Source organism: Podarcis vaucheri (assembly GCF_965113315.1).
Source record: "Podarcis vaucheri genome assembly, chromosome: 4".
Taxonomy (NCBI): Eukaryota; Metazoa; Chordata; class Lepidosauria; order Squamata; family Lacertidae; genus Podarcis; species Podarcis vaucheri.
Genome location: NC_138762.1, coordinates 89,442,371 through 89,514,459, shown reverse-complemented (window position 1 = coordinate 89,514,459; position 72,089 = coordinate 89,442,371). Strand labels below are relative to the sequence as shown.

Below are 72,089 nucleotides of genomic sequence, written 5' to 3'. Positions count from 1 at the left end.
TGAACACTGCTAAGTTGAATAGAGTGTCGGACTGCTTGTTCTCTGCTTGAAAGAAAGAGAGCAAAGATGCCAGAGAAGGTTGAAGTGGAAATCTCTCACAGGAGCTACAAGGCATGGCCTAACTGAGATACAGAAGGCTGAATGCTGAGCTCTGGATAGAGAGGAAAATACAGTTCTTTGGAAGTTAGGAGAAGAGACTGCAAACCCATGCTTGCATAAGCATGTTTCTGTAAATATTATGTTTTAATTCATCTATAAGTTTCTTCAAGTAATACCGGGAAGAATTTTCTGACAGTAAGTGCTGTTCAGCAGTGGAACAGACTCCCAAAGAGGTGGTGGACTCTCCTTCCTTGGAGGTTTTTAAGCAGAGGTTGGATGGTGATCTGTCATGGATGCTTTAGCTGGGATTCCAGCATTGGACTAGATGACCCTTGGGTTCCCTTCCAACTCTATGATTCTTCCTGACCATGAGGAACAAATGGACACTCTGGATGAGCAGAGCCAAGCTAGGTTTGGAAGGTGATTGATTGGGAGGCTGCAGTTACGCAGCTTGCCACATGGGGCAAAGTTGAGCAGTTCCTCATGTCTTCATGCATGCTTCTAAGGTAAAGGGACCCCTGACCATTAGGTCCAGTCACGGATGACTCTAGGGTTGCGGCGCTCATCTCGCTTTACTGGCTGAGGGAGCCAGCGTATAGCTTCTGGGTCATGTGGCCAGCAGGACTAAGCCACTTCTGGCGAACCAGAGCAGCACACGGAAACGCCGTTGACCTTCCCGCCGGAGTGGTACCTATTTATCTAATTGCACTTTGACGTGCTTTCGAACTGCTAGGTTGGCAGGAGCAGGGACCGAGCAATGGGAGCTCACCCCATCGCGGGGATTCGAACCGCCAACCTTCTGATCGGCAAGTCCTAGGCTCTGTGGTTTAACCCACAGCGCCACATATGCACTAAACACATGGGGGTGGGGGGGAATAGGACTGTGGCCTGCTATCCTCCCATACTGTCCAGGCAATGTCCCCTCCCCTCCAAAATCCACACCTTAAGTAGAATGTGTGAAGAGAACTATGGATGCATGTGCAGTTGTGCTTGAGTTGGAGTACCAGTCGTGGTGAGCAGCTATGCACAAATAGTTCTGTGCACATTGATCTCAATGTCACATGCTTTCACTCGATGTGGTGGTGGAGCCACATTGGAAGGCTCATGTGATGAGACCCCTACTGATACCTTTACAGTGTGGTGGTCAACCCTTTAAAAAGAATTTGGACTGTGGCACTTGAATGAATGAGAGAATCAGAGAACTGGAAGGGACAGCAAGTACAATCCAGTCGAACCCCATGCAAGGCAGGGATCTTTTACCCAGCCTGGGGCTTGAACCCACGACTCTCAGATTAAAAGTCTCATGCTCTACCAACTGAGCTATCCCAGCACCTTTCTTTCACCCGGATGCGTCCAAACCAATGAAATTTATGAGTCTGAAAAGTGCATAACTTTGGCTGGCTTGTGTCCTTTATTTTTATCGTCACTTCACTAACTGGAGTCATATATTACAAGTCTGCACTTCTGTATTTGGCATGATTTAGAGTTTCATCTTGCGGACAAATGATTCACTTGCATTTTGCAACTCTTTGGCATTCTGAACGGCCAGCCAAGTTTATTGCACAAGGAAACGTTTCCCCCTGCAAATGCTTTTTAAAAAAGCTTGCTGGAAGTCCAGGATCTCACATTTGTCAAATGCTGGTGTTTGCTTTAGAGATTTCCAAAGCAAACTCCAAATTTGGCAAGCTGGGGTCCAATACAGCTATCGGTGTGACAAACTTCAAAGATCTCTTCTGCTATAAAAGATAATTGCCCATGGAAAGAAAAGGATAACGCTAAAGTTTTTTTATGGGTTGCTATGAGATCTAATCCAGCATTCTGGCCGACCTGATGCCTATGGGTAGCCAATGAGACGGACCTGATTGCAACCATATTGTTCTCCCCCCCCCCCCAGAATTTCCAGAAACTGGTGTTCAGAAACATACTATCTCCAATGGTGTAGAAGAAGAAGAAGAAGAAGAAGAAGATTTTGAATTTGATATCCCACTTTATCACTACCCGAAGGAGTCTCAAAGCGGCTAACATTCTCCTTTCCCTTCCTCCTCCACAACAAACACTCTGTGAGGTGAGTGGGGCTGAGAGACTTCAAAGAAGTGTGACTAGCCCAAGGTCACCCAGCAGCTGCATGTGGAGTCGCGGGGAATTGAACCAGGTTCACCAGATTACGAGTCCACCGCTCTTAACCACTACACCACACTGGCTATAGCCATAGCTAGTGGCCCTTGATAGCCCTCTCGTCCGTGAGTTTGTCCAGTCCTCCTTTAAAACTATCCAAGTCGGTGGCCATGTCCTCATCTTGTGGGAGTGAGTTCCACAGTTCAACTACACACTGTGTGAAGCGGTAATGTCTTTTATCTGCCCTGACCCTTCCAATACTCAGCTTCCTTGATTGTCCTTAGTTTTAGTGTTATGAAAAAGGGAGAAGAGCCTTTCTCTACCCACTTTCTCTGTCCACCTTCTGCCTGTGGGCACCACGTTAATCCCTATATTTCCCCTGCTGGGTGTCCCAGGCCTCCGTATGTCTACTTCAACCAACAGAGAGCAGGCTACCAAAAACAAAGGAAAACAGGGAAGGTCTGGGGACAAGAATAGGCAGGGATGGACGGACCACACAGCTTCGTGCAAATATTTGTATCCGGGAACCGGAAATGTGTTACAACTCTATTAACTATCACCAGATTGTGGCTGGATTATTGAGAAGGAAATACTAGGAAGAAGCCAAGAACACACGAGAAGCCAAAGCGTTCCGTTTGGAAGGTAATTTGTAAATAGATACAGAAGGAAAATTACTTTGCTTGCACACCTTAAGATTCGCAGAAGTATTATAGCAGAAGGTTTGGGGGCCTAGAGCTCAGTTCATCAGATGCAAGCCCACAAACGCTTATGTTACAAGAGAATAAAATAAAAAATATTTCAGCCTTTAAGATGTCATAAGATTCTTTATTGGTTTGCTGTGGGAGCCTAACTAGGCTACCACACAGATCAGGACCATTTTTGTTGCTATATTCCAGCACAATCTGAAATCCGTTTTGCACCTACTAAAATCTAATTGAAATAACAGAGCAATCTGAGGAACGTCTACTTGGAAGTGAGTCCAAGGGTGTTTTGCTGGAACATACTTGCTTGCATAAGATTGCAGACTAAGGTTGCAATCCTAAACATGCTTACTCAGGAGAGTAGGCCAGATTCTGCAAATCCAGGACTGTCCCTGGAAAACAGGGACACTTGGAAGGTCTGCAACTATTCTTTGGGGAAAGTTACCGTATGTGCTGGTGCTGGAGGAGACTCTTGAGAGTCCCATGGACTGCAAGAAGCTCAAACCTATCCATTCTTAAGGAAATCAGCCCTGAGTGCTCACTGGAAGGACAGATCGTGAAGCTGAGGTTCCAATACTTTGGCCACCTCATGAGAAGAGAAGACTAGTTGGAAAAGACCCTGATGTTGGGAAAGATGGAGGGCACAAGGAGAAGGGGAAGACAGATGATGAGATGGTTGGATAGTGTTATCGAAGCTACCAGCATGAGTTTGACTAAACTGCGGGAGGCAGTGGAAGACAGAAGTGCCTGGTGTGCTCTGGTCCATGGGGTCAAGAAGAGTCGGACACGACTAAACGACTAAACAACAACAATGTGCTGCTCCCTCAGGCAGATTTTTCCTAAGGCAGGAAAGTGGGGCATGGCAGATTTAAGCAGATGCATTCTGTTTTTTCCCCACTCCAGAGTTCTTCTTTTATTGAAACATATGAACAAACACTTGGGCAAATATGTCTTGTTTACTGGGGGCAGGGGGATGGGAAGAGATTTATAAAATAACTGTTCTGAATCCAGAAAGCAGAGAAGAGGTGATGAGGTGACAACCATAGAAGCAGAAAGCTGAAAATTCAAAGATGGTGGCATATTTACATAATGTATGATTGGATTGTGGCAAAAGTGGGATGGGAACTTTCAGGTGATTTTAGGAGAGAGGTGAGGAACCAGCAGCTCTCTTGATGTTGCTGGGCTACAGCTCCCATCCATGTTCCTGACCATTGGCCATGTTTTCTGGAGCAGATGGGAGTTGTAGTCCAATGACTTCATATCAGAAAACAGAGGGAATGACCTGGCTAACGTTATGGATAAGATAAAGGTAAAGGGACCCCTGACCATTAGGTCCAGTCGTGACCGACCAAGGGAGCCGGCGTACAGCTTCCGGGTCATGTGGCCAGCATGTCTAAGCCGCTTCTGGCAAACCAGAGCAGTGCACGGAAACACCATTTACCTTCCCGCCAGGGCAGTACCTATTTATCTACTTGCACTTTGATGTGCTTTGGAACTTCTAGGCTGGCAGGAGCAGGGACCAACCTTAAGTATCCAAGTTATGGATACTTAACTTATGGATACTTAAGGGCTAAGTCAGGTTGTTGGACTCCAGCACTCATCTGCCCCAAGCAGCATGGCCAGTGATCAGGGACATGTATGGGAGCTGTAGTCTAGCAATACCTGGAGGCTCACAAGTTCCCCACAGTGCCCCTCTGCTCTCCACCCCACCCCACAGGTTACTTCCCCCTAAGAAGATCTGAACAGCATCACAAGGTTCTTGTTTCAGGCTGTCTAAGACTGGAGCCTCCCTCCTACAGACCGGGGATACGCTTCAGCATTTTTATTTTTATTTATTTTGCAACGCCCATTGGTGTCTCAAAATTGTCATTACACTCCAATGTCCGTCACCTCATTTTGTGCGATATTTAGATCAGCCCTGAGTATTTCTGTTCGCCCAGTCACTAGACCGGTATGCTCCAGGACTTTTAATGCTGGATGCTAACAGAATACTTTTCTGCTTGCTCGCTTTCCCCAGCAGTGTTTGTTTCGATCATTGCCTTTTTGCAGCCTGTTTTTTTTTTGGGGGGGGGGTTGTTGCACGAAGCTAAAAAGACATTCCACCTTGCTGCCCAAGCAGTTGCCAGGCAACCCTAACTTCCATAGAGGGCCTAACTTTTCCTGCGGTTGGTAGATATAGGCCCCATCAGCATCACAAAATAGGGATTCAGTTTGTTGGGTTTAGATTCTGGATTAATGGTCTCAAACACACACATGCACATACTCCTTTAGATGGCAAAATGTGGTCGGTCAGCCCAGCTGGTAGGAAGGCAAAAGGGCAGATCGTATTACTCTAGTATGTGTGAGAGACCCTCCAAGTGTCCCTATTTTCCAGGGATGTCCCTGATTTAGAGAAGCCATTCCAGTTTCTGATTTGATCCCAGAATGTCCCGCTTTTCCTTAGGATGTCCCTATATTCATTGGAGAAATGTTGGAGAGTATGGTAGGCTGTTCCTATTTTTATCGGAGAAATGTTAGAGGGTATGGGGTTATGCGACCCCTGAGCCAAGGAGATAAGTAACTACAGTGGTACCTTGGGTTTTACAGACACTTCAGGTTACAGACTCTGCTAACCCAGAAATAGTACCTCAGGTTAAGAACCTTGCTTCAGGATGAGAACAGAAATTGCGCTCCATTTGAATGTCAATGCCCATCAACTTTGGGGGGGAGCAGGCCCCTTCAACTATTTTATGGGCAGTGGACAAAGACCCAGAGCCCCTAGGAGTTGGCTCCTATGGTGTGTAGGAACTAGCCTGCTACACAAAGGTACTACAGTGGTACCTCTGGTTGCGAACAGGATCCGTTCCGGAGGCCCGTTCGCAACATGAAAAGCCCGGAATGTGCCGTATCTGCGCAGGTGTGCGGCGTGATTTGGCGCTTGTACACATGCGTGGAGCGCGATTTAGCACTTCTGAGCATGCGCGGGTTGTGAAACCTGGAAGTAACCCTTTCCAGTACTTCTGGGTCTCCGCGGGACGCAACCTGAGAAAACATAACATGAAGCAAACGTAACATGAGGTATGACTGTATCTATATTTGTAGCTCCACCCCTTTTGCCTGTGGTCCATCCCACCACTGCTATGTGGGCCCTGGAAGCCTGCCCCAAAGGGAATGAAGCCCTCCAGCTGGAAAAGCTTCCCTCACCCCCGACTTAGAATACAGTGGTACCTCAGGTTAAGTACTTAATTCGTTCCGGAGGTCCGTTCTTAACCTGAAACTGTTCTTAACCTGAAGCACCACTTTAGCTAATGGGGCATCCTGCTGCCACCAGAGCACAATTTCTGTTCTCATCCTGAAGCAAAGTTCTTTACCCAAGGTACTATTTCTGGGTTAGCGGAGTCTGTAACCTGAAGCGTATGTAACCTGGAGCGTATGTAACCCGAGGTACCACTGTATTTAGAATTCCCTTGGCCATTTGTGCAGCTGCCTTTCAAGGGGTTAACCTGACTCTTGCGCCGAAATCAAAGACCCAGGCAATGGCTGCCTTCAGCACAGGGGATAATAAATGTGACACTCTCCCAGACTATCAGTAGCAAATATTTGAGCTTATCAAATAGCGGAGGAAGTCGTTTAGTTACAAATAAACCAAACTCTCATAAAAGAGGTCTCCGCGCAAGGTGATTTCATTGGACTGGAGACAGCTAAAGGCCACTCGCCCAGGCACAGCTCGCTCTCTGTGTACATTTGGTAACAGGCCTGCAATGATTAATGGCCAGTCGAGGGTGGGGGATCTGGGTCCTGGAGCTGAGGAACGCTGAGAAACTGTGCCCTGCAACTCTGGCCTTCATATCAGCAAAGCAGAAATAAATAAGCATCTCGGGGTTATTGCTAGGAAGTGACTCATCCTTTGGAACATAACAGGATCTGTGCTTCCCCTCCTCCTTCCCCTCCTCCCACATTCACTTCTTTCTTTCCTTTTTCTCTGTGGCAAAGAGCAGTGTGTCCCAGAGGCTACAGTTGATGTCTCTGCTTGGCACTTGATGTACGAATACAGAGAGAGAGAGAGAGAGAGAGAGAGAGAGAGAGTCCTGGAATTATACCCTTAAAGAGACAGAGCTCTGCAGCGGAAATCGGAAGCCCAACCAAAACAATGTCTTAACTCTTGTGGGTGTGCAAAGCAAGGGGCTGGACCTTTTCTGCTCTGGTGTAAAATGCAGAAAGTCTTTAAGAGGGTGGGAACACTTCCAGTGCCCCATGCCAAATAAATCAACGTGCTGTGCAACACTTTTATCTGGTAAAGTTGCTCCCTATCGCTTTAACTCTGTGCCAGGAACAGCTACGCCAGCTAAATTTTTGCATATTAGGCTGCCATTAAAGTCACAGGATTTTTTTTGAATGACTCAAATTCAAATGTGCTACAGGATTAATAATATGGCTTGTGTATTTAGCTGCATAAGCACTATACATTTAAAGAACATGGATTTCCCCTGAGAACTGTGCTTTACTCTTCACAGAGCTACAATTCCCAGTACCCTTAACAAACTACAATTCCCAGGATTATTTGGGGGAAGCCCTCTGCTTTAAATATACTTTAAATGTATGGTGTTTATGTAGTCTAAACATGTAAGTTTATGATGATTCTCTTTTTTTAATCTCACCTTTATGGACCCCATCTGTATTGACAAGACATATTGTTATGAAACATAATCACAATTTTAAAAATTCTCTAGTCTTTCAGATGTGTCAGTTTTAGGAACTATATATGAAGCATTTTAATTGCTTTATAAAGGTTTTGTCAGAAGGGTACGGGAGTTCAAGATCGTAAAAGAGAGGTGTTTCTTTTATCCTGGAGCAATGCAAAGTTGGAACAGCTCTTTCTCCTTCCGCAGATGTTTGAAAATTGGTTCTTGATCTCTGTGTGTTAAAGTTTTTTAAAAAGCAGTTCAAATTAAGTCACTGTTCAGTCCACAGTCTCTCTAATCTCACTAATGCAACAAAGGCAGGAAATGTAGTGCTATGACACACATTCATAAAGGTGTACACATAATAGGCATATAATTGTCAGTTCTCAACACTCTCTCTGTGTCACCCTCTTTAAAACGAAAGTATCCATCATACACTAGCTAAAGCTGTGACAGACTGATATGAAGCAAACAGAAGTCAGCTCAATTCATAGCGGCTCCTTTTTAATTAAAAATTAATTTTATGACAAGTGTTGGCTGAAATCCTGGGCAGAATTGCAAGAGGGCATAATTTGCCCCTCATCCCGAACACTAGCTTCACTAGGAGATCAGGGAGGGAAAATGGCACCTGCAATGTGACACTTGGTGACAACGTTCCATTTTGAGTGAGTAAAAGCTGGCAATATCTCTAAAAAGGTGTTGCTTGCAAGGATGTGTTACTGGGGAATGCTCCTCTGCCACCATTGTGGTTCCTCTTCTCTGGAAGGCCCTGTAATAAGCAGGCCTTCACTTCATGAATACCTCATAATGACAAATATTTCACAAGTACAGTGGTACCTCAGGTTAAGTACTTAATTCGTTCCAGAGGTCCGTTTTTAACCTGAAACTGTTCTTAACCTGAAGCACCACTTTAGCTAATGGGGCCTGCTGCTGCCGCCGCGCTGCTGGAGCACGATTTCTGTTCTCATCCTGAAGCAAAGTTCTTAACCTGAGGTAATATTTCTGGGTTAGCGGAATCTGTAACCTGAAGCGTATGTAACCCGAGGTACCACTGTATATCTAATGATATGGGGCATGAATGTCTTGAGAAAGGTGTGGAGAACTGAATTCAGCTGGTGGGTCAGATCATTTCTTCCTGCACTCCCCACTTGCCTGATATCACAATGACATTGGTTATAGGAGGCAGCTCCTAGGGTCTGTGGGCGCTTCGGTCCCCACAATAAAATATTTGAGGAGGCTGGACCTCCCCCCCCCCAAGTTGATGGACATTACCATTCAAATAGTGTGATCATGTGATAGATTATGTGGGGCTGAGTTTGCCTGGCCCCCCACAATATTTTCTCCAAGTTGGCGCCCCTGATATTGGGTGACCCATTTTTGTCGACATGTCCTGAAATCATATGGTGTGACCAAAGGCACAGCCCAGTGCTTTGAAAGCCCTCTTGATCAGCTGGTCGTTGGGGCTTGCAAAGCACCATAGAATCATAGAATCATAGAGTAGGAAGAGACCACAAGGGCCATCGAGTCCAACCCCCTGCCAAGCAGGAAACACCATCAGAGCACTCCTGACATATGGTTGTCAAGCCTCTGCTTAAAGACCTCCAAAGAAGGAGACTCCACCATGAAGAGGCTTTGCACATAACTCAGCAGGAGCTGCCAATCAGCTGACTGGCAGTGCTTGCAATAGTTCATTTCAGTCCACCCACACCTCTATCAGGTGTAGGAAAGGTGGGTTGGCTTGGCTGAAACTGCCTTGGGGGCCAAATGAGGATTTCTGGCAGGCCTAATGAGGATCCTGACCATTGCCTTCATTAAAAAGGAGAAAGCGTCACACTGACAAAATATGGATACATTATTCCTTGTGGCTACATGTTCTATTCAGATCACAGCAGAACTTCTGAAATTGGCTTGAAGGTCAGTGCTCATGTCTAGCTCAAGTGCGTTGTCTCATAGTTCACAGGTCTTGTCTTTCTGACAATACATTTGCAGCTATTTTAAGGCATGAGAGTGACTCACAAGAAATCCAGGGAACAAAGAGTGAATTAAGGCAACCATTATGTGACAGGTATTGTTAACATCCCTTATCCCCAGATTCTGGCAGTTTTGAACTCTGCAGGTCTTAACTTGGGCTTAGTAATAATGGTAGCGGTCACCCACCATGTTAAATTATCCAAAATGCACTGTACTGACCAATAAAATTTAACAAAACCTATAGATTGCAAAAATCAATATTCCTAGGATATATAGGATATATATAGAGAGATGCCTTTATGTACTACTTAAAGAAACATGAGATAGCTTACTATTTACTAAATGAAAGCTACTTTTCAATGCTACAAGAAAATCCAGTCTTTAATATTTGCTTCATCTTCTATTATAATAGAGTAGGGATAGCCAACATGGTGTTGGACTACAACTCCCATCATCCCTGACCATTGACCAGGCTTGACAGATGGGACTTGGAGCCCAAGAACTTGGGGGACTTCATGTTGCTTACCCTTGCGAGATAATTAGAATTAAAATAGTATAGAAAACAAGCATGAACTGTTCAGCCTCATCATTTAAAACACCAACATTTATCCCATTACTCTGCTAACTAAATTCAGTGCTTTTTTTCTAAAAAAAAAAAAAATCTTAGGGGTACTCTCATTTTGACTCAAGAAAATAATCATTTTATAGTTCAAATCGGGGAAAATAAATACAGCAAATGGACAAAAGTACAAAGAACTTGCATTACACTGGGAAAGAAAATGAAGCCGCCATTGGAGGTGGTAACATCGAAACTGGCCAATCACCGTGCTGGATTCCAACTCCTACTTCACACATTAAACGCTCGCTTCCACCTGAGACTCAGGAAACAGTGACAGGAAATAAGGCCGCCATCGGGGGTAGCAACAGAACAGACAATTCACCATGCTATTCAACGGAAGTGACGATTCACCATGCTAGAGAAGAAACTAAAAAAAAATTTAAATTTCTTCTCCCCTTAGATTCACAAAATGTTTTGGGGGTATGTGTACCCCTGCGTCCCCGCACCCCCCCAAAAAAGCACTGACTAAATTAACAGAAGTCCCTGAATGTTTGGACAAAATAACCTAATGTTTCCGCCATTATATTACAGCATGGGTGGAGAATCTGGGGCCCTCCGGATGTCATTGGACTCCAACTTCCATCAGCTTCAACCAGGGCAGCTAATGGCCAGGCATGATTGAACATGTACATGGCCTGTCATCCCTGGATTACATCAGAACCCCTGGATTACATTATCACCCCAATTGCAGCTGCTTCAAGAGTCGGCTGTGGCTCCACAACGTTATCACAAGCACAAAGGTGCATCAAGAAAACACCCCACTACTACCATACTTTATAGGTGACCAGATGCAGAGCTCCATAGAAGATTTGGGGCAGATCTAGCTTCTCACGCAGGGACAGGCAAACAGCCACCAACTGATATTCCTTCTTCTTTTAACTATCTGGAGAACAATGGTCTTGAACCCCTTAGCATCTGTTTGCCCAATGCACCTTGCAAAAACCGAGCATCAATCATTTTCTTTCATGTTTCAGGAGATGCACACCAACTGGGAATGCACGACTTTGAAATCACTTTTGTCAAGTGTCCCCAACCCATTTATAATCTACCGCCCAGTACTGAATCACAACATGTACTGGAAAGATAAGGACCACTTGTGACCTGCAAAAATGAGAAATATTGCTGGAATTTAATCAGAGCTCCTTTCCTTTGCCTCTCTGTGCTTCAAGGACACAGAATGTACTTAGAAAGTAGTCTTAGCCTGTCTCTTGGATTTTTGAAGTGGCACAGCAAAAACTTGCCTCAGTATCAGGTTCAGCAAAAGGAGAAGAATTTCAACCTTCTACTTCACAGGTCGCGTCCGAGGACAGACATATCATGCTAGAATCTTGAAGTAATCGCTTCACTGTTTTGCTCAAACGGCATGTGAACTTCAAAAGTAGGGCTGCAGGAAGATGAAAGAATTTTTAGATCCATCAATCATACAAATGCATCAATTAATCCATTCATTCGATCTGAAGCACAGGGCAAATTTTCTTTCTTGCTAGATGATGCAGGAATCAGAGGAGGCCTCCCACTGGTATGTATAGAGGTATAACCTCACTATAACCACAGCACCGAAATCCAGGCTTTGGAGAAAGTCTCATGATGGCACCTGCCTTCTGCAGTTTTGAGAAGCAGTCTTATTAAAAATGATGGGTGATATCCAACATTAGTGATACTCAGGGTAGATTGATTGAGTTCTACCCAACATCGCCATTGTGCAAATGGCTCCCCTTCCTCTCCTCTCCCACGTACCCTACTGTGCCCACTCAAAATCCATTCTAGAGGTTTGGCCAGGCCCTCTGAGGACCACAGTCAATCTGGGTGGAGTGCAGCGAGACATCGCATTATGCAAGCAGAATACCACCCACACAGTGTTGGGTACCCTGACTGAAAACAGTGGACTTCAGTAACTAAATCCATTGATTTCAATGAGACTACTATCAGAGTATGTCTCCTGGATGTTGGATATCCCCCAATACAGTGGTACCTTGATTCTCAAACACCTTGGTACTCAAACATCTTGGAACCCAAACATTGCAAACCCAGCTCTGGTTTGCGAACTTTTTTTGGAAGCCGAACGTGCTCCGGTTTGAGTGTTATGCTTCAGACCTAGCAGGGCAGCAGTTGAAGAAGGAGCAAAAAAGGTTTTATTGTGTGTGTGTGTTTCTTTGTGGCTGATTAGCTGTTCTCCCTGTGCAAAGGTCAGAGGGGGCAGGGTTTCTGTTGAGGCAGGGGATTAGCTGTGGGAGGAGCTTATCAGACCTAGCAGGGCAGCGGCGCGCGCCTAGTGGCATGCGCAGTTTGATCCATCTTTTAGATTTAGGGGAGCTAGTCTCAAACGTTTGTTGGGGGAGATCTAGGTGTTTTTTTGTGTGGGGGAAGTTATTTGTCCTGTCTTCAAGCTTTTTATGATGGAGGACCTCTGTAGCCAACCCCAACGACACGATCTCAAGATGGAAGGGGAGGGAACAGCTGCAGTCGCCTGCGATTCCTGCGCAATGTTTGCCATCTTGCCAAAGGTTGCAGGCAGCTTTACCTGCAGCAATTGCATGTTGATTGCCCTCTTAAAAGACAAAGTCCAGCAACTGGAGGAACGTGTGGCTACACTCCAAAGAATTAGAGAGCTGGAGCTCTTCTTGGAAGCAACAGAGCACACCGTCTCCACCAAGGAGGAGACAGGGGACTCCCCTGAGAAGGAGTCTAGTTCACCAACACAGGAGCCAGATATATGGAGAAACGTGACTCAAAGAAGTAGGAGGCCCAGGGTTCACTCTGATTGCTTAGAAATACACAATCGCTTTGAGGTCCTCTCCCCTAGCATGGAAGACGAAGAGCAGACTCCATTTGAGGATCTCTCCCTCATTACAGTCGATCAGGTATATGAAGACGAGCAGCAAAGTCAGTCCTCAGGGAATGTGCAGGCGACCTTGGAACAGACAGCTCACGGAAGAACCCCGACCAAACCCAAGAGGAGGCGTGTAGTGGTGATAGGGGATTCCCTACTGAGGGGAACAGAAGCAGTGATCTGTGGGCCTGACAAGATGTCTCGGGAAGTGTGCTGTCTCCCCGGGGCTAAGATCCAAGATGTAACTGAACGACTGCAAGGAATCATAAAACCCAATGACAAATACCCCTTCCTCTTGGTTCATGTGGGAACCAATGACACTGCAAGCAATAGCCTCCAGAAGATCAAAAGAGACTACGAGGCTCTCAGCAGGAAATTGAAGCAACTAAATGCACAAATTGTCATCTCATCTGTCCTCCCAGTTGAACGACGTGGCCCAGGGAGAGAGGGGAAAATAGTGGAAGTGAACAGCTGGCTTCGCAAATGGTGTAAACAGGAACGGTTTGGATTCTTAGATCACGGACTGCAGTTTCTTGAAGATGGACTTCTGGCAAGTGATGGGCTGCACCTCACAACGGTTGGGAGAAATGTTTTTGCCAAAAATCTCAGAAACCTCATCAGGAGGGCTTTAAACTGACTAATGTGGGGGAGGGAGACAGTGCTCCTGAAGGTAGGAGTCTATCAATTAATGAAGATGATCATCCAAATGTCATAGACCAAATGGAGCAAACAGCACGCGGACCTAGTGGTGGGAGGAAAAAATCCTTAAATAAGAGACACGGGGGAATGATTAATGGACTTCAGTGTCTGTACACTAATGCGCAAAGCATGGGAAATAAACAAGATGAGCTTGAGCTCTTGGTACAGCAAACTAAATATGACATAATAGGCATCACTGAAACCTGGTGGGATAAGTCCCACGATTGGAATGTAATAATGGGGGGATACAATCTTTTTCAGAGAAACAGACCAGACAAGAAAGGAGGAGGAGTGGCGTTATATGTCAGGGATGTGTATACCTGTGAAGAGATCCAAGATTTAGATCCTCAAAGCCAAAGTGAGAGCATTTGGGTCAAAATTAAGGGAGAGAAGAATAACAGAGACCTCATTGTGGGAGTTTACTATAGATCCCCAAGCCAAACGGAGGACATAGATGATGCCTTCCTGGAACAGATGGCCAAGCATGCAAAAGGAAGGGAGATAGTAGTAATGGGGGACTTCAATTACCCGGATATTTGTTGGACGTCAAACTCAGCCAAGAGCATAAGGTCAAACAGATTCCTCACTGGCCTTGCAGACAACTTCATTGTCCAGAAAGTGGGAGAAGCAACAAGAGGAACAGCCATTTTAGATCTGGTCCTAACCAATGTTGATGACCTGGTTAGTGGGGTAGAAGTGGAAGGATCATTAGGCGCGAGTGATCATGCTCTTCTGAAGTTTACTATACAGCGGAAAGGAGCAGCCAAGCATACTAGGACTCAATTTCTTGACTTTAAGAAAGCCGACTTCATAAAACTTAGGGAAGTGCTGGGTGAGATCCCATGGACAACAATACTAAAAGGAAAGGGAGTTCATGATGGCTGGGAGTTTGTTAAGAGGGAGATACTAAAAGCACAACGGCAGGCAATACCAATGAGACGGAAACATGGAAGGTGCCTAAAGAAGCCAAGGTGGCTATCTAAAGATCTTTTAACTGAATTAAGATTAAAAAAGGATGTGTACAAAAAATGGAAAAGGGGGGAAACCACCAAAGAGGAATTCAAACAAATAGCCAGCACGTGTAGACACAAAGTCAGAAAAGCTAAAGCACAGAATGAACTCAGGCTTGCTAGAGAGGTTAAAAGCAACAAAAAAGGCTTTTATGGGTATGTTCGTAGCAAAAGGAAGAACAAAGAAACAATGGGGTCACTCAGAGGAGAAGATGGTGAAATGCAAACAGGGGACACAGAAAGGGCTGAACTACTCAATGCCTTCTTTGCCTCAGTCTTCTCCGATAAAGAAAACAATGCCCGACCTGAAGAATTTGGAGCAAATGATTCAGCAAAGGAAACACAGCCCAGAATAACTAAGGAGATAGTACAAGAATATTTGGCTAGTTTAGATGTATTCAAGTCTCCAGGGCCAGATGAACTGCATCCAAGAGTATTAAAAGAACTGGCAGATGTGATCTCAGAACCACTGGCAGTCATCTTTGAGAATTCCTGGAGAACAGGCGAAGTCCCGGCAGACTGGAGGAGGGCAAATGTTGTCCCTATTTTCAAAAAGGGGAAAAGAGAGGACCCAAATAATTACCGCCCAGTCAGTCTGACATCAATAGCAGGGAAGATTCTGGAGCAGATCATTAAGCAAACAGTCTGTGAGCACCTAGAAAGGAATGCTGTGATCACCAATAGTCAGCATGGATTTCTGAAAAATAAGTCATGTCAGACTAACCTGATCTCGTTCTTTGACAGAATTACAAGCCTGGTAGATGAAGGGAACGCAGTGGATGTAGCCTACCTTGATTTCAGCAAGGCATTTGACAAGGTGCCCCATGATATTCTTGTAAAGAAACTGGTAAAATGCGGTCTTGACTATGCTACCACTCAGTGGAGTTGTAACTGGCTGACTGACCGAACCCAAAGGGTGCTCATCAATGGTTCCTCTTCATCCTGGAGAAGAGTGACTAGTGGGGTGCCACAGGGTTCTGTCTTGGGCCCGGTCTTATTCAACATCTTTATCAACGACTTGGATGATGGACTCAAGGGCATCCTGATCAAATTTGCAGATGACACCAAACTGGGAGGGGTGGCTAACACTCCAGAGGACAGGATCACACTTCAAAACGACCTTGACAGATTAGAGAACTGGGCAAAAATAAACAAGATGAATTTTAACAGGGAGAAATGTAAAGTATTGCACTTGGGCAAAAAAAATGAGAGGCACAAATACAAGATGGGGGACACCTGGCTTGAGAGCAGTTCATGTGAAAAGGATCTAGGAGTCTTGGTTGACCACAAACTTGACATGAGCCAACAGTGTGACGCGGCAGCTAAAAAAGCCAATGCAATTCTGGGCTGCATCAATAGGAGTATAGCATCTAGATCAAGGGAAGTAATAGTGCCACTGTATTCTGCTCTGGTCAGACCACACCTGGAGTACTGTGTCCAGTTCTGGGCACCACAATTCAAGAAGGACACTGACAAACTGGAACGTGTCCAGAGGAGGGCAACCAAAATGGTCAAAGGCCTGGAAACAATGCCTTATGAGGAACGGCTAAGGGAGCTGGGCATGTTTAGCCTGGAGAAGAGGAGGTTAAGGGGTGATATGATAGCCATGTTCAAATATATAAAAGGATGTCACATAGAGGAGGGAGAAAGGTTGTTTTCTGCTGCTCCGGAGAAGCGGACACGGAGCAATGGATCCAAACTACAAGAAAGAAGATTCCACCTAAACATTAGGAAGAACTTCCTGACAGTAAGAGCTGTTCGACAGTGGAATTTGCTGCCAAGGAGTGTGGTGGAGTCTCCTACTTTGGAGGTCTTTAAGCAGAGGCTTGACAACCATATGTCAGGAGTGCTCTGATGGTGTTTCCTGCTTGGCAGGGGGTTGGACTCGATGGCCCTTGTGGTCTCTTCCAACTCTATGATTCTATGATTCTATGATTTGAGTGCCACACTTCCATTTTGAGTATTACGCTGAGGTCTGTCTGCTTTTGCTATTTATTTTGCATTTTTGCTTTTGCAGCTCTTTTTTGTTTTGTTTTTGTGACTGTGTGGAACCCAGTTCAGCTACTGATTGATGGATTGTGTGACTGCAGTACATTGTTTATTGCTTTTATGGATCAATGGTCTTGTTAGATAGCAAAATTCATGTTAAATTGCTGGTTTAGGGGTTGTTTTTAAAAGTCTGGAACTGAATCATCCATTTTGCATCACTTTCTATGGAAAGTACATCTTGATTTTAGAACGCTTTGGTTTTGGAACGAACTTCCAGAGCAGATTAAGTTAAACATTAGGAAGAACTTCCTGACAGTAAGAGCTGTTCGACAGTGGAATTTGCTGCCAAGGAGTGTGGTGGAGTCTCCTACTTTGGAGGTCTTTAAGCAGAGGCTTGACAACCATATGTCAGGAGTGCTCTGATAGTGTTTCCTGCTTGGCAGGGGGTTGGACTCAATGGCCCTTGTGGTCTCTTCCAACTGATTCTATGATTCTAAGTTTGAGAACCAAGGTACCACTGTATCTGAAAATAATATGCTGACGGATTAATTCAGGGATTTTATTTTATTAGAATATGGTTCCTGCATTACTATTGTCCTAGGGAGAGCATCCCAGGGGCCTTAGGAGGGAGTGGACCCCCCCACTTTGAGGGTGGAAAAAGAGGTTTGTTCCTGCATGAGATATCTTAGAATCATAGAATCATAGAGTTGGAAGAGACCACAAGGGCCATCGAGTCCAACCCCCTGCCAAGCAGGAAACACCATCAGAGCACTCCTGACATATGGTTGTCAAGCCTCTGCTTAAAGACCTCCAAAGTAGGAGACTCCACCACACTCCTTGGCAGCAAATTCCACTGTCGAACAGCTCTTACTGTCAGGAAGTTCTTCCTAATGTTTAGGTGGAATCTTCTTTCTTGTAGTTTGGATCCATTGCTCCGTGTCCGCTTCTCTGGAGCAGCAGAAAACAACCTTTCTCCCTCCTCTATGTGACATCCTTTTATATATTTGAACATGGCTATCATATCACCCCTTAACCTCCTCTTCTCCAGGCTAAACATGCCCAGCTCCCTTAGCCGTTCCTCATAAGGCATCGTTTCCAGGCCTTTGACCATTTTGGTTGCCCTCCTCTGGACACGTTCCAGTTTGTCAGTGTCCTTCTTGAATTGTGGTGCCCAGAACTGGACACAGTACTCCAGGTGAGGTCTGACCAGAGCAGAATACAGTGGCACTATTACTTCCCTTGATCTAGATGCTATACTCCTATTGATGCAGCCCAGAATTGCATTGGCTTTTTTAGCTGCCGCGTCACACTGTTGGCTCATGTCAAGTTTGTGGTCAACCTGGTCAATCTGACCTCATAGGTCCTTCTCTTGCTGCTGAAAAAACCTTCACGGCCATAAGGGGCATGCCAGGAGTAGATTGGGGGGTTCAAACCAAGGACAAAACTGCTCCTATTGGAAACAATGGGAGAGAAATTGTACCAGGGGAAGAACAGCCAGCAATGTGGGAATGAAATCCTTTCTCTCTCTATCCTTTATGTCCTGTGGCCACATTTCTCGTAGGACTTTGGACAATTCATATTCTCTAGCACCAGGGCTTTCCTTAGTCATTAGGGATGGGGAAGAAATTTGATTCGGTTCCCATTTAAAGGTGAACCCAGCCAATTCCTGGAAGAGAAAGCAAATTAAAAAGTAGCTATCCTTCGAAATCTGCACCTCTCTGAATTTTGCAATGCAGGCAAAAGTCTGAAAATGAATTTAAAAGAATTGGTGAAAAAAGAATTTTGCAATTCAGTTATCCAACCACGTAACGTGCACAAAAATGCATATCATGATGTGCGTATGTTAGTGAAAGTAATGTGCAGAAAAATTAGGAGGAAATGCTTGCAAAATTGTGTCCATTAGGCAAAATTGCATACTGAAATGTTTGCACTGGGAGAAACCTGCACTAGTTGCTAAATAATTTTCGTGAGAATTTCTTTTTTAATTGCCAACTGATGTGGAAATGGACAGAAAAGGGAGAGACTGAGAGAACACAAAATAAACAAATTTGTCCATCTCAGTCCACTAGTAGGATTGGTCCGGGGGGGGGGGATCTAATTGACTAACAAAGTCAACAGTGCAGCCCTATTGAAAAGAAATAAATAGAAATATTTGTTTGAGGTTAGCTATGGGTATGGGCAGTGCTGGAGGTGACTCTTGAGAGTCCCATGGACTGCAAGAAGATCAAACCTATCCATTCTGAAGGAAATCATCCCTGAGTGCTCACTGGAAGGACAGATCATGAAGCTGAGGCTCCAATACTTTGGCCACCTCATGAGAAGAGAAGACTCCCTGGAAAAGACCCTGATGTTGGGAAAGATGGAGGGCACAAGGAGAAGGGGACGACAGAGGATGAGATGGTTGGATAGTGTTCTCGAAGCAACCAGCATGAGTTTGACCATACTGCGGGAGGCAGTGGAAGACAGGAGTGCCTGGCGTGCTCTGGTCCATGGGGTCATAAAGAGTCGGACACGACTAAATGACTAAACAACAACAAATGGGGGTGGGTAACCTGGGAGGAGATAGGAGAGATGGTGAGGTCTAGGTCTAGGTGGGTGGGAAGGATTGGGAAATGGAGCAAGCAAGAGTGGCAGCCCCTAGTAATTCATACTGGTGATGGTTGAGAGAAAAAATGATCCTATACTCATGTATCAGTTTCTTTTCTCGTATAATGAAGTGGGGGTCAATGAAAGAGGGCCCAGGTGAGTCAGTTGCTTTTGCTAATTATTTTAAAATAAGCAAACCATTTCCGCTTATGTGACCAATGTGTTATGCTATGATCTATGAAACTTAAGAACATAAAAGTGCCCTGTTGGATAGGACTGAAAGTCTATTTAGTCCAGCATTCTGCTCCCAACATGTTTACAAGCTTCTTTCACTGGTATGCATCTTATGCGTCTCTTGCACAGTCACGATTAAAAAAAAAATGATTTAGGAAAATAGCACATTGCTAGCAGGAGGTTTAAGCTGTCTAATGTTGTAGGGACCACTATTTTATCAGCATTAACAGCACAAAACATCAACACTAAAATGTTTTCACACTAAAAATGCATTCATTGGAGCAATACAGTTTATAAATTATTGCATGAAAAGTAAAAACTATTATTCTAAACGACTGGTTATTTCAATTTCACCAGTTTCTTAAATTTATCTGGACTCGCTGAATCATCATAATGTCAACACGAAGCAGTGGCGTAGCATGGGGGGTGCAGGGGGTGCCGGCCGCACTGGGTGCAACATCTGGGGGTTAGGGTTAGGGGGCGCAAATCCACGGGTTAGGGGGCGCAAATCCACGGGTTAGGGGGTGCAAATCCACGGGTTAGGGGGCGCAAATCCATGGGTTAGGGGGCGCAAATCCACAGGTTAGGGGGCGCAAATTACTTGGCTTGCCCCGGGTGCTGACAACCCACGCTACACCACTGACACGAAGGCCCTCAATCTGTAACTCTCCTTCTAGATCATAGAATTGCAGAGTTTGGAAGGGACCCTGAGGATCAACTTGCCGATCCCGTTGCATCTAGAAGAGGGCAATCCAAAATTGGAGTCTGTAACCTGAAGCGTATGTAACCTGAAGCGTATGTAACCTGAGGCACCACTGTAATTCTATTCCAAGTTGCTTGAACTCAGTGGGTTTTTCCTTAAGAAACATGCATAGGATCGCACTGTTATTCCTTGAAAACAACACCACGGGCATCTGTCTACACCAAACATGAACAGTCATGACTATTGTGGAATAAATAGCCTGGGGAAAATGTAATTGTGAGGAGATCCCCCCCCCCGGGACAAGCAGTACTCGCTAGTGTAAGATCGAACATTGCTGTTTTATTTGTGGCATCAACGGTAATGGGCAGTGCAAGGGTTAAAGGCCCAGTGAACATTTCAAGGCACTTCAGCTTCACAGGGAGAGACAGACTTGCAGAAAGGAAGAGTCTGTACTGCCTGTTCTGGGCGCTTTTAGATTAATGTATGCCCAGCTGCATTTCCTTGAAACTGATTAATTTCCAGTGTATACTGGAGTCCTTTCAGGGGACAACAGCTCTGTTCGGAATGCACTACACCCAGGAATGGAAAGTTCAGTGGAAGGGATTTTAAAATAATCTGTAGGTTTTATCCCACCCTGATGTGCATGGTGTATGCAAGCGTGTGCTTGTGCATGCATTTGCCTGTTTGTGTGTGTATACATAGGGAAAATGCATTTTAATACATCTCAAGTCTATCCTGTGGCCCATAATTTGGACAAGATGCCAGACTGCAGCAGAGAGGAGAAAAGGCCTCATACCGATTTGCGTTTGTGGTAATAACACCATTCTTGTTGGTTGTTTAGTCGTTTAGTCGTGTCCGACTCTTCGTGACCCCATGGACCAGAGCACTCCAGGCACTTCTGTCTTCCACTGCCTCCCGCAATTTGGTCAAACTCATGCTGGTAGCTTCAAGAACACTATCTAACCATCTCGTCCTCTGTCGTCCCCTTCTCCTTGTGCCCTCCATCTTTCCCAACATCAGGGTCTTTTCCAGGGAGTCTTCTCTTCTCATGAGGTGGCCAAAGTATTGGGGTCTCAGCTTCACGATCTGTCCTTCCAGTGAGCACTCAGGGCTGATTTCCTTCAGAATGGAGAGGTTTGATCTTCTTGCAGTCCATTGGACTCTCAAGAGTCTCCTCCAGCACCATAATTCAAAAACATCAATTCTATATGGTCCAGCCTTCTATATGGTCCAGCTCTCACTTCCACACATCACTACAGGGAAAACCATAGCTTTAGCTATACAGACCTTTGTTGGCAAGGTGATGTCTCTGCTTTTTAAGATGCTGAATAACACCATATCACTGGCAAATAGCAAAATTGATACTTTATGGGATAAAACTGAAACAGGAAATAATTCTGGTCCTTTCAGTTCCGTTATTGCATCATTTGCATAAATGTTAAACAGCAGGGGAGCCAGTAACCACCCTTGTCGCACCCCTTTTGTTTTTGGAAGTGGAGCTGTCAACTGACCATTTGCCCCTACTTTCACTCTCATATATATTTCAGATTAGATTTGACTTTTGGATTTATTTATTTTTTTAGAAGTCAAATCTTAAAAAAATAAATGCAGTAGGTGAGGAGAAAAGGTCAAGGGTTTATGGGAAATGATAGATAATGAATTCAAAAAGAAGTTTAAATTGGTGACACCCCCCCAAAAAAAAACAAAACCCCAAGCCTTTTTTGCTAGAGATGATTGGGACAGGGGTTCCAAAGAAGTTGACTAATCTTTTTACGTATGCAACAACTGCAGGCAGAATCTTAGATGTGCAGAAATGGAAAGAGGAAGAGAATCCAACCAAAGAAGTATGGCTTGTAAAATTAATGAATAACGCTGGAATGTCAAAATTGACTGTAAAACCAAGAAATCAAAATGGCGAACTGTTTATGGCAAATTGAAGGCCTTTTTGGACTATCCGTCAAAATATTTTAGCAAAACGAAATCTCGCGCAGGATTTGAGATATGAGCGGCGGGGGGCGGGAATGTGATATAAAATGTTACAAGTGAAGTGCAGATATAACTGTAAAGCAATTGTAGTTTCAGGGACACACAGGAAACCATCTCTGCAGAAAACCTCGCACTGTCTTGCAGCTGCCTACCATACCCAGCATAATGTGCTTATGCACTAAATGCACCACAATGATCCATTGTGCTCTTATCAGAACAAAGTTTGCAGTGGTGCAAACTGTTAGGAGGAGAAGGCTGGAAGCAAAAGGGTTAAAAAAGATCACACGCTGCCTTGTAAAGATAGCAGGAATTAGGGAACAGGCGACAGATGTTCCATGTGGAGGCACTTAGCTTTATGGTGCCACCTGGGCCCATTTAATACCTTTAAAAGCAATCACTTGGTCATTTGCGAAAGCAGATATAGGGACTGAGTTGTTTGAAAACAGAGACATCTTTGGCCATGTCTATCTACCACCTCTAGAATGTTCTGCTGTGACAAATGGCGGAAGAAAGTTTGCTGTTTGCTGTCTCATAGGTATAAATCATTGCTAGGTGAATTGCTATGCCATAAACAATGTTCAAAATGCAAGGCAGGGGAAAACTAATTTCAAATGATACAGGCACATTTAATTGCCTATTTGATTTTGTTTATGATTCCTTTCCCATAAGACATCCCAAAGTGATTAACAAATAAATGAAAACATCAATAAAAGTGTGTGAGAGAGGAGGGAGGGAGGAGAGATGGTGGATGGATGGATGGATAGATGGATGGATGGATGGATGGATGGAGAGATGGTATGCACAAAATTTCCCTAAGTCCTACCAAAGTCAGGTCTCTTCAGAAGGACTGTGACATTGGATGAGGAAGATAGGCAAACTAATGTCAGTGTACTGGAAGAAACAAAGATCACCAGTGTCGAAGCAACGATTCTTCAACATCAACTTCGATGGACTGGTCATGTTGTTCGGATGCCTGATTATCGTCTTCCAAAGCAACTACTCTATTCCCAACTTAAGAATGGAAAGCGGCATATCAGTGGACAACAAAAGACTCTCTCAAGGAAAATCTTTTTTAAAATGTAGTATAAACACTGACAACTGGGAATCATTGGCCTGCAAGTGCTCTAATTGGAGAACAGCCTTCACCAAAGGCATCATGGACGTTGAAGAAGCACAAAGTCAGGACAAAAGGGCAAAAAGAGCTAAGAGGAAGGCATGTTTGGCAAATCCTCACCATGATCTACTCCTACCCGGAAACCTGTGTCTCCACTGTGTAAGGACGTATGGATCCAGAATTGGCCTCCACAGTCACGTATGGACACTCTGTTAAGACCATATTCATGGAAGACAATCTTACTCGGCTATGAGTGATTGTCAAAGAAGAAGAGGCATGAACTGCTAAGGGTCTGGTTGGGTGGTCCACAGCCATCCATGGCTGTCATCAGGAAGGGACATCAGACAGGAAAGAGAGGCAAGCAGGGTGGGAAAACCCTTCAGCAAAGCCATGATCTCTGCTTGGTGGCTGCATCTTCCAGGAGAAGGAAGGCCCAACTTCCTGTGTGCCTGTTGCTCTTCTTCCTGCCTGATGCCTCCTCACACCTCAGCATCCTGCAGCTTGTGGGTGGGTGATGTCCAGAAGCAGCTTTCTTTTCAAAGGGGATGAGTCTGTGGGAGGGAGGCACCCACCATCTCAGCCAGGCTGCCTCCGCCCTTCTCTTAGCTATGTATTTAATTAGGATTTCAGAACACTAATTCAATTTAATTTATTTATTAAATTTATATACCGCCCATCATCCAAAGATCACAGGGTGGTTTACAACAGAAAAACTAAAAAAAAGCACCCCATAGTAAGAAACCAAAACAATGACACACACACAAATTAGTCCTGCCCTTGAACTTACTTGGACCCAAGTGTGGGGTGGTGGTCCTGGGGTCAGCCAAGGGTGGGGCAACCCAATGCTCTTTGGATTGGAGCCAAAGGTGGGGTAGATTGGGAGGCTGCCACAGCCCTCTCACATCCCCCCTGCAGCCTTGATTCCGGGGGCCTGAATCAGGGCAACCCAACCTGGACTAACCTGAGGACGACCTGCCTCACACTGGACCCAGTTCCAAAGAAGTTCAGGAACAAGGCTTATGTTTAATTAGGAGCTTTTCTGAAACCCTAATTAAACATATGGCCAGGTAGGGGAAGGAGATATTGTTCCCCTCTCCACCCCACTCCTGAATGAGAGCAAGGGGTGTTAATTCTATGGGAGGTCCTTTACAAGTAGCTTTGGACTTGATACAAAAATTACCCAATAGCTTGAAGGGCTTGTATAGACTTTCCAGTGGAGGAAATGAGATGTTTCTACTTGACTGGCTTAGATGAATGTAAAAGAGGTTTTTCACTTGAAATGGGGAATTTATAGGCCAACATTTTGGGGGTTCAGCTGCCAGCTGAGAAGCCCCAGGAGATGACTGTCCTTCTGAATCCCTCCTTCAGGGGCCTTCTGAGCAGCTGGAGAGACGGAAGAGGCTGAGTAGTAATGACTGAAGAGGCAACAGATGGTAAGTTAAATATTCCTCTGGGAGCTGGTCAGCTTGACAGTCATTCTATAAATAATGCGCTGAGTTTTTACTACTCTTCCTGTGAGTAGAGGTTGTTTCACAATTGCTTCCCACGCAGCCTTCGTCCTTCCTGGGTCTGTTTTCCAAGCCAAAAATATCTCCAGGAAAATTACACAGGAAGACTTCCCCAGCCTACTACAGTTTTCTTATATCCTAAGCCCAGGAAGATGTTCCATGTTTACTATTCAGCTCCTCAAAACACACAGCTCTCTCCGACTGTGTACATAAGTATACCTTTAAAACACATCCAAAGCACATTCTTTCCTTCAAAGAGTTCTGGGCACTTCCAGAGTTACGGTTTTCAGCAACCCATAGCAAATTACAGTACCTACAGAAAACTCTGACAGTCTGCAAGAGACCAGAAGATCAGTATTAATATACCCTCCAACTTTTCTCTGATGAAAACAGGCATGCCCTTATTATTATTGTTGTTGTTGTTGTTGTTGTTGTTGTTAATATTATTACCCCGCCCATCTGACTAGGTTGCCCCAGCCACTCTGGGTGGCTTCCAACATATCTACAAACTCAATAAAACATTAAACTTTTTTTTCAAACTTCCATATACAGGGCTGCCTTCTGATGTCTTCTAAAGGTTGTATAGTTACTGATCTCCTTGGCTCGGGGGTCGCATAACTCCATACCCTCCAACGTTTCTCTGATGAAAATAAGGATGTCCTAAGGAAAAGTGGGATATTCTGGGATCAAATCAGAAACTGGGGTGGCTTCTGTAAATCAAGGACTGTCCTTGGAAAATAGGGACACTTGGAGGGTCTGTGTTAAGAACCAGATTTAGACCTGTGCTTCTGAAATAATCTGAGGTGGAATTTCCCAGCTCTAAGGCATCCATTCTATAGCAAAAGCTGTTCGGGTGAGCGGAATTAGGATCCAGCCGATCTTAAGCAGGCAGAAGCCCTGAGAAAGAGGCATCTGGTGGGATCAGAGAGGGGCCGCTTACGCTGGATCCCAAGCCCATTGAGCTCAGTCACATGTACTGGCAACCCAGCAGAAAGGGTGGTGTAATTCAAACACTATTCTAAAGGCTTGTTTCCCCTCTGTGAGGCTTAGGCTAGCACAGCCAGCTTTAGCCTGCTCCTGAATGGAGTTTGGATCTGGTTTCATTTCTGTCGGACTTGTATAGTTTCGAAGGATTTTATTTCCGATGGAAAGATGGAATTATTAATTGATATGGAAAATAAGGGTCTCCAGGGTTATAACAAGACAACTGGGGGGAACGGTATTGAAAGACAAGAGTTTTATTTCTTGTCAATGGTACAGACAGTCTCTGCAGTCTCCCTCCGCCCCCGCTCCCCAAAGATAGTTTGTTAATGAATCAAAAACTGGATTTTGGAGGCGGGGGTTGCGGATATTCACATCACATTTCAGAGATAGTAAGGCCCCTTCCTTTCCCTGCAGCCATAACAAAAATAATCAGGAACAAATGTAATTAACTGAAAACACATGCCGCCATAGGTACAGAGAGAGATTTCCGGAAGTAAGACAGAACTGTAACTGAACAGAAATTTATGCTAAAAGCATAACTATGGGACGAAACAAAATCCCCTGGCTATTTACGATCTTATGAGCATGCCTAAAGACACACACACACACACACACACACACACACACACACACACCCTTAAGAACTTAACTTAAGTAACACCTCCACAACCCACTTGGTTAGCTGGTTTTACGGGTAATGCAATTAAACCCTTAAGTCAAACACCAAATGATCTCTGCTGTTGCACTTCCAACAGCCAGGCCAATCAGCACACAGGCCCTGCTCGTTTCTTATTATTTATTACATTTAAACCCCACCTTTTCGGGTGGCGCTGTGGGTTAAACCACAGAGCCTAGGGCTTGCCGATCGGAAGGTCAGCGGTTCGAGTCCCCGCGATGGGGTGAGCTCCCGTTGCTCGGTCCCTGCTCCTGCCAACCTAGCAGTTTGAAAGCATGTCAAAGTGCAAGTAGATAAATAGGTGGGAAGGTAAACGGCGTTTCCGTGCGCTGCTCTGGTTCGCCAGAAGTGGATTAGTCATGCTGGCCACATGACCTGGAAGCTGTACACCGGCTCCCTCGGCCAATAAAGCGAGATGAGCGGCGCAACCCCAGAGTCGGCCACGACTGGACCTAATGGTCAGGGGTCCCTTTACATTTACCTTTACCTTTTTTCTAAAGAGCTCTTGGCGGTGTATAAGGTTCACTCCCTCTCTTTTTGCATCCAGAAGCAAGCAATGTGTTCTAGGGAAAAGGCAGATTATCATCCACTTTGCCATTCTTGTCATGCTGAATTGGTGTGTGTGTGTGTGTGTGTGTGTGTGTGTGTGTGTGTACATCAGGGAACCTGTGGCCCTCCAGATGTTGTTGGATGCCAAGTCCCATCAGCTCTAGCCAGCCTGGCCAATGGACAAGGATGAATTGCAGTCCAACCATAACTAGGCTTCATCATCGATCCTGCAGGATTCCCATCTCTGGTGTACATCTTCCTGATATCTTCCAACTTCCCTGTTTAGGGAAGCTTTTAGCCCTGTTTAGGGAAGCTTTTAATGTTTGACGGACTATTGTATTTTAATATTTTGTTGGAAGCCGCCCAAAGTGGCTGGGGAAACCCAGCCAGATGGGCAGGGTATAAATAATAAATTATTATTATTATTATATTATATAACCACCTATCAGGGAGGGGAGAGGAGGCAAGGCAAGTCACATTCCACAAGTCGGCCTTGTCCTGTGTGTACGTACCCCACTTAGTGCTATGTTGAATTCCACCCTCAGTCTTCAAGGGTGGCCCCGCATAGATCGCGCTGCAGTACTTTAGTCAGTAGGTCACCAGCTCATGGAATTCAGTGGCCAAGTGATTTGTGAATACTATTTTACAGTACTTCTTTTTCACTTATAAAGGTGGGACGGCCCACCCGTATGGCCATCATTGTGTTGCCGTTTGCTGCTGCTGTTACACATGCGGGAAGAAACACAGGATCTCACACGACAAGGTGAGTCATGCGTGCAAAGGACACATCAACACTGTCAAGTAGGCTGAAAAAGGAAATGAAATATAAATATTCAAAAATTGAACAAATGAGAGGGGTAGTACCAAAGATGCTCCTCACCTGGGGTGCAAGGTAATCATTCTCTATTAAAAAAATAAAATTATTGATTTTCCACATTTATAACAAATATAACATATAAAAGAAACGAAACACATTACAATATAGTGGTACCTCGGGTTAAGTACTTAATTCGTTCCGGAGGTCTGTACTTAACCTGAAACTGTTCTTAACCTGAAGCATCACTTTAGCTAATGGGGCTGCCGCTGCACCGCTGGAGCACAATTTCTGTTCTCATCCTGAAGCAAAGTTCTTATCCTGAAGCACTATTTCTGGGTTAGCGGAGTCTGTAACCTGAAGTGTATGTAACCTGAAGCGTATGTAACCCGAGGTACCACTGTACTAAATGAAAAAAAGAAAGAAAAATAAAAACACTTATTACTTCTAAAATCCAAATTAACTTTCATTGTTATCTGACTTCCTCAAATCCCCCCAACTGAATTTCATTGTGACACCTTTGTAACAGTTCTCCAAGACCATCTTTCTAATAAAATTAACTCCTAGTCATTCTCTATTAATATTCCATTGCAGCAGATGCTAAATGCACTGTCACACTGAATCCAGCATGCCCTGGCTAGTTTGATTGGGGGGGATTGATAGGGTTATTGTTGTGAAGCTGGCACAAGTTTTTATATTCCACCAAGTACTTTGCAATGAGGGCGTATCAAAAATCACTCTACAGTGGTACCTCAGGTTAAGTACTTAATCCGTTCCAGAGGTCCGTTCTTAACCTGAAACTGTTCTTAACCTGAAGCACCACTTTAGCTAATGGGGCCTCCTGCTGCCACCGCGCCGCCGGAGCACGATTTCTGTTCTTATCCTGAAGCAAAGTTATTAACCTGAAGCACTATTTCTGGGTTAGCGGAGTCTGTAACCTGAAGCGTATGTAACCTGAAGTGTATGTAACCCGAGGTACCACTGTACAGCAGACATGTAAATTTGGTGGTGCCTCTTCTATGTGATCTAAACCATTTACTGAAGAGTAGGGTTTAAAAAAAAAATCTAAACCCCTAAACTTTCCATACCTGTTCTGACTTAATGCATGATTGCAGTCAAACCTTTTCCCATTAATAACTTTTAGTGACTAAGCTCTGATTTAACAGAATGGGTGGGGGGATTCTTGTTCGTTTCCTGAAGGAGTGGCTGCTGTTAACGCTGACAGCTGGTTTAGTCAAGAGGCCCTCTGCATGTTTGAAGGAGAATAATCGAGTGGTTCGTGTAGCTAGTCATATTGATGAGTAAGATTTCCTATGGACACTAAGGGGGGAAAGAAAAAACACACACTCCATACGCAGAACTGGCAGTGGGAAAGGAAGAAACGAATGGGCACTTCCAAGGGATAATTGTATTTCTGCTTTGAAGCATATGGCAAGATCGGGCTGAGGTAACTTAGACAGCACTGAAGGCCATGTCAAGAATATATCATGACTCAGACGATGGCAGAGAACTGGAATATTTACCAATCCTTCCCAGAAAGAACTCCCGCATTATGCTACCAGTCTCTTCCATCAGAATCCTCTTCAAAACTCACCATTTTTGTTATGTCTTTGGCCGGACTCCTTGGTCTACACCCTCAAACATACTCAATGAAGGTCCATAAAGCCTACATCCATGCTATATTTTAAAGCTTTGTAATACAGTGGTACCTCAGGTTACATACGCTTCAGGTTACAGACTCCGCTAACCCAGAAATAGTGCTTCCGTTTAAGAACTTTGTTTCAGGGTGAGAACAAAAAACGTGCCCCAGCGGCGCGGCGGCAGCAGGAGGCCCCATTAGCTAAAGTGGTGCTTCAGGTTAAGAACAGTTTCAGGTTAAGAACGGACCTCTGGAACAAATTAAGTACTTAACCCGAGGTACCACTGTACTACTTTAAACAGTCTTCCCCTAAAGAATCCTGGGCACTGTAACTTGTTAAGGGTTCTGAGAGTTAATAACTGTCCCCCCCCCTACAGATTTACAATACCCAGAGTTCCCTGGGAAGAGGGATTGACTGTTAAACCACTACTGTAGCTTGGTGAGAGGAATAAGGATCTCCCAAGAACCCTCAGCACCCTTAACAAACTACAGTTCCCATGGTTGGGTGGGAATGTGCTTCAAATGTATGGGGTATACACAATCCATATTCCAACCCAACATACCCAAAAGCTGCAAACTGGGATCTGGACATCAGATTTCTATGAAATGGAATAATATGTACTGGTTATGGAAAGCTGATATCATAAATACAGTGGTGCCCCGCAAGACGAATGCCTCGTAAGACGGAAAACTCGCTAGACGAAAGAGTTTCCGTTTTGGAGGTGCTTTGCAAAACGAATCTCCTATGGGCTTGCTTCGCAAGACGAAGATGTCTTGCAAGTTCCTGCGGGGTTTTTTCCTTCCCCCCCCTTTTTCTAAGCCGCTAAGCTGCTTATCAGCTGATCCGATAAGCTGATAAGCCGCTAAAAGCCGCTAATAGTGCTAATAGCGCTAATCCTCTAATCCATCAATGGGCTTGCTTCGCAAGACAAAAAAACCGCTAGACGAAGAGAATCACAGAACGGATTCTTTTCGTCTTGTGAGGCACCACTGTATGAACAAATTAAAACTGACATAATCATACTGTTTTTTTGTGGGGGGGGGTCAAATCAACCTGAATACAATAGGTAACACATACAAAGTACACATAGAATCATAGATCAATTCTAAATTGTCAATAAATTAATTTTATTTGTTTGTTCTTATTATACAAGAACAAAGGAAGAAAATAAGCTTAAAGCAGGGTAACAACACCAATTGAGGCTTGCTCTCTTGGTCGTTACCAAGCCACTGAAAGAAAAGATTGCAAGGCATAACCTACAGAGGGACCCATAAGTTACCCTCCAAGTTTGGAACTCTAAGACAACTCAAAGTCTCATAATCATAGAAATAGAATGGTCCAAGCCACCTCAAGAAGCTGAACTTCTCAAGGTACTCTGGTGTACAACTCTAGATACATTCACCTTTCATACAAGCAGTTTCCCATCTGCATTTAGATACTCCCAAGCAGATTGTAATACACACATTCAAAATCATTTGACTGGCTATCAATCTCCCTACATACACAGAGCAAGATCTTATTAACTGACAGATGTGTTTTGCCCATGTCAGCATTGATGTCTATGCTTAGAACATGACCCATTTCGATGCATATTTTAAATTATTTTGCTCAAAATTCTTTTTGCATTAAAAAGACGTTTAGAGCTTGGGCTTGTTAGACCCAAGAGTCAACAAATTTTCTCCTTCACCTTCATCATTTCTGAGGTGCAGGGAGCCCCGAAGCAAATCTCTTTGTCTCCATTCCTTCTGGGCAAGAATTTCAAGTCTCAGGTTTAATCAAAGTGCTAATCCTAGGAGATTTACACAGGACAATATTGTATTCAGCGTTTTACACGAAAGCGACTAAGTGCTACAAATACCTGTGTGTGAAGTAATTTATTCCCTGGGGTTCCTCAAAGAAACAGATCTCGGAAAGAGTGGAATAAGTTCTGCCATCAATTAACAAATGGAATAGGCACACAGCTTTCGTGAGCAAGTGCTTCTATACGAAGCGTCTCACATTGGGTTTAAGAAGGCAGTGTTTTCGTCAAGCTGAGAGAGCAGGAAAGGAAAGAGATCATATTTTTCTGCATGTGTTTGAGCATGTCTGTTTTTCTTGCAATAATCCATATAGCATTTCTGTGCGTGTTGAAAATCTATGTACTGCGTCTCTCCTATCCTATCAGTATGCCACTAAATACCAGATGTTTGGAGACAAGGAAGGAAGGGCTTATTTCCTTCATGTCCCCTTGTAAGTCCCAAATATGTTTGAACCTGCTGTGGAAAAAGGGGAGTGGGAGAAATTGAAGGTGTCTGTTAGACAGCATGAGCTGGTGCCAACTGATTTCTCTAATACCCAGGACCCTGAGGTAAAGTGGGAGAGGGAGGAATTGGTGGAGAAGCCAGCACTGTTTTCATCAGTGGAGGAGAACTCACAGGAAAAGCTCACGGCTTGTGTGCCTGCTGAATTCAGCGGATGGTCTTCTGTCATGAATGCTTTAGTTGAGATTCCCACATTGTCAGAGGTTGGACTTGAATGACCCTCATGTTCCCTTCCAACTCTACATTTCTATGATTCCATAAAGCCTGCCAAATGAGATTCTTTGTCAAGGTAATGGCTTTGGCTGGCTAGTTAAGTACCGCAATTTAGCATATCCAAAGACGTTGCTCTGTGCCACAGACAAATGTGGAGGGTCTTTTCCACACTTCCCTCACCTGGCTGGTACATAGGAGAACAATAACCAGAGTTGTTTTGGGTGTGAGCAGAAAATCCGGATGCTGAAAGCTGGAGATGGAGACATCTTTGCTCTGGGCTGGATTTGGGGGCTGCCCTGGAAACCTAATTGGGAAGCAAGTTCTATGGGAGCATCAACACTGAAAGACCTTTGTGCTCAAGTTGCATATATGTGCAAATGAAACCAAATATCCAAATAGGCACCACAGTCTCCATTGGTCTTTATTAAAAGGAAACCAAACTCTGGATAAGCGTAGGCACCCTTGGCAATCTCTCATGCTTGGAATTTAGGGTGGAGCGTAACAATATTTTATACAATATTGTTTAGTTTAAGCTGCTAAATTATGTTAGGTTTTTTGTATTACTTCACATTATGTTACATGGAATGATTTATTTTTTTATTTTGATGTATAATTGTTTCTAAAAGGTTTTTGAGTTGGACTTCTTGTTCATTTGATATGTTGTGAGCCACGTTGGACACAGTTTTGTGGGGAGCAGGCATACACCTACACTGACATTATCCTTTTTTTGGATGTGTCAGTTTTGTAGGTACAGAATTAGTGTTTCCTTTTTTAAAAAATCTGGGGAAGCATTCAAGCACGTGCCCCCTATTTCTGCACTCTGAAATGGTACAGCCCAACAAAAGCAGCACCACATGACTGCTGAACTCTCAGTGCAGATAATACTTTGCCTCCTGTTTGCTTTTTGGAACTTTTTGAGAGATGACAGATATTTCCAAGCTGTCCTCTTGGAACTCTTCATTCCATAGGATTGTACGCCTTTAACCAAAAACCTAATCTTTACAAGTCAAAAGAGTCCCCACTAATGAGATACATTCAACAGCTGCTACATGTTTGTTGTATCTTCAGGAGGCATGTAAATTAGCACAATTTTGAAGCAAGTAATGATTGTATTGATTGCAAGGAAAGTATTTTTTGTAATTGCTTTTGTATTTCAGATCAGTGTCTATTACTTTCTGTTAAATGCCATTCCACTTGATGGCAAGACGGTGATCGCAATTCACCATACAAGTACACTACCTACCCAGAAGCTCCTAATCAACCCTACCCTGTTGTTGTTTTTTACAGAAAAACCTACTAGATCCTGGCTCCCTTGACCCATCAAAACTCTCAGGGGTGATGCACAGAAATGGAAAGAGGACGAGATTCCAGCCAAAGAAAAATGGCTTATAAAATTAATGGATGATGCTGAAATGGTGAAATTGGCTGGAAAACCAAGAGATCAAAATGATGAACCATTTATGGGAAATTGGAGGCCTGTTTGAACTATCTGTCAAAGTATTTTAGCGATATGAATTGCGAGCAGGATTTGCAATATGAATGGCATGGGGGAAAATGAATGATAAGATGGAGTTGGGGTGTTAGTAAAAAGTATAATGCAGCAATTAAGGGTTAGAATAAAAGCATCAGGGCAGAAAGGATGGGAAGCCAAAAAGAAAAATATAAGTGAATGATATATTTTATGTTAAGTAAATTAGTTAAAACCTTTGAAAAACTAATACAAATGATATTTTTTAAAACCTTCAGGAGTGTACCTACTTATCTACCAAAAAATCATTAGAATCCGTCCCTTGACTAGTCATTCCCATCCCTGTCTCTGCTCACCAGGTGTGTATAAAATCACAACTTGGCAGCCTTACTAGTGACAGCTTTTGGGGGGTTGTTGTTTTTTAATTAGTGCCCTCCTACAGCTTCCTAGTTTGAAGTAAGAAAGAAAGTGACATTTTGCTGACCAGGCCAACTCCATCCCCTCGCCAAGTGGCTGTGTGAATAATACCATTTACAAATATGTCTTGCTATTGAACAGACCACCAGAGGGGTTGCTTTTGCAAGGAAAGGCTTCTTGTTTAATCATTCATCACACCTTCTACAAACATCTGGTTTTCTTTCAACCCGTCATGTCCCTGTTGAGACAATGCAAAGGCAATTGTTCATCTGGAGAACCTTGAGAAGTTTAGGAAGGAAATATGAAAGGACAATGATGACTACAAGGTCTTTGACTGGCAAATGAGATACCTCTTAGTAGGCATCAGGGACGGAATTCCTTTCCATGGGACACTCAGTGCTACCTCATAAAACTTCACCAAATTGTGTAATAAACTGTGGGATGCTTTTTGAGTCATTCTTAGCAGAGTCCCTTCGTGACTCACTTAGCAAGGATTTGAAGAAACCTATTAGTGGGCAGTGCTGAAACGGCAAAGTGCTAACTTTCGCCACCACCGCCCTCAGCCCAGTAAAATTATACACATCGTGTTTATAAGAGGAGATGTTTTCCTTGGCAGGAGTTGTGATGACCAAGAAGCAGTCCAACTCACAGGAAAGTATGAACAGACTGACCACTCACACAGCAGAGCTTCAGCACCCACTAGTCTTCCACTCAGACATAAACTATGTAATTTTAGAACATGCTGGCAGAAACTTGATTGCAGAGCGAGCAAAGTGGCCAAAAAGGAATAGCAGTGCAGGAGCCAGCCTTTAAGTATTCTGGTGTGGGATGGAGGAAGTGGGAACAGGGTGGCAAGAGGAGATGGGGGGGGGAATAGATGGTTCTCTTTAAAGTCACCACCAGGAGCGAAATGATGATCTGGGGAAGACCTTCCTGTCTTCCAGTGGATACGCTGAATGAGTCACGGCAGAAATCTCAGCTTAAAAAAAGAAAAACAGATACAGAACTAGACGTTTCCTGCACCTCGTAGCATGAGAAAAGAAATCAGGGGAGAAAATCAAAGGCAATGCAATCTCTGCTGAAGAGCCAAGCCGTCAGTCTCAGTCAAGAAGAGGGGAAAGTGGGGATGAGGGTAGCTCAGCCCCACGAGCCAAATGTCGCCCTCCAGTCCTCTCTGTTTGGCTCTTGGAACACTCCCCAGCTACACCCCTTCTCCTTAGGTCCCACCTCTCTGCAACCCTCCTTTCGTGCTTTTCCTGGCTGGCATGAGTCTTTGAAAGTTGGTCGCATTTCTGCTTTGCCTGGGTAGAAGTTAAAAATGGGTGTGTGAATGCGTGTAGGAACCAGCTTATGCAGCTTTATTTTATTTTTTTATTTTTTTATTAGATTTTCAAAAAAGTAAACACAACAAACCATAGGAGAAAATTGAAATATGGAGATTACTCTGAATCTGTCCCCATCCCTTCCATGGTTCCTTTTAATTCTATTTTCAACTGCATTTCAATACTTCTCCAATTTTTCATCTTCCTAAGTTATCTGTACATTATGTTACATTAAAAGTGTATTTAAAATCCTGCTAATGTTTTAACCTGTTTACAATGATTTTGTATATACACTATAAACATTTCCCATTCTTTTTTTAAAATTTCTTGTCTTCTTGATTCCTGAGCTTCCCGGTTAATTTTGCCATTTCGGCATAATCCATCAACTTGATTTGCCATTCTTCTCTGGTCGGGGCTGTCTCTTCCTTCCATCTTTGGGCTAGCAATATCCAAGCAGCCATTGTGGCATACATGGAAAATTTCCTCTGATCCTTTAGAATCTTGGTACCTAAGAAAAAAGCTTCTGGTTTTTTAACAAAAGTTATTTAAAACATTTTTTTTCCCATTTCATTATATATCATTTCCCAGAATTTTTAAGTTACATTACAGGTCCACCACATATGATAAAAGGTACCTTCTTTTTCTTTACAAGCTAAAAGGTAAAGGTAAAAGGAACCCTGACAGTTAAGTCCAGTCACGAATGACTCTGGGGTTGCGGCGCACATCTTGCTTTACTGGCCGAGGGAGCCGACTTTTGTCCACAGACAGCTTCCAGGTCATGTGGCCAGCATGACTAAGCCGCATCTGGCGAAACCAGAGCAGTGCACAAAAATGCCGTTTACCTTCCCGCCAGAGCGGTACCTATTTATCTACTTGCACTTTGACGTGCTTTCGAACTGCTAGGTTGGCAGGAGCAGGGACCGAACAACAGGAGCTCACCCCATTGTGGGGATTTGAACCACGACCTGCTGATCGGCAAGCCCTGGGCTCTGTGGTTTAGACCACAGCACCACCCGCATTGCAGCTTTAAATCCAGCCTGCATAGTTTGCAACTCTCAAAGCCCAACATCATGAGATGGTTGACCAAGGGCTCGACTAATTTTTGCCTGCCTGTGAGTGAAAAAGCAGGCAAGATATTTAGGTGTCTGAATGGTACTCCTGTCATGGCAGAATTATAATAAACACAATACTTGACAATGTGCTATCCATTAGGAGGTAAGTGCCCCCATACCTGCTGTCTGAGATGGACAGTATCAGTCTTGCTAATGAGAGGGCTAGACCTGGGCTGTCAGATAAATAGATAAAACCTTTATTTGAGTCAGCCATAAGCCATAGCAAAGGAATCAAATCCAATAAACACAGATCTAGCTAGATGGTGCGCTATACAAAATACGTTCTGAGAATTTACAACTGTACAAATGAAAGAGTTCATAACTGTCCTCGACCACAAATGAAGCATATGAACGAGTGGGCTTTCCTTGCAAGGCATTAAACAGGTTCGTCAGATGGTAGATCTAATTCTAATTGCTGTCAAACATATCTCTAAGCTTGACAGCCTAGCTGTTGGGTTGTATTTATTTAGCTTGGTGGGTCATGAGTTGCGCAGGTTTTTTTCCAGACAATTGAAAACAGGTGTTCCACCCCCCCAACCACCCCCACCCCCAATAAAAATGACATCCCGATGGGTTTGTTTTACATAACACCACCCTGCTAAGTGTTTTCTGTGTTGCAATTTCATTCCTACACCTCCTTTGCTTTTCAGGACTTGCCGTTTCAATATATTGCCTGCTTGCTAGCAAATGGATCTGAAAATCCCACTTTTGAGAATTTTTGTTGTATTGATTCAGTCCCTGGATGGCTGTAATATGAGAAATATGTGGAAACTTGAAAATGGTATTTTGTTTACCCTCCGTTGCAGCTGCCAAAACAGCTGCCATTGAGTTTTTTTTTTTTTATAAAGGAAACAAGGGCCTGTTATCTGACAGGGAGGAAAATAGACGTATTCTCACAACCAGGCCAATGCATTTCTCAAATGTGTACTTTAGAAAAGGGTGTGCAGAGACAATTTAGGTAAAGGGGAAATAAAAATGGACAAAGTCACACAATGATTTATCACAGAGACAACTTCAGAAACCTTTTTGCAAGGTTCAGACCTTCATGCAAAGCCTTACAGATTCTCTCTCTCTCTCTCTCTCTCTCACACACACACACAGAGAGAGAGAGAGAGAGAGAGAGAGAGAGAGAGAGAAAGAGAGAGAGAGAAGCAGTAAACAGTCAAACCATTTTGCCCTGTTTTGTTAATTCCTTTGCATGTGTGTGTGCAAAGTCAAAAACAGGAGTGGTGTAGAATCTCACAACTTGCAACGCGGAGTGTTCCTCCTCCTGTTGTTGTCATTTCCCAGCCTGTTTGAGGAACCAGCCAGCCAGCCACCCTCTTTTCCACAATCTGCAACTTGATTCCCTTCCCCATCCTCTGATTTCCATGCTTAGTTCTCATAGGGTTGTTTGGAGGCAACTCCTCCTCCCGCCCACTTGAGATTATTTCCTATTTTTGCCCCTGAAGGTTCTGTACCTTTCCCACAAGCCTCCTGATATTTGCACATAGATGACGCCATTTTGAATACATACAGATTGTCACTACTTTTTATGAATTAGTTTTTATTAAAGGTTTTTTATTGTGCTGCAAAACAAACAAATGTGGGGAAACTACATGTTTTGTCTCCCCTTTCGAACCATCGAGCCAGTGTGGTGTAGTGGTTGAGAGCGGTAGTCTTGTAATCTGGGGAACCTGGTTCGCGTCTCCACTCCTCCACATGCAGCTGCTGGGTGACCTTGGGCCAGTCACACTTCTCTGAAGTCTCTCAGCCCGACTCACCTCACAGAGTGTTTGTTGTGGGAGAGGAAGGGAAAGGAGAATGTTAGCTGCTTTGAGACTCCTTCGGTAGTGATAAAGTGGGATATCAAATCCAAACTCCTCCTCCTCCTCCTCCTCCTCCTCTTCTTCTTCTTCTTCTTCTTCTTCTTCTTCACAGTTAGCTTGCATGTAGTGAGACACACTTTTGTCATCAACAACTTGTGATTGGGGGGGGGAAAGAGAGGGAGAGAGAGAGAGAGATGGGGGTTTGTGTCAGCATCAGGTGGATAAGTTGTGTGTGTGTGTGTCCATATATATATATACATACACATACATTGCAAGAGGTTAGGAGGTCTAGAGCTTGATTGGTTGCATTCAGTTGGTTACAGTGGGGCTTGTTTGTAGGGCGAGCAGGTTATTGGGTCATATTTGCCATATTGATTCGAAGGATGCATTATTTTGTCCAAAAAAGAAATCAAGAATTTCCCCATCCCATCCTCTCTGCAACTCATACAGCAATAAAAGATACAAAGCCAGGCTGGTCTAACTGCAGAAAGCCAAACAGCATCCAAATGTCTTTAATTTAGTTTAAAACAAGTGGAAAGTAAATTTCTCATAAACCTCTGAAGAGGCTGTAAGTTTCGGTCCTTGAGGACCATGGTTTGTTGACTTGGGCTGTTTGTAGCAGTGTATCCGTTCCACTGTAAAGGACAAGAAAGATTTTAACTTTTTCTGTGTAGGTCTAACATAGAGAGGCAGAAGAATCTGCTTTAAGTATATCCTGTTTTGAATTTACAGTGGTACCTCGGGTTAAGTGCTTAATTCGTTCCAGAGGTCCGTACTTCACCTGAAACTGTTCTTAACCTGAAGCACCACTTTAGCTAATGGGGCCTCCCGCTGCTGCCGCGCCCCCGGAGCCCGATTTCTGTTCTCATCCTGAAGCAAAGTTCTTAACCTGAAGCACTATTTCTGGGTTAGCGGAGTGTGTAACCTGAAGTGTATGTAACCTGAAGTGTATGTAACCCGAGGTACCACTGTATTGTATATTATTGATCAGCACCACACACCAGACTTTTTAATAGCTTGATGCTATACTGTTGCACATGAGGGGAAGGTCAAGGGAGAAACCTAAATAAGTTTCAACTTAACTGACAACTGCTACTCTGTATTGTATTCGTCCCAAATTGTTTTTCTTGACAAGAGTAACAGACTCAACCACACAAACAGGCCTCAGATACAAAAATGAAACTGTTTCTCCCCCTGTGCGCTCTCTCTCTCTCTCTCTCACCCTGAGGTTACCCCCCTAGGTTACCCCCCTAGCAACAAAATTTCAACTTTGCTTTCTTCAATGAATTTTGGAATTCCTCCTCAGGCAAAGCCTCTGAAGAACATCAAGGAACCCATTTATGAGCCCTGGGTTCAAAAGCCCTGAAAAGACCCATTCTTCCTATACAGAGGGTCAGTTCACCACTGAGAATTGAGGGAGCAAGATTTCCTTCTGGTGATTACTGCCTTGATTTCACGAGACTTGAGGTGTCCTTATCCCCATGCCCTTCCACCCGTATGTTCAGCTGGCATTTGAAAGGGCTCTGTCAGCATTCAGATTGGGGCAGGATTCCTGCACATCTAGAGTACCGTGTCCCTTCTAAGACAGTCTGATAATGAAGTAGGCAGGAGAGTGGCAGCTGGATGTTAAAGCTGGTGAGGATGTCTTTTCCCCAAGATGGTTAGGCATTTAACTATACAACTGGTGCAACTGTGTTATGTTGGAGGAGGGACCTCACAGAGCTCCATAAATCAGTCAGCAGGGTTTTCCTATTTTGAAACTCAAGTTTACTCATGGGTGCTGCTCTGCGGATCTCTTTAAGTCCCTTCCTCCAACACTGAACTGCTCACACAGATAGACCTCCCGTGAGATGTAAGATGCACAAGAAAGCTAGGGTTAGTTAACCTGTGGACTCCATCTTGATCTTTTTCCAGCTCTTGGAATTGTGGAAACTTGGAGCAGATGTGAAAAACTCCTAATCCTCAGCTGTAGTCATCCTGGCTCAAGAAGCCAAGGCAAATAAAAATGAGGGCTAACACTTCCAATAGATGCTCAAGCCCAAGCTTTGGTTAGCCTCCAAGAGAAAGATGTTAAGTAAATATGGGACAGAGACTAGGATGTGCTCTCTGCTATCCAGATGCAGTTCATGGATGGCAATATTCAGAAGAAGTTCTTGGAAATCATTATGTGGCATGGAGTGAATACAAACATCTCCCATCACATTCTCAAAGAGTTCTTGAAGCAATTTAAAGCTTTTTTTTTAATATCAAAAATGTAATTGTGGCATTATAGGTCACAAACTGTGCCTGATTTTTTAAAAAATTCTGAGAAACACATAACCCTACCTGTTTAGAGGCAGTGGCAGGTTTAGTCACCGGAAGGAAATGTGCTTCAGAGTGTGATTTTTCCATTGCAGTAAAAAAAAACCCCAGGACCAAATGCACCTTTCATTCTCAGCCTTCACGGCTTTGACAATTAAATATCAACCACAGAATAACCACAGATTAAGGATGCAATCCTATATATATAGGTACCCAGAGTAAGTTTCATTGAACACATTAGGTGGGGGGGGGGGGGGAAATCCACCTAACATGTTTGCCAGTAAGTATATTTATAAAGCAACTTGAGCTGTAGTTTCCCAAAGAAAAATATATACTATTTTCACTCAAAAGGGGGAGGGGGAGAGAAGCATATTTATTGCAGTCTGAATCTATTGTTCCATGATTTCCAAGCCATGACCTGCCCTGGAGGTTCTATCATTGTTCCAGTGGTTGACTGGCAGAGCATGAAACAAACATGCTAAATATGAGAGATTGCCTGTAATGTTATTCTATCAAAATGGCAATTTCCGAAAGGATTTGAAATGGAGCTTGCCTTTCCTTAAACGTCAGGGAGGTCCACCCCTAGTTGCCAAGATGGTCTCCAGCTCAAGCTGGTCCTAATATCTCCACACAAAAACATTCCTTTCCCTCAGATTTATTTTTAAGGCCTAATCTCAAGCAGATTTTAGAGACCATGTCAGAAGCTGGAGCTTTCTGCAGTTAGCACTGTTGAATTTAAAGCTCTTCACCACAGTTTGATGGGCTACAGTGCATGAAATATCTTCATACTGTAGTTTCCTTCTCGTGAGGTTAACTCTTCTAAATCTAACGTTAACGTAAAAAAAAAAGGTAAAACCCACACACCACAATGACAAGGAGGAACAAGCTGAAATCAAAAGGATGCAGAAGCCACAGAAGTAAAGAATGGCTCCCCATCTCCAAGAATGCGGCCCACATTTGACTTAGCTTTCACGTCTATCAAGATGTCTATGGCATTTCTAAGATGGCAGAAGCTTGGCAATGACTGGCGATTGGATTGTGGCTTGGCACCAGTTTCAGTGTCACATTTTGGACAAGGTGAAATTGTAAAATAAGTTTCCTAGGCGGTATTATGGGATCTCATCATGACTAAGATTTCACACACAGCATTTAAAGTGTTTTTCAGCAGCTGTGTGTGAGAGAGTTAGTTAGTTAAATGTACCGATACTTGTTTGGGATTTTTGAATCAACTGAGGGTCATGTGAATTGTTTTAACTGATTTTAATATAACCAGTAAGGTCCGTATAGTTAAAGCTATGGTTTTCCCAGTAGTGATGTGTGGAAGTGAGAGCTGGACCATAAAGAAGGCTGATCGCCGAAGAATTGATGCTTTTGAATTATGGTGCTGGAGGAGACTCTTGAAAGTCCCATGGACTGCAAGAAGATCAAACCTCTCCATTCTTAAGGAAATCAGCCCTGAGTGCTCACTGGAAGGACAGATCCTGAAGCTGAGACTCCAATACTTTGGCCACCTCATGAGAAGAGAGGACTCCCTGGAAAATACCCTGGTGTTGGGAAAGATGGAGGGCACAAGGAGAAGGGGACGACAGAGGACGAGATGGTTGGATAGTGTTCTCGAAGCTACCAGCATGAGTTTGACTAAACTGCAGGAGGCAGTGGAAGACAGAAGTGCCTGGCGTGCTCTGGTCCATGGGGTCACGAAGAGTCGGACATGACTAAACGACTAAACAACAACAAGAAGAAGAACAATGTAATCATTAAATAGTTCACAGATGATAAATACAATATACGGCACTAATAATCATGTAAGAACGTCATGTTCCAACCTTACTGCATTTTTTGTGTCACATGCAACTAGAACTATTCTGTTTCTAGTGCGCTTAAGATTTCTATCCACTTTTTTCAATTTGGGGTTTACACACACATTTTAACTTCCGAGTTCAGAGGTGTGTCTTTAGTCACTGTTAGTAGGCATGGTTTTATTACGTCTTCCCCATGATCCATGGACATCTGCGGCACAGCCATTTTCTTTCTCTGCTTACTGGTGGTGTGCGGTGAAAGTGATAAGACTGGGATAGAACCTTGTTGGTCATTTTTCCATAGCTGTCATCTACGGGATATCCACAGCTCTCTTTTCAGAGCAAGTCGTCAGAGGTTCCCTGGAGCTGGGGAAAGGAGAGCAAGGGAATCGCTGCACGAAATCACAGGCTGGCCCAGTGGGTGAGGCAGCACATTGCTGAGAAATGTGTGCGATCTTAGGCCTTGAAAACAAAGTACAAATTGAGGGCTACAGAGGTCCTTAAAGTGTCAAGATTGTCATCAACTGGTCTACATCCACTGGGACAGGATCTTATAATCTATTAATTTCCAAAGATTAAAACAGTAATTTCTATGCTGGGAAATATGATTCTGCTCTATGTCTTTTATATATATATATAAATTTCACTTTTCATTTTACATATATTTACCTCATCATCATCACCATCTTTATATCAATCCGCATTTTCTTCTACTTCCCTCCCCTCCTTTCTGCGGTTACTTATTTTATATCTTTTTATTACTGCATATCCAATTTAAATCTATTTATTTACTTCCCATTATATTCTCTTTTAGTTATCCGTTAATGTACCAGTTTATGCCAACCCTGCTAACGTTTTAAGTTGTTTACAATGCGCCTTCAAATAACCAATAGATTTTTCTCCACTAAGTCATAAAGAGTCTCTCATCTTGATTTCATATTCTTCCATTAACTTTCACCATTTCTGCATATTCCATCAGTTTTAATTGCCAATCTCCTTTCGTTGAAACTGTTTCTTCTTTCCACCTTTGGGTATACATCATACAAGCTGCTGTGGTAGCATACATAATTTTTTCCCCCTATTCTTTGTATGCCTCTCCACCAATTATTCCGATTCTGCGCTGTCTTCGTCAGATGAAACCCACAGTCAACAATTATTTCTATTTTTTTACAGACAGGAAACCAAAGCCAAGAATGGGAAGTGACTTTGTTGATCAACAAAAGGCCACACAACTTGCACTTGGTGAAGGTGGAACTTGAACCCAGGTCCCCCCAAATCAACCCCAACCGACATGCAAAGAACAAAAGAAGGTTAATATCATAAAAAGAGTCTGGGCTATATGAAAATGTTGTTTGGGCTCACTTTGTCCAGCATACAAGCACCTGTCCAAGGAACTCTCCACTCAGCTGGGCCAAATAAAAAGAGGAAAGGCAGCATGGTGCAGTGGTTAGAATGCCTCCTGCTGCAAGCTGTGTGGCAGCTCAATGGCTGAGCACACACTTTGCACATCCAATCCTTCACACTTCTGGTAAAATAGATCAGCAGCAGGTAATCAGAAAGATCTCTGCTTTGACTCTGGAAAGAGTCACTGCCAGGAAGGAGAGACAATCTTGGGACAGCTAAACCAATGTCCTAAACCAATCAACCTTTTTGAGTCCACGGCTCCTTTGACCAACTACATTCTTTCTGTGGCACCTCTGTGGGGTTCAGGAGCCCAATTATGTCACTCCTTTCTCACAGAACTGGCATCCTCTTACCCATTTTTGAACACCTTCCGTTGTGGAGTGTTTCCTCAACCTCTTACCTGTCCTTGGGAGTCCTCTGGGCAGTCACTACTGCCACCCCTGGTCTCTGAGCTCCTCCCCCCCTGCCCTAAAGAGAGGTGCCTCCTCACACTGCCTCACAGGGTCCTGGGAAGAGGATGCCCCCAGCCTTGGTGGCCCAACCGAGACTGGCCAGAGGTGAACATGGGGCTAACACCTTACCTTGGGAGGCAGCAGTGCCAGCAGCGGGCACCACTGGGTTTGCATGGTGGAAAGGCACCCTTTCAGCACCGGACACTCAGCTCCCAGGCAGGCCTTGCACACAGCAAACACAAGAAAGGCCAGCACAGTGCCTGCTTGCCTTGCCTCCTGCTTGTTTGTCCATTCCCAAGAGCTGGTGGACTACCTGACTGGTCTCCCTTGCCCACTTGCTTGCATACTCCAAGGCCACCTCAGTTCTTGGGAACCAGCATCCTCTGGTCACCCCATAGGCACCATTCGCCTGTGGTGCTTGTAGCAACAGCTGCTTCAACAAACAGCCACAAAAACCTTTGGGAGGCAGAGACATGAGAGAGCTTCAGGTGAAGGAGGGGAGGAAAGAGGGACAGAGACCAGTGCTGCCTGTAACACCCCGATTATCATTCAAGGCACCCCAGGGTGCCATGGCACACTGGTTGAAAACTACTTTCCTAGAAGGCAGCTTCCAATGTAACTTGCCAGCTTAAAAAGTAGCAGCCCAGCACGAAACAGAAGCAGCATTTCCTCCACAACCACATGCCACAAGAGTTCTTAGCCACACTCTCTCCTTGAGGGAAATCCAGGGCTCCCCCTGCTCTTCCTGGTTGTTTTGGTTTTTTTTTTCTTTTTGCTGCAGGGATTTCTAAAAAGGTCTTCCCTCGTCCAGACAGAACCTGTAACCCCAAGCTTTTAGAAAAGGGCAGGAAATCGATCTCCCAAGTCTGTCAGGCCAGCATGAAGCCCCTGCTCAAGGAGAGGATATGGTTACAAGGCACAGGTGCACTGCCAGAATGCCTCGCCGATGGTAGTGCAAGCAAGGAAGGGCTTCTCTCCCTTCGCAGTCGAAGAAAGAAATTTGTCAGTGACAAGAAAGATGGCTTGCGTTCCGTGCATTCCTGGGCCTGAGGAATAATGAAAGTGGGAGGGGAAGGAGGGGGAGGGAAATCAAATTTCAACTAAGGATGTCAGCAGCGAAGTTAACGCAGGTGCAATATTCCTCCAAACAAAGGCCATCTTTGTTTCTCCTCTATTTTGTGCTGCAAAAAGGAGTTTCCTTCCTCCTCCTCCTCGCCCTCCTCCTTTTATCAGCGTGTGGAAGATTAAAATGCTGATACCCTTCCCCAGCAAAAATATTTTTACAGCTCTTGCTCAAAAGACTGGAAGATGAGTTGCATTTGACGGAACTTAAAAACAGGGACATTTTTAAAAGGAGAAGTTTGTACTTAATTTGTTCTGGAGGTCTGTTCTTAACCTGAAACGGTTCTTAACCTGAAGCACCATTTTAGCTAATGGGGCTTCCTGCTGCCGCTGCACCACCACAGCACGATTTCTGTTCTCATCCTGAAGCAAAGTTCTTAACCTGAAGCATTATTTCTGGGTTAGTGGAGTCTGTAACCTGAAGCGTATGTAACCTGAAGTGTATGTAACCTGAGGTACCACTGTAGTATTTATTAAGAATGTTGTCGGGGAGGAGTGGAGAACGACACACACCTGGATTGTTAAAAACTGCTGCAGTTCAAAATACAAGAACGTCACATCTCAAATAACAGCTGGTGTGGCGCATTAGTTTGAGTGTTAGACTGCAGCAGGGTTGGTCAATGTGGTGGCACTCGAAAAAGAATTGGATTTCATCTCCATCATCCCTGAACATTGGTCACCCTGGCTAGAGCAGATGGGAGTCCAATAGTGTCTAGTGGGTCACAGGTTCCCCATCCCTGGATTATGGAACTCTTACCCAACCTGGCATGCTTCCAATGTTTTCGACAGCAACAGCCCAGCTAACAAATGACTAGTGCCAGGGAGACCCAAGTCAGATCCTTGCACAGCCACAAAGCCGTGTCAGGGACTTCACAGAGGAGGAATGGGGACTGCCTCCCCAGCCTGACCCTTCCAGAGAAGAAGAAGACATTTCAAAAATACACTGAAGGGGGTGACAAAATGCCAGGTGGTACTCATCGCAGGGCCTGAAGCATGCCTGAGCCATGCGTCTCTCCTGGGAGAGACGTGGTGGTGGCTTGGGCGTGCGCAGGCTCCACGCTGCCCAAAACCGTCCACCCGCTGCCTCCCCCCCCAGCTGTAGGATGGTTGTAGGGAGGAGGGAGGCAGACTCCGAGGCCCCACAGTGTGCCCCGCCCCTATGGGCGGCTCACCCCACTGTCACTGGGCATGCTGCCCCAGGCGCCCGAGTGGCTTCCTCTGCCGCTGGTGACAGCTGATGGACACAGTGCCTTTATAAAACATTCCAGATCCCCCCCCTCCCAGAACCTGGTGAGCATTGAAATTAGGAGAGCAAAGAGCTCAAAGGCAGAGGGCACTTCTCAGCACCTGTAGTGGTGACGCATGAAGGGAGAGAGGGAGGGATAGAGACTCAGTCATTATTCAAAGAGGCTGTTTTTCTAAGCATCTCTCTGTGAATATTGAATAAAAAGCAGTTGGTAAGAACTTTTCCTTGTCTTATCCGTTTCTGGTAACCTGCCATGGGGGTTGGATCCTCTGCCACCTGACACTGGGTGTCATTGGACTGTACTTGCTAGGGCTCTGTTCAGGCATTCAGCTGAATTCGTGTAACACAAACCCTTCAGGGAGCACACATCCCCACATACCCCCAACATGCCTGCATGTACCAGCCCCTCTGCTTCTGACCAGGATGGGCCAAAGATATGAAACCAAATCCCCACAGTCCACAAACTCAGGTACTGAATGGAAATAAATCTGAAGAGGTTTTGGTATCTGAAATAGGGCGTTGAATGTAGCGGTGTTGCATCCTTCGCTGCTGTCTGGAGCTCACGCATGTGTGTACATGCACCAAGTGGGACCAGGTGCTGGGAGCAGAGGGTAAACAAAACCCACCTCGCCAGCCCAACCCTGTACCCCCGGGTGGGCACAGGGCACAGAGGGTTCATGGGGCCATGCTGCAATATGCCGCCTGCCTGCCCATGCAGGGGGGAGCTCGGCTGGCCGTTGCAGCCCTTGGCGGCGGCATCCCCCCAACACTAGCTGGGCGGCCATTCTGCAAGGGTGGCAGGGATGCAGCAGCAAGGCCAGGCCAGGCTCCAGAGCCCAGAGACCCCCCGGTGGCAGGCTGGGCAGAGCTCCCTGCATGGATGAACAAAGCTTGCAAAGCAACAGAAGAACAAATAAACTGAGTTGCTGAAAATTAGTATCTGGATGTAAAGGCTCCAGAAACAAGTGGGTTACTGTGGCTTACTGGAAAGGGGGCAAGACAGCAGGGAGGCTGGCATGGTGCAAACTCGCCAATCGGATGCTCCTTCCATTGCTTCTGCACTGCACCAACCTGGGTGGAATCTACACACATATTTTTTAAAAAAACATTTTGAAAAATGCACTGAATTTTGCATAGCTCACTGTCGCCATCCAGTGTCAGCTTTGTATATTGCACATTGCAACGCATTTGAAATGTTTTATGTGCAGCTGTGTAGCCGAGTCCCTGGTAAGCCACAGCAACCCACTGCCTGGAAGCTAGCAGAGCAACTCTGTCCCACTGCACTTCTGGGTCCTGGATGTATGTGGAGATAGCGGACAGAGCATTAGATGGGGATTGGGAGTGTAGGAGACAGAGCAGTAGACTTAAACTGGGGAGAACAGGAATTCAATTTGTCACTAAGCCATATAATTCATTGCGTAGCCCTGGGGACAAATCATTAGCCTAACCTGCTTCCCCAGGACAATTATGAGAATAAAATGGGGCAACTTCCTTCACGTCCTGGGCTCCTTAAAGGAATGGTGGAAAACAAATATAATAATATAATCCATAGCAATGTCTGAAAACCTTAAATCTTCGGGCAAACTGAGGAGGAAAAACATCGTCAGGAGATCTACGAGCCTAACATTTGTTGTTTATATCCCATAAGCTGTAACATATGGAAAGATTTGGAAATATAAGAAACATTGTCCTGGCTATTAAGATGAAAAATGTCAGGCCTGGCTTTTTAAATGTCATGGAGAAAAATTTACTGCACCTTAGGAAAGAGCACTGGATCAGAGAATTGTTCGGAACAAAGGAACTCAATTTATTCTGCAAATGTTTGCATTTAACAATCCACAGTTACCTTATACACCACGGAAGTCAGAGCAACTGATTATAAGATAATTATGGCTTAATGCTTCAGTCCAGCTCCATATATATTGGCCCTTATCCAAAGGAAGTTAGCGCCAGTTTATACATTCAGGAGAATCATGTGGGCTGTACTATTTTTGACTGTGAGTCAGGGGTTACAGGTTTTGACCTAAACATATATACCCACACAAAAACACAAATTGAGTTCATTGCCTACAGAAATATAGCATACTAAGGAACAGGAGTAATCCTAGCCTTCCCCCTGATATGCTAACTTTCTAGGTGCAGGGAGTCTATTTTATGGAGGATCATGCAATCTTCTCCCACCTGAGACACTATGTCACCCAGGGAGCTTGATGGATGAGTAAGAACTTCAACTAGGATCTCCTTATTCCTCATTCAACACTCAAACCACTATGCCACGCTGCCTGACAGGTAGGTCTACTCAGAAGTAGAGAAAAGACCATAGCACAGAGCTAACACACACACTTTTCACTCAGGTAGTCTGAGATTCGATCCTGCCATCTCTAGGTAGAGCTGAGAGGGACCCCTTTCTGAAACCCCAAGAAGTTGCTGTCAGTCCGTGTAGACAATATTGAGCTAAGTGGGCCAATGTTGTGACTCAGTGCTATGTTCCTAGCATGCAGGTCTCCTTCCTCTACCACAAAAGTTACAATCCTTGGCCAGGCCAGTGTTTGAACTGGTCCATATTAATTTACAGAAGCAGAGGTGGGAGGGTGTGTTTTTCCTCTATTATTCAATTGACTCTCTGTTTTCTGTATTTAACGTAAGTGGATTCGCAATAGATTTTTTTCCTTTTTCTTTAAGCATTCAGATGTAATGGAAGCCGTTTACGCGCCTTTGGAAAATTAGCCAGCGTTTAATAAAGCAAACAGGAGCTGTTCTGAAGCAAGAAAGGAGAGCTTGTGTTAAGCAAGGGCTACTTCATAAACAGAGAGCCAACAAGCTCTCCTTAAACTCGGCCCTGCAGATCACGAGAGGCACAACCTTGAGTTGATTGAAGGGACAGAGCCAAAATAGGACGTTCTTGTGGTGAGACGGCCGATATGGTCAGGCTGGAAAAGCTCTCAACTGCTTCCTGTGGTCAGCCAAATTCCACAGGCTTGCAGAACTGCCCTGCCTTGGAATAAAAGATTTCTTAGAATTTGCTGGGCACTAGTCAGGGACTCTGCAAACGACCTGTGATTCAGTCCTGGATCGTTCCGGCTCCTTAAACAAACTCAGATAAAGAATAAAAACGTGGCCGTGCTTTCTCTGGATCCATTCCCAAGACTGCAAGAGGCACTTGGGGAGGAAACGAAATCTCTAGCGACACCTCATTCTGGGAAAACTGAACTGAGGGGTACAAAAATATTACACACACATACACCAGAATATCAAAAGCAAGAATGGGCACGATGATCTTGATTCCATACCCTCCAACATTTCTCTCATGAAAATACGTACATCCTATTCAATCATAATAATTTTACTATTTAAACCCAATCCATCTGACTGGGTTGCCCCAGCCACTCTGGGTGGCTTCCAACATATATAAAAACATAATCAAACATTACACATTAATGCGAGATAACGACAACTGTGACTTAAAAAAAGAAGAAGAAGAAGAATGGGAACTTTTCACAAATTACTTAAAAAGACAACAAAATGAATTGGACTCGTTGGGAGGTTTTGAATAAACATACACAGATTTGATTGATAACATGGTAGACAGATAATGTAAGGATTTGTATAATTTTATAAAATGCAGAAAATAATATGTGCTGAGAAGTTAGAGAGAGGAGCTGAGGGAAGTCTCTGGTGGAGGTGAGGGGGTTTGAGGGGGGACAAAAGGGGAGAAAATAATGAATATGATATAGAATCATAGAATCATAGAGTTGGAAGAGACCACAAGGGCCATCGAGTCCAACCCCCTGCCAAGCAGGAAACACCATCAGAGCACTCCTGACATATGGTTGTCAAGCCTCTGCTTAAAGACCTCCAAAGTAGGAGACTCCACCACACTCCTTGGCAGCAAATTCCACTGTCAAACAGCTCTTACTGTCAGGAAGTTCTTCCTAATGTTTAGGTGGAATCTTCTTTCTTGTAGTTTGGATCCGTTGCTCCGTGTCCGCTTCTCTGGAGCAGCAGAAAACAACCTTTCTCCCTCCTCTATGTGACATCCTTTTATATATTTGAACATGGCTATCATATATGATATGTTGTTATGTTTGATATGTTGTTATGTTGAAATTGCTAATAAAAACACATTAAAAAACTACCCTAGACAGGGCTGCATTTAGATGTCTTCTAATGGTTGTATAGTTACTTATCTCCTTGGCTCGGGGGTCACATAACTCCATACCCTCCAACATTTCTCTGGTGAAAATAGTGACATCCTAAGGAAAAGTGGGACACATTCTGGGATCAAATAAGAAACTGGCTCGGCTTCTGTAAATCCGGGACTGTCCCTGGAACATAGGGTGTAGTATGTTTAACATACAATATAAATCACATGTAACATACTATATAGAACTTACATATTGAAAGGGTAAAATTTGATACAGGTAAAAATAATTATTTTTTTAAAGATATAATGGTTAAATTAAGAGCATCCCCAAAGCAGTCAACTGCAATCTCCTATATAACTCTTGTCGGGATTTTCATTTCTGCTAAGAGAGACCTTGCGAGTTACCCTAAAATTGGTGTCCAGCAGGCAGTAGAAAATCTTTTCTGGAATGGTATTGAAATAGAGATGAGGCAGAATAGATCCCGGTTCTTGGTTCAGAGTGAAGTGAACGAAAGAACAAATAGTGAGGCAGATCCTCAATTTCTGGGGCTCAACAGACCCACCCTGAGACCGTCGGGTATAGGGCGGTATAGAAATAATAATAATATCAACAACAACAACAACAACAACAACTGCATAAGCAGAGGGCCAAGGGGGAGCCTCTTTTGTAGGCGGCTTTTCCTCCTGGTGGAGTTGCGGGGTTCACAGCCCAGCCCCCACATAATTGGGGGATTCCCTGCTGCATCACCACCTGGCCAGCCAATCGGCTGGCTCTGGGGGCGTGGCCTGCCCTATTTAAGGCAGGATGCGGCCAGGGATCTTCCTCTTTGCTGCTCTGCAGCTATTTGGTTTTCCCACCCTCCTGCCCTTTAAGGTTTTGTCTTTGACCTTGCTATGGACCTTGGTTGGTAACCATTGAGAGGCCTGGTAGGAATTTTTCCACTTGGCAAATTGGCACCAGCCACTTGGTTTTCACCTACCTCGTAGCAAATCGTCACAACTTTCTGGGTATTGGCGGTTAGGCATTGGTATAGTTTTGTGGATGGAAGAGGGGAGGTAGCGCCATCACCTGCCCCACATATTGAAGGGTAGTCTGATAAAGGATTCTGGGGGGCGTGGCCCTGTCCGAAGCCTAGGGAGGTGAGGGCCAAAGGCATGCCCCCTATCGGTGACCCTGGGGGAGTTCCTAGTTGATGTGCATCAGCAGGACTCCCTCTACTGGTGGTTAACCCTTCCCAGTCTTCAAGCGGATGGGCTGAAGTTGGATATAGTCAGTTAGGACCAATGCCTAAGTAAATACCGCTCATCACCTGTACCCAATAAAGTTGTGGCCTTTTTAGCCTATTAACCTTAATAATTGTGTCATGTGTAATTATTTCCACCTGGAAGGGGGGGCAGGAACTTGCCACGCAACCTCTTCTTCCTGTAATCGTTTTTCACAGAAGGACACAGGGATGCTGAATCAATGCCGATGAGGTAAACAAAAGGAATGGATAATTGAAACTCAATGTTAGCACCAGGTCTACACAACCCTTGGCTTCAGCGAGACAGCATAAGACTCTGTGATTCACAGTGAAAGCCCAGTCGCTTCAAGGGAATACCAGTGTCCGAAAGAATTATTCACATCGGAGTCAGAGGAAATCCCTCTCCGGGACAATGGGGGCACCTCGGCAAACTGGAAACATTCTCTCTTCAACCAAAGTTACGACGCTGGAATGTTTCATGGGACAAGTCATACAACACAAATCACAGTGAATTAAGAGGGCCACCATTTGGGCTACCTCCAAAATATTTCGGCTCGGTTTCTTCTTCACCCAGATAGGATAGGAGAAAATTTTGCCCTCCATTCGTCAAGGATGGGTTTTATGATGTGCATATGTATGGATGTTTTGTGTTTTACCCCCCCCAGACCCCCCCAAGGGTTTAAATTTTAAAAAAGAAAAAGCTGTAGTCTGTTCTGCAGTTTCGGGACTTCTTCTTCCTGTACAGCACTTTATTTAATTATTATTTTTGACACATATAGACTGCCTATTAACCACATCTTCTGGGCAGTTCGACAGAAAGAGAGAGAGAGAGAGAGAGAGAGAGAGCTGGCCAGAAAAAGTTAAAACAATAAATCAATGCAAATATCCACATAAAATCAACGCGCACATCATAAAATCATCATTTTAAAAGCAACAACCCCAGCATTTAAAACTTGGCTAAAATATTTTGTTTCAAGGGCCAAAATCCTAGTGCTGTGCACTGGATTCAACTGAATCCCAAATTGGTCTGCCTAGAGGAGGCTGCTTCTCTGAAGAAGGGTAGGGACAGCGCCAGATCACCCTGGTGTGGTTTTGACTGCCCACAGTGATCTGAGGCTGTCAGTGGGTGAGGCACCAGGTGGGAAGGAAGGAAGGAAGGAAGGAAGGAAGGAAGGAAGGAAGGAAGGAAGGAAGGAAGGAAGGAGGGAGGGAGGGAGGGAAGGAAGGAAGGAAGGAAGGAAGGAAGGAAGGAAGGAAGGAAGGAAGGAAGGAAGGAAGGAAGGAAGGAACAGTGGCGTAGCGTGGGGGTGCCAGGGGTGCCGGTTGCACCGGGCGCAACATCTGGGGGGGCACAAGTCCAGAGGGAGGGGACAAGTTCCTTCCTCCGCCGGGCTCCCCGCCGCCACCGCCAGCCTTGCGCCCTAGCGCGCGCGCGCGCGCCCCCCGCCGCCGCTGCGGCTGCGCTCCACTCACTGCTCGCAGGAGGAGCAGCCGCTGCAGCAGCGCCGACGCCGCCACCGACGCCTGGCCGGGCACAGGTAGCCTCTGCACCCTGCCGCCGCCACCATCCCCTCGGCCCAGCCACAGGCGGCGGCTGCTTCTGCTGACTTGGAGGGAGGAGAGCTCCGAGGGGCCTCGCCGCGCCCTGCGCTCCCCAAAACCCTCCGAGAGGAAGCCGGCGGGCGGGCAAGGGTCTCCCGGCAGAAGGGGGCGCCGCTGGCTTCGGCTCTCAGCGCAAGTCTCAGCCGCGGGGGGGGGGGCGAGGACGGAGCACGGCTGGAAGCCCCTGGACCGGGAGGAGGAGAGGCGCTCGCCAAGCCCGGATCTGGAGCTCTACCTACAGCCCAAGGAGAGGAGGGGGCGGGGAGGCGCCCAAGGGGAGGGGGCTTCGGCTGCCTCGGCCCGAGGGGGCTCCGCAAATAATAAATTTAATAAATTCCTGCTGAGCCTTTGGGGGGGGTCCTTGGCTCCTTTGCTCGCCCCCAGCCCCAGTGGCGTAGCGTGGGGGCTGCAGGGGGGCCGGGCGCAACATCTGGGGGGCGCGCTCACACTCGAGTGCTAAAATCCACGGGTTAGGGGGCGCAAATTACTTGCCTTGCCCCGGGTGCTGACAACCCACGCTACGCCACTGGGAAGGAAGGAAGGAAGGAAGGAAGGAAGGAAGGAAGGAAGGAAGGAAGGAAGGAAGGAAGGAAGGAAGCTGGGGGTCTGTTTTGCAAGTATCTCCTTTTCTTGCCTCTGTAAGGGCAGGTGTGTTGTCTCAGGCCATGGGTAGGCAAACTAAGGCCCAGGGGCCAGATCTGGCCCAATCGACTTCTAAATCTGGCCCATGGATGGTCAGGGAACCAGCGTGTTTTTACATGAGTAGAATGTGTTCTTTTATTTAAAATGCATCTCTGGGTTATTTGTGGGGCACAGGAATTCGTTCATTATTATTTTTCTTCAAAATATAGTCTGGCCCCCCACAAGGTCTGAGGGACAGTGGACTGGCCCCCTGCTGAAAAAGTTTGCTGACCCCTGTCTCAGGCCATGTCAGGTCCCATTGGATTGAGGGACTGAGCACAGCCCTATAAAACACACTTAAAATATTCCCACAGATTATATGCATTCTATATGGGGTTTCCCTTGCATTTGATCTGAAAGCTGCAGTTAGGGCAGTTCACAGTGCTGCTATCAATATATTAAGTACAGGATTCCATACGAAAACATATGCTGTATACGTGGACAACCTCAGCTGGAAAACACGGCACACGATTTGTTGATCTGCCCTTTCCACGGGGATCGAAGAGACCGATTCCAGAACCTTTACTAACTCCAGGAAACAGAAGCGGTTCGTTTTTTTGCATTAACAGATTTGTGGCACACAGAGTGGCGCTTAATGCTCTGGCCGCAAGTAAGATGAGAAAGCGAGAGCTAGCCGGTATTGCAATAAGTTGAGCCGGAGATTTGGAGGTCTAACGGATGTTGAGCTAAGTATGAGATAACAGATGACATTTATTAATTCCGACTCCCTTTCTTCAAATCATTGGTGCCTTGTTATACGTAATTGCTGTATGCTCCACGTTTTGGTTTGCAGTGTGGCAAGTCAGATGGGTTGAAACTGTTACGGCCTCTGGTTAATACAATAAACTTTTGATTGTTGAGTCTACCGTATATAAAGCTCTTAGCACATGGGTAGGCAAACTAAGGCCTGGGGGCCGGATCTGGCCCAATCGCCTTCTAATCCGGCCCGCAGATGGTCTGGGAATCAGCTTATTTTTACATGAGTAGAATGTATCCTTTTATTTAAAATGCATCTCTGGGTTATTTGTGGGGCCTGCCTGGTGTTTTTACATGAGTAGAATGTTTGCCTTTATTTAAAATGCTTCTCTGGGTTATTTGTGGGGCATAGGAATTCATTCATATATATTTTTCAAAATATAGTCTGGCCCCCCACAAGGTCTGAGGGACAGTGGACCTTGCTGAAAAAGTTTGCTGACCCCTGCCTCAGCACCTTGTAAAAGCAAGACATGCATTCATTCAAAGAAAGTACTGTATGTAGAAAAAGGGGGAATATTATTTTATTTTGTTTCTTTTTAATTATTAGATTTATATACTGCCCTTCATCCAAAAATCTCACGGTGGCTCACAGAATAAAATGAAGGATAAAAACAAGTAAATAAGTAAAACAAAACAGCAAAACAATAACCCACCCCCCAATAACCCATTCTTCCACAATTCATCTGACATCTTTTAAACATGATTATTAGGGGGAGGGGTTGAATTAATGGCTTGAAGCAGAAAGAAAACATTCTGGGCTGCCTGCTTACCTTACTTATACAATTTAAGCTGAAATGAGAAATGGTGTGTGTGCCTGCTTTTGTGCTCTTTGGTGTTTTGTGCCATGGTGTGAGTTTTAATGAACACAAGACAAAAGTGGGGAGAACCCAGGGGGAGAACCCAGTGTATGTCTCAGGTAGATACACTTATTTATCCAAGCTAAGCATCCATACTCTTCCATCCTATGTTATGTCCTAACGTGGGACCATCAGTTGTAGCACATTTTTGAACAGCCCATACATTGTTTGCTTTCAAACTCTGGGATATCTCAAGTCAGCTCAATATTAGGAAGACAACCAAAGTTTCCTCTCTGAGCGATGCAGGAATGAGGTCTGCTTTGAATAACGGCCTTTACACAGATTCCTGAGGATACAATGCTGGTGTATAGCCTTGATGAATTAACTGCCCCCTCTTTAATAATAATAATAATAATAATAATAATTTTACATTACAAATTAAACATCTTTTATTATGCCATACATTTATTAATAATAATAATAATAAATTTTATTTATATCCCGCCCTCCCCAGCCGAAGCCGGGCTCAGGGCGGCTAACAACAATAAAACAGTATAAAAGTATAACATAAACAACACTCTAAAATCATTCATTGTAAAATTAATTAATTCAGGCCACTGGCAACCATTGGGCCAGAGCTCCGCGAAGATTGCCGAGGGAGGGAGTCAGGCTGTGCCCTGGCCAAAGGCCTGGTGGAACAGCTCTGTCTTGCAGGCCCTGCGGAAAGATGTCAAGTCCCGCAGGGCCCTGGTCTCTTGTGACAGAGTGTTCCACCAGATCGGAGCCACAGCCGAAAAAGCCCTGGCTCTAGTTGAGGCCAGCCTAACTTCTCTGTGGCCTGGGACCTTCAAGATGTTTTTATTTGAAGACCGTAAGTTTCTCTGTGGGGCATACCAGGAGAGGCGGTCCCGTAGGTACGAGGGTCCTAGGCCGTATAGGGCTTTAAAGGTTAAAACCAGCACCTTAAATCTGATCCTGTACTCCACCGGGAGCCAGTGCAGCTGGTGTAGCACCGGGTGAATGTGATCTCGCAGCGAAGACCTCGTAAGGAGTCTCGCTGCAGCATTCTGTACCCGCTGGAGTTTCTGGGTCAGTCTCAAGGGCAGCCCCACGTAGAGCGAGTTACAATGATCCAATCTGGAGGTGACCGTTGCGTGGATCACAGTGGCTAGGTCAGGGCGAGAGAGGTAAGGAGCCAACTGCTTAGCTTGGCGGAGATGGAAAAATGCCGCCTTTGTTATAGCTGCAATCTGCGCCTCCATGGAAAGGGAGGCGTCGAAGATTACACCCAAACTCTTAACAGACGGTGCTGGCACTAATTGCGCCCCCGCAAGAGATGGGAGTTGCCCCCCCAATCCCATATCGCCCTGTCCCAGCCACAGGACCTCTGTCTTCGAAGGATTTAGCTTCAACCAGCTCCCACGTAACCATCCAGCCACAGCTTCCAAACATCTGGTCAGTGTGTCTGGGGCCGAGTCAGGATGGCCATCCATCAACAGATAGAGTTGGGTGTCATCGGCATACTGATGGCAACCCAGCCCAAAACTCCGAACAAGCTGGGCGAGGGGGCGCATAAAGATGTTGAAAAGCATCGGGGAGAGTATCGCACCCTGAGGTACTCCACACACCAAGGAGTGGTGCGATGACAATTCCCCCCCAAGCGCCACTCTCTGTCCCCGACCAGAGAGAAACGAGCGCAGCCATTGAAGGACTGTGCCCTGGATCCCCACGTCGGCAAGGCGGTGGTCCAGAAGTTCGTGATCGACCATGTCGAAAGCTGCTGATAGATCTAGAAGAATCAGCAGCCCCGACCGGCCTCGATCCAGCTGTCTACGGAGATCATCTGTTAGGGCGACCAGAGCCGTCTTGGTCCCATGACCAGCGCGGAAGCCGGACTGGAATGGATCCAAAGCCGATGTTTCATCCAGAAACCCACCAAGCTGTTCGGCAACCGCTCTCTCAATCACCTTACCCAGGAACGGAAGATTCGAAACCGGGCGGTAATTGGATAGATCTAAAGGATCTAATGATGTCTTCTTTAAGAGCCGGCGCACCACTGCCTCCTTCAGTTCTCCTGGGAATGTCCCTGTGCCAAGGGACAAATTGATGATATCCCCCAGGAGGGCCCGCACCTCGTCTGGACACGCTCTAATCAGCCAAGACGGGCACGGGTCGAGAGGACAGGTGGTGGGCTTTCCAGCTCGGAGGAGTCTGTCCACATCGGCTAGGGATATCCGGTCGAAGTGGTCCAATACTGGACCCGAGGACAGTCGAGGGGCCTCCAGTTCCTTTATTGTATCCAAATTATTGACTTCCCTCCCTTCCGTTCCAAGGTTCATTTAACTTCCCCACCATTCCTGCATATTTTGATATATCCATTTAATTCTAATTTCCTATCTTACATCGCTTCAATGTTTATTATACTGTTGAATTTACTTTAATACTGCCAGTGTTTTCAACTGCACACAATTATTTTCAATATACTCGACAAAAAAATTCCACTCCTCCTTAAATACCTGTTCTTCTTGTTCTTTTATTCTACTTGTTAGTCCCACTAACTCTGCATATTCTAACATCTTAAGTTGCCAATCCTCCTTGCTAGGGACCTCCTCCCCTTTCCATTTTTGGGCTAGCAAGATTCAAGCTGCTGTTGTTGCGTACGTAAATATATTTTTTTCTGACTCCTGGGAACCTCTGTCTGAATAATACCTAACAAAAATGCCTCTGGGTTTTTTTTTTGGGGGGGGGGAGGTTGTTAAGAACATTTTTTTTTCATCTCATTATTTATCATTTCCCAATATTCTTTTACATTTCCTCATGCCCACCACATATGGAAAAAGTTTCCCTCTCTTCAACCAGTTGTGTGTGTGTGTGTGTGTGTGTGTGTGTGTGTGTGTATTAAAGTAAAGGACCCCCGACAGTTAAGTCTAGTCATGAACAACTCTGGGATTGCGGCGCTCATCTTGCTTTACTGGCCGAGGGAGCCGACATTTGTCTGCAGATAGTTTTTCCGGGTCATGTGGCCAGCATGACTAAGCCGCTTCTGGCAAAACCAGAGCAGCACATGGAAACGCCGTTTACCTTCCCGCTGGAGCGGTACCTATTTATCTACTTGCGCTTGCATGCTTTCAAGCTGCTAGGTTGGCAGGAGCTGGGACCAAGCAATGGGAGCTCACCCCGTCGCGGGGATTCGAACCGCCGACCTTCCAATCGGCAAGCCCTAGGCTCAGTGGTTTAGACCACAGTGCCACCCAAGTCCCTAGCACCACCCGTACCCCTAGCGCCACCCGCATCCTTCGTTTAAAGTTATAGCTGCTGCTAATTCCTTTAACCCCTCTCATAATCATTATACTAGCAGCTAGCACCCAGTAATCCTGCCCATCATTCACCTGAACTGCCTCACCCACCCATTAGTGACACCATACACCCCATTGTTTCTATACTACAGAACCGAGGTGACCTTTGCCATTTTGCATTCCTATGGATTTTTCTCTTGTACTATGTTTTTGGGGGTTGCATGACTTTGTTTTTTAACTTCCACCAGAATTGCAGTACAATCCATTCGGATATAGAGTGACTTGGGTGCTATTTTCTTGCCTGGTGTGGAGAAGTGCTTTATGATGTGCTTGCTGACAGCACGGAATGCAATCCCTGTCTCCAGGGAAAGCCACTCTGTCCATTGCTCTAATGGTGCTTATCGTTTGCCTTTTTTTGGTGTGTGTTTTTTCATATATATATATATATAGCAGCTTTCATTAGAGGTTTCAACATATTAAGCAATAAAATCCAAACTCTTTTGTAGAAAGATAATAAAAGGCAATTAAAGGGACGCAGGTGGCGCTGTGGGTAAAAGCCTCAGCGCCTAGGGCTTGCCGATCGAAAGGTCGGCGGTTCGAATCCCTGCGGCGGGGTGCGCTCCCGTCGTTCGGTCCCAGCGCCTGCCATCCTAGCAGTTCGAAAGCACCTCCGGGTGCAAGTAGATAAATAGGGACCGCTTACCAGCGGGAAGGTAAACGGCGTTTTCGTGTGCGGCTCTGGTTCGCCAGAGCAGCGATGTCACGCTGGCCACGTGACCCGGAAGTGTCTTCGGACAGCGCTGGCCCACGGCCTCTTGAGTGAGATGGGCGCACAACCCTAGAGTCTGGCAAGACTGGCCCATACGGGCAGGGGTACCTTTACCTTTAATAAAAGGCAATATATCAAAATAAAAGACTAATATAGGAAAGAAAATATAAAACACAATAGTCATGATCCTCATAAAACACAAGTGTGTGTGGCCCTCTTTCTCCATTTTATCTCAGTCTTCAAGCCACATACTGAAAGCTAAATCCCCCATCTCTAGGGCTGCCATATATCCTGTTTTTCCAGGACAGATCCAGGAATCGGGCAATCATTTTATGTCCGGGCGGATTTCTGCTGAATTGTCTGCAAAATGTCTGGGAAAACCCGAACATATAGCAAGGGTTTAAAAAAAATCCTTATAGAAAACAGGGGAAAACCCAAAAATGTTCTTTTTGGCTTGGGGTGAAATGTTCCCCCAAAAAAGCTCAACAATTTTGAGGGGGGAGGAATGCTCAACAACTTTCTCCGGCTATTCACTTTGGAAATATGGCAACAATACCCATCTCTATCAAGATGCTGTCAGCGGCTCCCAGCTAGTTGCCCAGGAAAGTATAAAGACAAGGGAAAGTTTCTTACAGTCCTTTTTTATTCCAATCTTGATAGAGAGAGGCTTTGGAACCCAGCCTCTTGGATAATGGCGTTGTCCCGAGTGAACCTTCACCCTCCTTCTATCCCAGTTCCTCATTCATCATCATTATCACTTCCTCTGCGGGTGCTGCTATGTGCCCTCTGTCTTTGAGCTCTTTGCTCTCCTACTTTTAAGGCTCGCCAGGTTCTGTGAGATGGAGGGTCTGGAAAGCTTTCTAATGACAATGTGTCAGCCGGGTGTTGTTCTAGCTCTCCCATAATTTCCCAGTTTTCCCCCTCATGTGCCTCTGAGCTGCAACCTCCCTCAAACCCCTGTTGTAAATCTATACTGTCTACCTCTTCCTCCTCCCTGGAAGGGTCTGGATGGGGAGGCGGTCTCTACCATTCCTCTTCTGCCCAGTCCCTGACAATCTCCCCCATTCCTCAGCCTCACACCTTGAAAAAACCCATTCAGAACTGGGTCTTTTGTGTGTTTTTAAGCAATGGTGAAATTAACAAAGATTTTCTTTGCACCTGTTTAAATCACCAGGCTTCTCAATTTCCCTGAATATCTCTCCACTAACTGCAGAGGGGTGGGAGGGTGTTTTGGGGGTGGGTGGCTAATTTGGGACTTTTGTCAATTTCACGAATACTGGTTTGTTTGTTTTAACATAAGCATTCCTAGGTACTCTGCCCACATGAACCAGTGTGCTGTAGTGGTTAAGAGCGGTAGTCTCGTAATCTGGGGAACCGGGTTCGCGTCTCCGCTCCTCCACATGCAGCTGCTGGGTGACCTTGGACTAGTCACACTTCTTTGAAGTCTCAGCCCCACTCACCTCACAGAGTGTTTGTTGTGGGGGAGGAAGGGAAAGGAGAATGTTAGCCGTTTTGAGACTCCTTCGGGTAGTGATAAGGCAGGATATCAAATCCAAACTCTTCTTCTTCTTTTAAAGAAATAAACAACATTGCTTCATCTGTGCCCCCAATAGAAGTGAAATGTACACAGCTTTTCAGTTTAACTGAGCTCCTCCCAGCTGGCTACAATGTCACAAATCTATTTCGGCATTCATTTTCAAATAAGTTCATTTGTAGCCCACCCCCAGACTGCAGCATTAAATTCAATGCAAACAAAATGGCGGCGGCAGCAATACACAAAAATCTCTTTAAAGCATTTCTAAAGGCGAAAAGGTAGGGAAATTCAAGGCGATGGTGCTTCGGGATGGATGTTTATTCTGGAGTTGCTGATCTTCATGGATGCGGCTGTTTTGCAGTGCCCACATGATATCATTGGCACCAAAATGCCAGCCTTTCCTATTTTAGTACGAATTCTCTGAGACTTCTGCTGAGAATATTAATGTCTCTGGTATCTCTTGGTACCAAAGGAGCAGAAACGATTATTTATGTATGCAACGACAGCAGTGCAGAGATGGAAAGAATATAAAGTCCCAACCAGAGATGAATGGTTGATGAAGATGATAGGCAACGCCGAAATGGTGAAAATGACCATGAAAATCAGAAACCAATAAGATAGAAACTTTAATAAGAAATGGGGGGGGGATTACAATTTACTTAAGAAAACACTGTAAAGAAATAAAAACTTTGGCGGGATTTGAGTAACGCTTCTAATGCATTAAAAACTAAGGTAAAAATGGATTATCTTAAGAAAACAGAGAAAATATATGATGCAGTAGAAAAAGTTTGATAATGCAAACCGTGGAGGGAAGTCTAAGGAATCAGGGAATCCTAAATTATTATGATTAATGTTTGAATTCAAATGTATAGTGTAAAACTGAATAAAAAATATATAGATACAGTGGTGCCTCACTGAAAAGACCCACTGAGTTCAAGCAACTTGGAATAAAATTACAGTGGTACCTCAGGTTACACACGCTTCAGGTTACATATGCTTCAGGTTACAGACCAAGAAATAGTACCTCGGGTTAAGAACTTTGCTTCAGGATGAGAACAGAAATTGTGCTCCGGTGGCAGCAGGAGGCCCCATTAGCTAAAGTGGTGCTTCAGGTTAAGAACAGTTTCAGAACTGGACCTCCGGAACGAATTAAGTACTTAACCCACGGTACCACTGTATATATAAAGAGAGAATATTGATGTCTCTGGGCATCGGATTGCTGATATCTGGCCTAAAGAATGCCAGATGCCGCAAGAGTCACAAGAAAGGGTAATTTAAAAACAGGTTGTACTTAAAAAGAAAAAAAGTCAATCTTTCAGACTCTGAAAAGTCAATGCCCTCCTGTTTCTGGATACTTACTAGCTAATTGAATATTAAATATGAAAAAAGTAAAATAGTGAGATACCATTACAGAACTACAGGAAGCCAAGGGCATGTCAACATATGGTTGTCTTTCAAAACCCTTAGTGAGCATAATTGACCCCAAATCCCTGAACAAATAGCTAGCTAATTTTAATTAGGGGAAGTATTTTCTTTGTAAAATATTGGAGCCATTCCTACAAGGGTAATTTTTTTTCCTCCAAAAAAAAAAAGAGGGAAGTTTAGAATAGAACATTATTTGCTTATTTAAATGATTCAGTCTGCTTGCTTTATAATTAGAGTTCATTTCTCAGTGAAAATCTCTCTCTCTCTCTCTCTCTTTTGCTATGCAGTTAAAAATTAAATTACATAAACTAGAAAATTAGAGGTTCCCCTTGGGTTGGGTACAGATGGCCATAATTACAGACCATGTCAACGCTTCCAGTGTGGAACTTTCCTGCGGTAAATAAAATACTGTTTATTTCCAGCTTTTCACAAGAGAGGCCTGTAAGATAGGCTTATAACCAAACATTAACGACACATGTAAAATAATCAAGAAAATATAAACTGGAGAAGAGTGCTTTAGCACTGATGGGCAACACTCTATGGCAATGCTGGCTTTTGATGCTCAAGGTGCTGCAAACTGTAGCTAAACTCACATCTCAGGGTGGAAGTATCCCAGGAGAGTGTAGGTATCTGGACCCTGAGAGCCCCATGTGGCAGTAGCTTGATGCTCGAGACCTGCATGCCAGTGGGTAAGGCTGGCGGGAGTGGCTGATGCTGGCGCCATTAACACATGCACACATTCAACAAACGTACATGGAGACATATACCCAGATGCACAATGAACACCTCCATTCAGCACACATTGAAAACATACAACACCGGTCCTGAAAGATCCACATTGGTACATTTCCAAACACAATTCAAAGTGTTGGTGCTGACCTTGAAAGCCCTAAATGGCCTCGGCCCAGTATAGCTGAAGGATCGTCTCCACCCCATCGTTCAGCCCGGACACTGAGGTCCAATGCCGAGGGCCTTCTGGCAGTTCCCTCACTGTGAGAAGTGAGGTTACAAGGAACCAGGTAGAGGGCCTTATCAGTAGTGGTGCCTGCCCTGTGGAACGTCCTCCCATCTGATGTCAAGGAAATAAACAACTATCTGACTTTTAGAAGACATCTGAAGGCAGCCCTGTATCAGGAAATTTTCAGTGTCTAATGTTTTACCATTTTTTATGTGCTGTAAGCCACCTGGAGTGGCTGGGGAAACCCAGCCAGATGGGCGGAATATAAATAATAAAATTATTATTATTATTATTATTATTATTATTATTATTAATTTTATTATTATTATTATTATTATTATTATTATTACACAATCATTTAGGCTGCATGGTGTATGTGTTAAAATCTTCCCTTCTCAGCAACTCCAAGGTTCAGCTGATTCAATGTGGCTGTCAAAAGGTATGATCAATGCTGATTTTCGACAAAGAGAGGTGCCAGAACTCACCATGAACTCACCTCATTCTCCTAGAATTGCAATGGCACCCAACTGAGAGGTGCTGGTACTGAGTTCAAGCTGGAAAAAGCCCTGTTTTTACAAAGGACCAAACTCTAAAAATTCACTTTGAATATATTGATCACATCTAATCAACAGGTTGTGCAACACTGACTATGGGCCCAGAGAATCAACAAGTCAAATTAATTTAAAAAAGCAGGTGAAAGGTAAAGGTAAATAACCCTTGGACAGCTAAGTCCAGTCAAAGGCGACTATGGGGTGCGGTCATCATCTCGCTTTCAGGCCTGCGTTTGTCCATAGACAGCTTTCCGGGTCATGTGGCCAGCATGACTGAACCGCTTTTGGCGCAATGGGACACCATGACCGAAATGCTGTTTACCTTCCCGCTGCAGTGGTACCTATTTATTTACTTGCACTGGCAAACGTTGGGCTCACCCCGTCATGCGGATTTGAACTGCCGACCTTGCGATCGGCAAGCCCAAGAGGCTCAGTGGTTTAGACCACAGCACCACAAGCATTCAGCCCTTAAATGTGGATCCTGTTGAACATTTCAGTAAATGGTGTTGTTTAACAAAAGTCATGTCAGATATGTTGGCCAAGCCACCCATTTATACCAAATAAAGGCAGGATTTGCTGTAATACTTAATGACTTGCAATAAAGACCTTTAATAGAACAGAGGCAAGGGGAAGAGCAAAGAGAACACTTTCTAAACATGCATGCCTATCCAAAGGTGGTTAAAAAACACATTTTCTGAGTGTTACAATAATTCTCTGAAATATTTCCAGCGTTTGAAAACCTCTTCCTTAGTTGTTTAACATTGTCCTTTGCTGTCAAACATTCTGGGAGCCTTGAAAAGGGGAAAGGAGTTTAATTACAATGGGAGCAACGTGCAATGCAAGCTAATGTTTTAACACCTGCAAACAGTGCTTTCGGACGGAGCTAACCGTGGTTAGCAGAAGTGCTGGCGCCAAGGTAATGCTACACCACAGCTAGCTCTACGATGAGAGCTATAGTGATTGACACATAAGATGGGAAGAACAACGAGGAAGGAAAGAATGGAGCCCATAGAACACCTGATCTCTTAACCATGGTTAGCAGAATAAGAAGCGTCAAATCAGCATTGAGCTAAAGATATTCTGTGTTTCTTTGTTGTTGTTGTTTAGTCATTTAGTCGTGTCCAACTCTTCATGACCCCATGGACCAGAGCACGCCAGGCACTCCTGTCTTCCACTGCCTCCCGCAGTTTGGTCAAACTCATGCTAGTACAGTAGCTTCAAGAACACAGTCCAACCATCTTGTCCTCTGTCGTCCCCTTCTCCTTCTCTTTCCCAACATCAGGGTCTTTTCCAGGGAGTCTCCTCTTCTCACGAGGTGGCCAAAGTATTAGAGTCTCAGCTTCAGGATCTGTCCTTCCAGTGAGCACTCAGGGCTGATTTCCTTCAGAATGGATAGGTTTGATCTTCTTGCAGTCCATGGGACTCTCAAGAGTCTCCTCCAGCACCATAATTCAAAAGCATCAATTCTTCGGCGATCAGCCTTCTTGATGGTCCAGCTCTCACTTCCATACATCACTACTGAGAAAACCATAGCTTGAACTATACAGACCTTTGTCGGCAAGGTGATGTCTCTGCTTTTTAAGATGCTGTCTAGGTTTGTCATTGCTTTTCTCCCAAGAAGCAGGCGTCTTTTAATTTCGTGACTGCTGTCACCATCTGCAGTGATCATGGAGCCCAAGAAAGTAAAATCTCTCACTGCCTCCATTTCTTCCCCTTCTATTTGCCAGGAGGTGATGGGACCAGTGGCCATGATCTTCGTGTGTTTTTTTGATGTTGCGCTTCAGACCATATTTTGCGCTCTCCTCTTTCACCCTCATTAAAAGGTTCTTTAATTCCTCCTCACTTTCTGCCATCAAGGTTGTGTCATCTGCATATCTGAGGTTGTTGATATTTCTTCCTGCAATCTTAATTCCGGCTTGGGATTCATCCAGCCCAGCCTTTCGCATGATGAATTCTGCATATAAGTTAAATAAGCAGGGAGACAATATACAGCCTTGTCGTACTCTTTTACCAATTTTGAACCAATCAGTTGTTCCATCTGTGTTTCGTAGGGATATATTTTTTTTTTAATTTGTGCAAATGTTCCACGCAGGCAGGGAGAGTAGGATTGCTTCCCATCTTCACCCTCCGTTGCTGATTGTACCTTGTAAGCGATATCACCATGCATTTCAGCTGTGTCTGTGTAAACTCTCTCCACATGATTCACACCCGCAAAACCACTTGGGATGAACCATTCAGAGAGAACCGACCTGCATATACGCACGAATCCTGCGGTCAGGACCAATGAGTGCAATTCCAGTTTCCCCCTTCACTGCCTGATTATGCCCATTGCAAAGATGTCTGCACAGCATTTATGATTTTTCCATATTTCTACTTCCAAGTGTTTCTCAGGTGGTGCAGAAAGAGTGCATTCTGTGATTCCCTTCCCAACATTATGCTGAAGATTTCAAGCAATCACAAATGTGGGAAGGGGCCTTGTATCCCCCCCTCCCCCGGTTAACATGCACATTGAGGCTATTTAGAATATTTTATACAAAGGACAAAAGAATAGCATTTCACAAAAACCTGTTTTGCCTACTGTATGCTATTCCATCCTTTCTTATCTGGCCACTTTATCTCCATGGATTTTTTCCAGAAGATAAATCTTTCAATCAGGATTTCTATACAAGCCGGATCCCTTGTCCACTGGGTTGTATGCTGATTTGTGTGCGTGTCTTTTAGTGATTTTATTCAACTTTTAAAAGACTTGAAAGGCAAGAAACATTAGATGTGCTATTCATTCTACCTGGGGGGGGGAGGCCTTTCACCCAGCTCCTCCCCACCTCCCCGGAGTTACTGAACAAGTCAGTGACAGCAGATTGTCATGGGTTTGAAAGGTTATAAAACTCAGTATTAGTAACTATGATCGCAAAACTAGGAAATAACGATGAGTCACAGAGAAGAGATGAACGGAAGTGTTTTGAAGAGTATCTCCGAGGGTATAATAGTCAGTTTAACCTACAAGTAGGAATGAGCATATGAGCAGCAAATAACTTTAAATAAAGGAAGATTTGAGATAAAAATGGGTGGAATAACAGATTGTCCAGTCGACAAAAGACTGCCTAGAATCACAACGACTGCCTAGAAAGACTACCTAGACAAAAGACTACCAGAGAGCGATGGACTGGGAAGTCCAAGAGATAAGGATGAATATTGTATGGTATGTATATGTTGTAAAAATGCCTTAACAACTCATTGGCTAGGACTGGACTATGCGCTGTGATCAGTTGAGCATGAGAGGTTCCTCAGAGACCCTCTTATATAGTGAATACAGTAAGCTTACAACTTCAGCATAGATGCATAAATAAAATGGAAAGCATAATACTGGTGGTCAACAAAAGTGGTTTAAAGACTGTCTCAAGGCAAATCTTTAAAAATGTAGTATAAACACTGACAACTGGGAAACACTGGCCTATGAGCACACCAGTGGGAGAACAGCCTTTATCAGAGGTGTCATGGGTTTTGAAGGGGGGCCACCAGGTGGCGCATTGGAAGATGGCCGACAATAACATCTCTCCGACCCACATGAGGTAATTAAGAGGCTGCTATGGGAAGTATGCAGTCTTCCTGACCCCCCAAGGAGATGGGGGGACTGCCTTGCCAGCGGTGGCCATAATGCACCCCCGGATTCGAGAGAAGGGGGTGCTCAGGTCACTTGGCACCAGCCCTCAGTGAAGTCGGCTCTTCCCAGACGCTGTCTCCAATCTGCGCGTGCTGGTTCACTTTAGCTCGAAAATATAATTGGAAATATATAATTGGAAAGAAGATAAAGCACATACATCAAGCAAAGTTCGGGAGATAAGGCTGCTGATTAATGGATCTCTGGGATCGGAGCGGCGGGCGAGGACAAATAAATCAAGCGATGAAGCGCCATTAAGAGACTGGTATGTCTGGAGCGAAGAAGGGGGGTGGAGGAAAATTTTTTTCTTTTCATTGCCTTATGTGAATATTAATAACCCTCCACCCCAAAGAAAGAAGAATCGCTGTATTTTATTAATCACAAGCAGGATTTAAAAACTGTGTGGGATGAATTAATGATGAATGAAGAGAGGATTGGTAAATATCGGAGGGTGGGAAATTCTATGACGCAGTTTTAAATGGCGTCTCGCAAGACAGGCTTGTCTAAGAAAGACGGGGGAGGAGAACCAGGACTACTGGAATGTGAATGATGATTGGAATTTGATCTTAACCTGGCAGAGCCCTCTATGAGATATTTTACAAGCCTGGGAAAACTAAAGGGCAGACCGAAGAAAAATTTCTGAAGGAGGAGGGGAATGACGGCTGTCCCTATGAGATATGACTTGTGGAGTGTGTAAAACCCACACAGACGATGTTTGCTTCCAACCTGCTTGTGAAGATTATCAGAGATCACAAAGAAAAGAATATATGACAACAACAAGAAGTTGAAGAAAGTAATAAAGGGACTATCTGGATTGAACTGGATAGAATTGTTTAATTAAAGCAGTAATAGAAGTGATGTCTGGATCCTCGTTCGGAGCTTGATGTATGGGTACCCCCCAAAAAAATTTGAAAAATTTGGCTGTATAATTTGGAACTAATGTGATTTGAAATAATGTGATATGATTGGCCTGTTAATAAAAATTATGTTTGAAGACACTTGAACTTAGGACACAAGGGAGAAACGTGGTAGGAGGAAGGCACGCTTGGCAAATCCATACCATGATCAACTCCCACCCGGAAACCAATGTCCCCACTGTGGAAGGACGTGTGGATCCAGAATTGGCCTCCACAGTCACTTACGGACTCATTGTTAAAACCGTGTTTGTGGAAGACAGTCTTACTCAGAAGAAGAAGACATGTGAAAAGGATCTAGGGGTCTTGGTGGACTACATGCTCAACCTGAGTCAACATCAAGATGCATCAGCAAAAAAAGCTAATGCTGTTCCCTTGCAATTATTACAACCATGCTTTTCATGATGATGAGCATCTAGTAGCTCTAAAAGTCGGTAAGATTGTGTTTTTTGTTCCTGAGTGCTCCTTATATACAGCCCACCACTGGGTACTGGAATTGAAGGTAAGAAGCTTTTCAACCAGCAAAAGGTCCAGGAATATATTCTTCTATATTCTTATAGAAGACTTTAAAAGAGGGCTGAACCAATTCATGTAGCAGAAGGCTGCCAGTGGCTCCTAATCATGATGGCTACATGCTACCTGCAGCAACAGAGGTACCATATTTCTGAATACCAGGGGCTGGGGAACAACAACACAAGAGGGCCATTGCTCTCATGTACTTCTTATGGTCTTCCCCTGGGCATCTGGTTAGCCATGTGGGAAAAGATGCTCGATTACATAGGCCATTGACATGATACAGGACAAATCTTCTCATGTTCTGAACATGCTGTCTCAACTCTTCTAAACTTTCCAGTTGGAAAGGTTTCGGCTTCCACTATGAGTATTTTAGATTTTTTAAAAAATTGTGTTCAAATGTTTAAAATATGCCTTTATTTTTTTAACTGCATTGCTTTATTTGTGTGTGTGTGTTTGCCCACCTCCCCCCGTGCTCCTTTGGGAAGGAAAATGGATTACAAATTTTAAAAAATAAAATAAAAGTCTTCTGACAGCTAGGGAAATCATAGAATCATAGAGTTGGAAGAGACCACAAGGGCCATCGAGTCCAACCCCCTGCCAAGCAGGAAACAGCATAAACCTGCTAGTTCCAAGAAACAAAAAAATTAAACATCTACACATATTAAAGCTTTTCTTTCAAATGAACAGTGCAACAACTAAAAAGTCAGCATTAGGATCCCTTGAGAGTGAGAACATAATTTCCACAAACAAATAATTCCTTAATCATACAATTTTCCTCTTATTTTTTTTAATTTTTTTAAATGGCATGTTTCACAAACTGTTTACTCTGAGCCGCAGCTGGAGGATATTGAATCTTTGAAAAATCTTACTAAAGCGTGTAAACATCACTTGATTGGCAATGTACAGTCAAATATTTCCTATTTATGAACTAATTCCTTCACCAGATTCCCATAGTAAAAACATTTATTGAAATTTCTAAATGAACTGAGCAACGTCGGCTCTCAATGCAACAGTGTTAACCCAAGTCCATAGGAGGGTGGCGTTTTCATATTCCTTAAGGGGGCTCGTGAAAGAACAGCCCCCTTTTCTTAACAAGTGTGTCTTTCTTAATATTTTAACAAGTGCATAGACCTCTTGGGGGTGCGCAGTGCACTGACTCGGCTTCCAACTAATGCATTCAGAATGGCTTTTCGTCTGGAATCTGTCACCTGCGTTGGTTAATGTGAGATAAAAAGCAGATGAGAACCATTTCATAATGGGCTATACATTACAGCCAGAGTGTTTCTCTTTCGTTTGAACGACATCTGACTCTGCTTCGCACTGAGCCAGACTTTGGAGCAATGAACTAATCAGTACTTATTTGACTGGCAGCAGTTTTCGATGTCCCCCTCACTAAGTTCCGGGCGTTAATTTCAGCCGGAACGCACCGGAACTGTGTTCCAGCACCTTTCAGGTGGGTTGTGGCGCTATTGCCATTCTAAGAGAACGAGAGAGGTTGACACCTCTCTCTGACACCTCTTTTTCTAGAAAAATAGCACTGCTAAGATCCTTTTTAAAAAAACATTTTTATTAGAAAATGAGTTTTTATTACAAAAATGAGTTTATAACAATACACAATACATATCCACATGAAGAGATTTCTCTGAATCTCGCAAATTCACCCCGTCCCTTCCATGGGTCCTAAGGTGAACATTTTCAGCTACATATTATTTCATAATCTACCATACTTTTCCGTGTATAATACGCCCCCTATTTTGGGGGAAGATTGCCCAAAGTTGCTGAGCTTTTTTTTTGCAGAGGATTGCACAGAGTTGTTGAGCTTTTTTTGCGGGGGGGTGGTGGGTTTGCCAAAAATCACTCTCCCACTTTTAATTGATCTATGGTCTACTATTATTAAAATGAGGCTGCATTTTAAATTGTCTTTAAATTGTTGCCACACACACACACCCTATTATGTTTTTATTGTAATTTTACTGGTGTTAGCCGCCCTGAGCCCTGCGCTCTGGCAGGGGAGGGCGGGGTATAAATAAAAAATTATTATTATTATTATTATTATTATTATTATTATTATTATTATTATTATTATTACCATGGTTCTCAAACTTAATCCGTTCCGGAAGTCTGTTCCAGAACCAAAGCATTCCAAAACCAAGATGCGCTTTCCCATAAAATGAAAGCAATAATCAATGCACTGTACTATAAAATAAATAAGACAGTATTGTAGAGGATGAAAATTAAAATTATTATTTTTTTCTTCTTACTGATGATAGTCATTGTTTGGAGGGGAGACTTTTATCCATTTCTGCAGTCACACAATCAATCAATCAATCAGCTGAACTGGGTTCAACACAGCCACAAAAACAAATTAACCGAAAAAGCCTGAAAAACAAAAACGCAAAATAAATAGCAAAACCAAAAGCGTCAAATACAGTGGTACCTTGGTTCTTGAACTTAATCCATTCTGGAAGTCCATTTGACTTCCAAAATGTTTGAAAACTAAGGCGCAGCTTCTGATTGGTGCAGGCACCCCATAAACAATAGGCGACAGCCACTTTGGACGTTCAACTTCCGGAAAACGTTTGAAAACCGGAACACTTACTTCCGGGTTTTTGGTGTTTGGGGACTAAGGCGTTTGAGAACTAAGGTACCACTGTATTTTATTTGTCTTTTTTCACTCTTCCTCATAAACACACCTGTCATGACGTTTATCCAATTGATGCATACATTTATGTGCATTGCAGATTTATTCTGAGGGTTTTTCCTTTTTTAAAAATAAACATTTAAACAACTTT

The 72,089-nt window shown here is 44.4% G+C and overlaps 1 long non-coding RNA gene across 1 annotated transcript; it reads left to right on the top strand.

Moving 5' to 3' along the window:
- The first annotated feature begins 22,399 nt into the window (after nucleotides 1-22,399).
- Nucleotides 22,400-43,880, top strand: LOC309530213. The gene is made up of 3 exons (XR_014218686.1): nucleotides 22,400-22,738; nucleotides 24,686-24,750; nucleotides 43,402-43,880. It is a non-coding gene; the product is annotated as an uncharacterized lncRNA (long non-coding RNA).
- Nucleotides 43,881-72,089: the final 28,209 nt, after the last annotated feature.